Source organism: Triticum urartu, chromosome 7A, assembly GCF_056163025.1.
Source record: "Triticum urartu cultivar PI428250 chromosome 7A, HENAU_Tu73, whole genome shotgun sequence".
In the NCBI taxonomy this organism is placed as follows: Eukaryota; Viridiplantae; Streptophyta; class Magnoliopsida; order Poales; family Poaceae; genus Triticum; species Triticum urartu.
The window spans coordinates 174,769,076-174,840,116 of record NC_141879.1 but is presented as its reverse complement, the minus strand read 5'-3'; the positions used below and the strand labels follow the sequence as shown (position 1 = coordinate 174,840,116).

General features: G+C 46.6%; 4 protein-coding genes and 1 pseudogene across 4 annotated transcripts; all 5 read right to left on the bottom strand.

Moving 5' to 3' along the window:
* Positions 1-21,762: 21,762 nt before the first annotated feature.
* Positions 21,763-25,472, bottom strand: LOC125523666 (coiled-coil protein). The gene is made up of 5 exons (XM_048688724.2): positions 25,003-25,472; positions 23,395-23,519; positions 23,227-23,318; positions 22,193-22,279; positions 21,763-22,034 (listed from the first exon to the last, which is right to left on the bottom strand). The coding sequence occupies exons 1-5, from the start codon at positions 25,335-25,337 to the stop codon at positions 21,918-21,920; spliced, it is 756 nt and encodes a 251-aa protein (XP_048544681.2). The 5' UTR covers positions 25,338-25,472; the 3' UTR covers positions 21,763-21,917.
* Positions 25,473-32,687: 7,215 nt separating this feature from the next.
* On the bottom strand, positions 32,688-34,822 carry LOC147958844 (uncharacterized). The gene is made up of 2 exons (XM_087532330.1): positions 33,308-34,822; positions 32,688-33,206 (listed from the first exon to the last, which is right to left on the bottom strand). The coding sequence occupies exons 1-2, from the start codon at positions 34,820-34,822 to the stop codon at positions 32,688-32,690; spliced, it is 2,034 nt and encodes a 677-aa protein (XP_087388456.1).
* A 17-nt stretch (positions 34,823-34,839) lies between these two features.
* LOC147958843 (uncharacterized) lies at positions 34,840-36,489 on the bottom strand (annotated as a pseudogene).
* A 1,119-nt stretch (positions 36,490-37,608) lies between these two features.
* LOC125520077 (glutathione gamma-glutamylcysteinyltransferase 1) lies at positions 37,609-42,088 on the bottom strand. Its single transcript, XM_048684876.2, has 6 exons — positions 41,475-42,088; positions 41,215-41,378; positions 40,191-40,242; positions 39,881-40,108; positions 39,288-39,794; positions 37,609-38,001 (listed from the first exon to the last, which is right to left on the bottom strand). The coding sequence occupies exons 1-6, from the start codon at positions 41,943-41,945 to the stop codon at positions 37,921-37,923; spliced, it is 1,503 nt and encodes a 500-aa protein (XP_048540833.2). The 5' UTR covers positions 41,946-42,088; the 3' UTR covers positions 37,609-37,920.
* A 3,661-nt stretch (positions 42,089-45,749) lies between these two features.
* Positions 45,750-51,464, bottom strand: LOC125520295 (O-fucosyltransferase 15). The gene is made up of 10 exons (XM_048685180.2): positions 50,991-51,464; positions 50,030-50,119; positions 49,809-49,923; positions 49,622-49,683; positions 48,928-49,016; positions 48,689-48,809; positions 48,455-48,598; positions 47,770-48,098; positions 47,335-47,575; positions 45,750-46,804 (listed from the first exon to the last, which is right to left on the bottom strand). The coding sequence occupies exons 1-10, from the start codon at positions 51,231-51,233 to the stop codon at positions 46,493-46,495; spliced, it is 1,746 nt and encodes a 581-aa protein (XP_048541137.2). The 5' UTR covers positions 51,234-51,464; the 3' UTR covers positions 45,750-46,492.
* Between the last annotated feature and the right edge of the window lie 19,577 nt (positions 51,465-71,041).

Genomic DNA, 71,041 nt, shown 5'->3' with positions numbered 1-71,041 from the left:
CCTCTTCCGTTCTTCTTTAACATGTACTCTCTCCGTTCCTAAATACAAGTCTTTGTATAGATTCCACCATGGACTACATATGGAGCAAAATGAGTGAATCTACACTCTAAAATGTATCTGGATACATCTATATGTGATCCATAGTAGAAATCTCTACCAAGACTTATATTTTGGAACAAAGGGAGTATGATAGTAGTACAGTATGTTCCTTGTACTAAAGATGAGCAGGGACATTTGCAGTGTAGAGGTCTATACGGTCGGTTGTGATGGACACTTTGAGCCTCTTTGTTTCGTAGGATCTTGTAAACATAGGAATAGGATTTGTAGTGGCATGCCCACTTGAATTCTATAAGAATAGCAAGGAAATGCGGGGAGCTGTGTCGCCTTTGAGAGTTACACTGATATTAACAGTACCGCACCTTCACTTGAAGAGAGCTGGTATCCGAAGCCTTTCTAGCCGTACCGGCAATACTAGCACATATATTCCAGCAAGTTCCACTTTGCTGATTTTACTCGGATGCTTAAGGTTTTCCCGTTATATCTACACTATGATCTGTGTAGCTGCTTTGTGTCGCACTAGCAGCAATCCACTCTTAAAGCTAAACACTGCAATGACTTACAAAATTGGCACCAAGGTATTGAGTGCCATTCTGGATGCAATGAAACTCATACACTCCCCACCTGTTGATTCTTGTTCAAAATATGATCCTAATGACTACTCTAACCTCGAGGAGTCAAAGGCAGATGGCCTGTCCTGTTCACTCATCAAGGTGCTTGTTCTAATTTGGCAATGTGTTATTGATTGCGGGTATCTTGCATATGTTGTCTTGCATTTCTTCTACTTTGTTGCACCGCCATCTACTTCGTTTACTCATCATATATGTCGAGATGCCATGCCCATCCATTATCAATACATATTCTCTGTCATCATAACATGTTTTTCTACTCAAATGTTGTTCTTGTGCATCATACATCAAAAAGGAAGAGGGTGATTGCCGAACCTGAAGGAGCACCAGCAAAGTCCTTGAAAAACGTGGTGGTGCCGGAGAAATCAGACAGCACCCCACTTATATTGGTTGTACAACCAGTGACACAAAACGTAGGACTGACTCCAGCAGACTGTACCCATACTTCACTGGCCACACCACTAGCCCCACCACACAGGACCTGCACTCCAGCAAAAGGTATACCGATTTCATTTGCCATAGCACCAGCTGTACCACAGAAAAATCCCACTCCAGCAAAAAGTACAGCAAGTCCACCGGCCGAAGACCTATCCCAACTGCAGAGATGGTCAATTCATATAGATTGGAACCCCATTCCATTTATTCCCAGTTTAAAAGACAATGCTTTCAATGTTGCTAGAGACTACGTGCATATATTCCCATCATGGGAAGATTATTGTGAAGACAAACACCATTTTCACATCTTCCTGTCCAACTTACGTGTAAGTGCTATTATTCATGGTTATTATTTTCCTATTTTCTGCTGATTGAACACATCAATGATTCACATTACATTGTTGCAACTAGGCGAGGGTCAATCTGGATAGTCATGACGAGCAAAGCTTGCTTGTGCTTTTCAAGGAAGCATTGCAGCAGTATCGGTGTTACCTAAGGAAATCACACTTTGATGGCAAGTCTATAAACGAATTTCCGGTGAAGTCTCATGTGCTAAATTTAGAAGACAATGAATGGAAAAACCTTGTTATGCACTGGTCTCGTTCCCAGGATGAGGTACTGTCTATGAAATCACATGACAATTTGAACTTCTACTTTTCCGCATGTGCCTTACGGATCTTTTTTGCGGGAAATCTGCTCGAAGAAGAATTCCGGTTTGACAAGAACGACAGGATATCGCAAATATGTTGCCTGCTGCTTTGCTCTTGTTAGTACCTGTTGTCCTATATCACTGTACTTGCATACATACCTGGTTCATTATGTGACAGCAGTATGCATGATAGCTTACTTATCAATTGTTCGCTCCAAATTATCTGATCTGTATGAATGGTTACATTAGTGTAGAATATATCCAATGCCAATGTTTTTTTAGCTCTGCATTGTTCTTGTAAGTACATGCTGTCCTTTATCAGTGTACTTATAATGACAGGTAGTTGTTCATGTACCATCACTCTGCAGCTTATTTTCCTTTGCCCTCCATTTTCTACACATCAGATCTATATTTACTCTTACCGTAAGGTTGGTACTGAAGAAGTTTAGTTGTGCATTGCTCTTGGCTGTACCTTTTGCCTGTATCGCTGCACTTACATTTATAGCTACTTGGTTATGTAGCATCACTCTTCATCTTATCTTAAATATTCTCCATTTTTTCGTATATTATCACATCTATATTTACTCTTAACAAAATGTACAATAAAGGCAATGCTTTTGAAGAAGATTATGTGGTAAACTTCTTGAATTGCCCCCCCCCATCAGCATGGACAAGGCCTTTATAGAGCCTGTCTTCACCAATAATGTAAGTTTGTCCATCTCAAGCCTTCAAACTTTGTTGTATATATTTGGTTAGGCATGACTGCAACGGCTGTTTATTTTTGGTGTTTGCATCAAATTGCTTTTAAAGTTTATTATGTAGTTCATAAACAAAAGTTTGTCCTTTCTCAATTTAATTTTTCAGTTGTACAACCAAGTTCCTTCTTCATACCATGTAAATTAAACTATACGGAGCAAGTGATCTTCTTTTGCACTGCATGTATGCTTCTGTTCTTCATCCGTAATCGAGTGGTGTGGTGAACCTACCCACTACAGCACAATGTCATATTCTGCAATGTCTTAACTATGAACAATGTCATATCATTCTACTATTATTTAAATCGTCTCTTTATTTGCCAATCTAAAATGGTATAAATTGACAGAACACTAACCATTGATACTTATGAGTTCTTGATCTGTAATCCAGTGGTGTCATGAAGCTGCCAACTCCTTCACAATGTCATTTACTGCCATGTCTTGACCTGAACAATACCATATTGTGTTAATGCAATTTTAAACTGTCTGACTTTATTCATCAGTAAGAAATGTGATGAATTGTCCGCACTGATACTTTTATGTGCAAAACCTATCATCTGTCTGCTTGTTTATCTTTCAGAGTGAGGAAGATATAAGTGTTGAACAAGCGCAGTCTCATCATCTTTCTCAGCTGCTTGCGCTGCAGCTCCCCAGCAGGGTTAACCTTTCTTGAACTCTATTCAAGTGATGTCGGTTTTGTATATTATTTTGTCGGTGTGTTTATTTGCACTGGTGGCGATCTTTGATGCCCCGTGTATGTAATCTGCTGTCTGCTTGTGCTTTATTATCATAGTGGCGAACTTTGATGCCCAGTGGATGTAATATGCCGTAATTTCTTTATTGTATAGTCTAGGTTTTTTCTTATTCACGATGCTGCAGTTATTTTACTGTATATATATCCTGTCTTCGCAGTAAACCGGCCAAACCGTAAAATTATGGTACATAATCGGGCTGTCATGCAATCACGATGTAGGTTGGGCCTGAAACGTGCCGAACAGCTCACGGGCCGGCAGCAGCCCGAAATGAACCCCGACCCATGATTGTGCGAATCAAATCACGGTCTTTTAACAGGCCAAAATTGTCTCGGTCCTTGTTTGGCGCAATCAAATATCGGCTGCGAGCAGGCCGGATGCAAACCGGGCCGTAGTTAGGCCCAACTATATGAAGGGCTTTTAATAGGCCGAAATTAATATAGGGCCGAAATGTTAAACGGGCCCTTAACAGGCCAAAACTAATATCGGGCTGAATTACTAAGTGGGCCTTTAGCAAGTGGGCCCAAAAGCATAGTGTCCAGTTGACGGGTTGAATCTGATATGGGCCATAATTGAGCCCAAAGCCTCTTAAAGGGCCGGACCTGATCTGGGTCGTAATTTGGCCTGGAACGTGGTAGGCTTTTAACGGGCCGGATCTCATATGGGCCACTATTAGGCCCGGAGAGTGGCAGGCCATTAATGGACCAGATCAAATATGGGCCGGCATTTGGCCCAAAACATGGCAGCCAGTTAATGGGCCAGCCTACTAGGGTCCTCAAAATCTTGTGGGCCTACAGCTGGGCCGGCCCATTAATGTCGGGGAAATCTCGTGGGCCTTTAGCTGGGTCGGGCCATTATGATCCGCAAGAATCTTGTGGGCCTTTACCTGGGCCGGCCCATTAGGGCCCGCAAAATCTTGTGCGCCTTTAGCTGGGCCAGCCCATTATGGTCCGCAAAATCGCGTGGGCCTTTAGCTGGGCCGGCCCATTATGGTCCGTAAAATCTTGTGGGCCTTCAGTTGGGCCGGCACATTTAAAATTGATGGGCCGGTCCACGTGTCAACATATCATAGGCGCGTCTCGCCCATTGGATGAGTGACACATGTGCCAACGCGGACCTGACACGTGTCTCCTCCAGCTAGTGATGATTTTACATGTGGAAAATCCCCATTGGTCGGGGCTGTTAACGGGTTATCGGATCCAAAACCCGACCCAATAGCTTAACGGTGTTCCGTTACGGTGGATGCCACGTGTCGGTCACCCTTGACGAAAGCACTTCTGTGACGTGCGATTTATCGTCATGGAAGTGGACACTTCCAAGATGATAATTTTGGTAATGTCATGGAACACTTCTACGATAGCACAGGTATGACTATCTTGATTCTGTCATAAATTTGTCATGGATGTACATGCATGACAAAAAATGCGACCTACTGTGACAAACATGTATCATCACGGAAGTGTATTTGTTTTGTAGTGATGCAAGACGGTTATTCATTTCAATCAGAGAATAATGGCTGTTCTATTTATATGAGTAATATCTTTTATGGTCATGCACCCTTGCTGAGTGATCTATTTTTACTAAATCTTGATAGTAGTGATACACATGTTCATAGTATTGAAGCCAAAAGATACAAGTTTGATAATGATAGTTGATACGTCTCCAACGTATCTATAATTTTTGATTGTTCCATGCTATTATATTATCTGTTTTGGATGTTAATGGGCTTATTTATACACTTTTATATTATTTTTGGGACTAACCTACTAACCCAAGGCCCAGTGCAAATTGCTGTTTTTTGCCTATTTCAGTGTTTCGCAGAAAAGGAATATCAAACGGAATCCAAACGGAATAAAACCTTCGGGGGAGTTGCTTTTGGAACAAACGTGATCCAGGGGACTTGGAGTGGACGTCAAGAAACCAACGAGGAGGCCACGAGGCAGGGGGCGCACCTACCCCCCTAGGCGCGCCCTCCACCCTCGTTGCTCCACCGACCTACTTCTTCCTCCTATATATATTCATATACCCCGAAAACATTCAGGAGCACCACGAAACCCTATTTCCACCGCCGCAACCTTCTGTACCCAAGAGATCCCATCTTGGGGCCTTTTCCGAAGCTCCGTCGGAGGGGGAATCGATCACGGAGGGCTTCTACATCAACACCATAGCCTCTCTGGTGATGTGTGAGTAGTTTACCTTAGACCTTTGGGTCCATGGTTATTAGCTAGATGGCTTCTTCTCTCTCTCTCTTTGGATCTCAATACAATGTTCTCCTTGATCTTCTTGGAGATCTATTTGATGTAACTCTTTTTGTGGTGTGTTTGTCGAGATTCGATGAATTGTGGGTTTATGATCAAGTTTATCTATGAACAATATTTGATTCTTCCCTGAAATCTTTTATGCATGATTGGTTATCTTTGCAAGTCTCTTCGAATTATCACTTTGGTTTGGCCTACTAGATTGATCTTTCTTGCAATGGGAGAAGTGCTTAGCTTTGGGTTCAATCTTGCGTTGTCCTTTCCCAGTGACAGCAGGGGCAGCAAGGCACGTATTGTATTGGTGCCATCGAGGATAAAAGGATGGGTTTTATATCATATTGCTTGAGTTTATCCCTCTACATCATGTCATCTTGCCTAATGTGTTACTCTGTTCTTATGAACTTAATACTCTAGATGCATGCTGGATAGCGATCGATGTGTGGAGTAATAGTAGTAGATGCAGAATCGTTTCGGTCTACTTGTCACAGACGTGATCCCTATATACATGATCATGCCTGGATATTTTCATAATTATGCACTCTTCTATCAATTGCTCGACAGTAATTTGTTCACCCACCGTAATACTTATGCTATCTTGAGAGAAGCCACTAGTGAAACCTATGGCCCCCGGGTCTATTCTCCTTTATATTAATCTCCCGTCAACAAGATATTTCTTGCACCGTTTATTTTGCAATCTTTACTTTCAATCTATATCATAAAAATACCAAAAATATTTATCTTATTATTATTATCTCTATCAGACCACTCTCGTAAGTGACCGTGAAGGGATTGACAACCCCTTTATCGCGTTGGTTGCGAGGTTCTTATTTGTTTGTGTAGGTATGAGGGATGTGCGTGTAGTCTCCTACTGGATTGATACTTTGGTCCTCAAAAACTGAGGGAAATACTTACGCTACTTTGCTGCATCACCCTTTCCTTTTCACGGGAAAACCAACGCAGTGCTCAAGAGGTAGCAAGAAGGATTTCTGGCGCCGTTGCCGGGGAAATCTACGCACAAGTCGAGACATACCAAGTACCCATCACAAACTCTTATCCCTTGCATTACATTATTTGCCATTTGCCTCTCGTTTTCCTCTCCCCCACTTCACCCTTGTCGTATTATTCGCCCTCTTTTTTCTTCCTGCCTTCTGTGTGCTCTTTCTTTTTGCAATTTGTTGCCATCATGTCTGAAACTGGGGAGGTTATCGTTGATAAGGATAATAATATGGAAAAGTTTGATGCTATCGATGATCCTCTTGAAAATCCTACTATTTTACACACTAAAAAGTTTTGGATTCGTAGCGGTAATATTATTGGGAAGGGAGTTATTCGAGATTTCTTTACTTGTGTCGGTGCTTTGCCCATCATGAGCGGGTCTATTCTTCATAAAACTAGTAGTCTCGCGGATGCTATATCTTTGCTCATAGTTGAACTTGATAGATACTTTTTACATATGCATCCTTCCATACAAAGGATTTCCTAGAATTTTCTAATATTGAGCATTCTTCTATTAAGCGAGCAGCGACCATCTTTTTAGCTCATGAGTTCAGATTTATAATAAAAGAGGCCAATGAAATTTTTGCGCATTATAGGGTGGATGTAGGTCGTCCTCCCATAGAAGCAATCCTTTTTTATCAAAAAGACATTATGCGTTTACGATCTTTAGATCATGTTGCTTTTAATGAAAACCTTAGAAAAAGGGTTCCTACCGATGTTCTTGTTGACAGGGTCTCTGAACTTAATGATAATTTTGCTATCCAGAATAATGGGTTAGGTTTTTCTCTTGAACAAAGGCTCATGACTTTTTGCCAAAAGAATGCTTATAATGATGAATTGGTTGTGTAATATGAGGGGCCAAAGGAGGAACCAATACCTCCCGAGCTTGATCTTGGGGACTTTTGTCCCATTATATTTAGCCCTTTGATTACTTTTGCTTGCCACAAAGAAAGCTTTCTGCTGAACGTAGGGAGTATGAGATGAGTTTTCGTGATTTACCTTATCATTATCATGGCAATACCTAGATATATTCTTGTTTTTATGCCTAGCTAGGAGCGTTAAAAGATAGCGCTTGTTGGGAGGCAACCCAATTTTATTTTTGTTTCTTGATTTTTGGTTCTGTTTAGTAATAAATAATTCATCTAGACTCTGTTTAGATGTGGTTTTATTCTTTTAATTAATGTTTGTGCCAAGTAGAACCTTTGGGAAGACTTGGGGAAAGTCTTTGCGATCTTGCTGTAAAAAACAGAAACTTTAGCGCTCACGAGATTTGCTGCCATTTTTTACTGGAGAGTCCGATTAAGTTGATTCTTTTTGAAGATGATTAATGGATAAATTCCTCACGTCCAGAAATTTATTTTAGAATTTTTGGGTTACATAAGTATTCGAAACCTACATATTACTAAAGACTGTTCTGTTTTTGGCAGATTCTGTTTTTCGTGTGCTGTTTGCTTATTTTGATGAATCTATGGCTAGTATCGGAGGTTATGAACCATAGAGAAGTTGGAATACAGTAGTTTTAACACCAAAATAAACAAATAATGAGTTAATTACAGTACCTTAAGTGGTGGTTTGTTTTTTATACTAACGGAGCTCATGAGATTTTCTGTTTAAGTTTTGTGTTGTGAAGTTTTCAAGTTTTGGGTAAAGATTTGATGCATTATGGAACAAGGAGTGGAAAGAGCCTAAGCTTGGGGATTCCAAAGGCACCCCAAGGTAAAATTCAAGGACAACCAAAAGCCTAAGCTTGGGGATGCCGCCGAAGGCATCCCCTCTTTCGTCTTCTTCTATCGGTAACTTTACTTGAGGCTATATTTTTATTCACCACATGATATGTGTTTTGCTTGGAGTGTCTTGTATGATTTGAGTCTTTTCTTTTTAGTTTACCACAATCATACTTGCTGTACACACCTTTTGGGAGAAACACACATGAACTGAAATTTATTAGAATATTCTATGTGCTTCACTTATATCTTTTGAGCTAGATAATTTTGCTCTAGTGCTTCACTTATATCTTTTAGAGCACAATGGTGGTTTTATTTTATAGAAATTATTTATCTCTCATGCTTCACTTATATCATTTTGAGAGTCCTTTAGAACAACATGGTAATTTGCTTTGGTTATGAAACTAGTCCTAATATGATAGGCATCCAAGATGGACATAATAAAAACTATCATAGAAAGTGCATTGAATACTATGAGAAGTTTGATACTTGATAATTGTTTTGAGATATAAAGGTGGTGATATTAGAGTGTTCTAGTTGAGTAATTGTAAATTTTAGAAATACTTGTGTTGAATATTGCAAGTCCCATAGCATGCACGTATGGTAACCGTTGTGTAACAAATTTGAAACATGAGGTGTTCGTTGATTGTCTTCCTTATGAGTGGCGGTCAGGGACGAGCGATGGTCTTTTCCTACCAATTTATCCCCCTAGGAGCATGCGCGTAATGCTTGGTTTTTGACGACTTGTAGATTTTTGCAATAAGTATGTGAGTTCTTTATGACTAATGTTGAGTCCATGGATTATACGCACTCTCACCCTTCCATCATTGCTAGCCTCTTCGGTACCGTGCATTGCCCTTTCTCACCTTGAGAGTTGGTGCAAACTTCGCTGGTGCATCCAAACCCCGTGATATGATGCGCTCTATCACACATAAACCTCCTTATATCTTCCTCAAAACAACCACCATACCTACCTATTATGGCATTTCCATAGCCATTCCGAGATATATTGCCATGCAACTTTCCACCGTTTCATTTATGACATGCTTCATCATTGTCATATTGATTTGCATGATCATGTAGTTGACATCGTATTTGTGCCAAAGCCACCATGCATAATTTATCATACATGTCACTCTTGATTCATTGCCCTTCCCGGTACACCGCCGGAGGCATTCATATAGAGTCATATTCTGTTCTAGTATCGATTTGTAATCATTGAGTTGTAAATAAATAGAAGTGTGATGATCATCATTAATAGAGCATTATCCCAAATAAAAAAAGGCCAAAAAGGCCCAAAAAGGGGGCAATGCTACTATCCTTTTTCCACACTTGTGCTTCAAAGTAGCACAATGATCTTTATGATAGAGAGTCTCTTGTTTTGTCACTTTCATATACTAGTGAGAATTTTTCATTATAGAACTTGGCTTGTATATTCCAACAATGGGCTTCCTCAAATGCCCTAGGTATTCGTGAGCACGCAAGCTGGATGGGCACCCACTTAGTTTCTTTTGTTGAGCTTTCATATATTTATAGCTCTAGTGCATCTGGTGCATGGCAATCCCTACTCCTTGCATTGACATCAATTGATGGGCATCTCCCTAGCCCGTTGATTAGCCTCGTCGATGTGAGGCTTTTTCTCCTTTTTTGTCTTCTCCACATACCCCCCTATCATTATTCTATTCCACCCATAGTGCTATATCCATGGCTCACGCTCATGTATTGCGTGAAAGTTGAAAAAACTTTGAGATAACTAAAGTATGAAACAATTGCTTGGCTTGTCATCGGGGTTGTGCAAGATGAGAGCATTCTTGTGTGACGAAAATGGAGCATGACCGAACTATATGATTTTGTAGGGATGAACTTTCTTTTGCCATGTTATTTTGAGAAGACATGATTGCTTATTTAGTATGCTTGAAGTATTACTATTTTTATGTCAATATTAAACTTTTGTCTTGAATCTCTCAGACCTGAACATTCATGCCACAATAAAGAAAATTACATTGAGAATTATGCTAGGTAGCATTCCACATCAAAAATTCTGTTTTTATCATTTACCTACTCGAGGACGAGCAGGAATTAAGCTTGGGGATGCTTGATACGTCTCCTACGTATATATAATTTTTTTATTGTTTCATGCTATTATATTATATGTTTTGGATGTTAATGGGCTTATTTATACACTTATATTATTTTTGGGACTAACCTACTAACCCAAGGCCTAGTGCAAATTGTTGTTTTTTTGCCTATTTCAGTGTTTCGTAGAAAAGGAATATCAAACGGAGTCCAAACGGAATAAAACCTTCGGGAGAGTTATTTTTGGAATAAACGTGATCCAGGGGATTTGGAGTGGACGTCCAGAAACCAACAAGGAGGCCACAAGGCAGGGGGCACGCCTACCCCCCGGGCGCTCCCTCCACCCTCATGGGCCCCTCGTGGCTCCACCGACCTACTTCTTCCTCCTATATATATATTCATATACCCCGAAAACATCCAGGAGCACCACGAAACCCTATTTCCACCGCTGCAACCTTCTATACCCAAGAGATCCCATCTCGGGGCCTTTTCTGGAGCTCTGCCGTAGGGGGAATCGATCACGGAGGCTTCTACATCAACACCATAGCCTCTCCGATGATGTGTGAGTAGTTTACCTCAGACCTTCGGGTCCATAGTTATTAGCTAGATGAATTCTTCTCTCTCTTTGGATCTCAATACAATGTTCTCCTTGATCTTCTTGGAGATCTATTCGGAGTAACTCTTTTTGCGGTGTGTTTGTCAAGATCCGATGAATTGTGGGTTTATGATCAAGTTTATCTATGAACAATATTTGATTCTTGTCTGAAATCTTTTATGTATGATTGGTTATCTTTGCAAGTCTCTGCGAATTATCAGCTTGGTTTGGCCTACTAGATTGATCTTTCTGGCAATGGGAGAAGTGCTTAGCTTTGGGTTCAATCTTGCGGTGTCCTTTCCCAGTGACAGCAGGGGCAGCAAGGCACGTATTGTATTGTTGCCATCGAGGATAAAAAGATGGGGTTTATATCATATTGCTTGAGTTTATCCCTCTAGATCATGTCATCTTGCCTAATGTGTTACTCTGTTCTTATGAACTTAATACTCTAGATGCATGCTGGATAGCGGTCGATGTGTGGAGTAATAGTAGTAGATGCAGAATCGTTTCGGTCTACTTGTCATGGACGTGATGCCTATATGCATGATCATGCCTAGATATTCTCATAATTATGAACTTTTCTATCAATTGCTCGACAGTAATTTGTTCACCCACCGTAATACTTATGCTATGTTGAGAGAAGCCACTAGTGAAACCTATGGCCCCCGGGTCTATTCTCCTTTATATTAATCTCCCGTCAACAAGCTATTTCTTGCACCGTTTATTTTGCAATCTTTACTTTCAATCTATATCATAAAAATACCAAAAAATATTTATCTTATTATTATTATCTCTATCAGATCTCACTCTCGTAAGTGACTGTGAAGGGATTGACAACCCCTTTATCGCGTTGGTTTCGAGGTTCTTATTTGTTTGTGTAGGTACGAGGGACTTTCGTGTAGTTTCCTACTAGATTAATACCTTGGTTCTAAAAACTAAGGGAAATACTTACGCTACTTTGCTGCATCACCCTTTCCTCTTCAAGGGAAAACCAACACAGTGCTCAAGAGGTAGCAATAGTACAACTTATTTGTGGCACTGCCGTTTGGGTCATATTGGTGTAAAGCGCATGAAGAAACTCCATTCTGATGGACTTCTAGAATCACTTGATTATGAATCACTTGGTACTTGCGAACCATGCCTCATGGGCAAGATGACTAAAACTCCATTCTCCGGAACAATGGAGCGAGCAACAGAGTTATTGGAAATCATACATACTGATGTATGTGGTCCAATGAACATTGAAGCTCGCGGCGGATATTGTTATTTTCTCACCTTCACAGATGATTTGAGCAGATATGGGTATATCTACTTAATGAAACATAAGTCTGAAACATTTGAAAAGTTCAAAGAATTTCACAGTGAAGTGGAAAATCATCGTAACAAGAAAATAAAGTTTCTGCGATCTGATCGTGGAGGAGAATATTTGAGTTACGAGTTTGGTCTTCATCTGAAACAATGAGGAATAGTTTCGCAACTCACGCCACCCGGAACACCAAAGCGTAATGGTGTGTTTGAACGTCGTAATTGTACTTTACTGGATATGGTGCGATCTATGATGTCTCTTACTGATTTACCGCTATCGTTTTGGGGTTATGCTTTAGAGACGACTACATTCACGTTAAATAGGGCACCATCTAAATCTGTTGAGATGACACCTTATGAATTGTGGTTTGGCAAGAAACCCAAGTTGTCGTTTCTTAAAGTTTGGGGCTGCGATGTTTATGTGAAAAAGCTTCAACCTGATAAGCTCGAACCCAAATCGGAGAAATGTGTCTTCATAGGATACCCAAAGGAGACTGTTGGCTACACCTTCTATCACAGATCCGAAGGCAAGATATTCGTTGCTAAGAATGGATCCTTTCTAGAGAAGGAGTTTCTCTCGAAAGAAGTGAGTGGGAGGAAAGTAGAACTTGATGAGGTAATTGTACCTGCTCCCTTATTGGAAAGTAGTTCATCACTAAAATCAGTTCTAGTTATTCCTACACCAGTAAGTGAGGAAGCTAATGATGATGATCATGAAACTTCTGATCAAGTTACTACCGAACCTCGTAGGTCAAGCAGAGTAAGATCCACACCAGAGTGGTATGGTAATCCTGTTCTGGAAGTCATGTTACTTGACCATGACGAACCTACGAACTATGAGGAAGCGATGATGAGCCCAGATTCCACAAAATGGCTTGAAGCCATGAAATCTGAGATGGGATCCATGTATGAGAACAAAGTATGGACTTTGGTTGACTTGCCCGATGATCGATAGGCCATAGAGAATAAATGGATCTTCAAGAAGACTGACGTTGATGGTAATGTTACTGTCTACAAAGCTCGACTTGTTGCAAAAGGTTTTGAACAAGTTCAAGGAGTTGACTACGATGAGACCTTCTCACCCATAGCGATGTTTAAGTCCGTCCGAATCATGTTAGCAATTGCTGCATTTTATGAATATGAAATTTGGCAAATGGATGTCAAAACTGCATTCCTTAATGGATATCTTAAAGAAGAGTTGCATATGATGCAACCAGAAGGTTTTGTCGATCCAAAAGGTGCTAACAAAGTGTGCAAACTCCAGCGATCCATTTATGGACTGGTGCAAGCCTCTTGGAGTTGGAATATACGCTTTGATAGTGTGACCAAAGCATATGGTTTTATACAGACTTTTGGAGAAGCCTGTATTTACAAGAAAGTGAGTGGGAGCTCTGTAGCATTTCTGATATTATATGTGGATGACATATTGTTGATCGGAAATGATACTGAATTTCTGGATAGCATAAAAGGATACTTGAATAAGAATTTTTCAATGAAAGACCTCGGTGAAGCTGCTTATATATTGGGCATCAAGATCTATAGAGATAGATCAAGACGCTTAATTGGACTTTCACAAAGCACATACCTTGATAAAGTTTTGGAGAAGTTCAAAATGGATCAGGCAAAGAAACGGGTTCTTGCCTGTGTTACAAGGTGTGAAGTTGAGTCAGACTCAATGCCTGACCACTGCAGAAGATAGAGAGAAAATGAAAGGTGTTCCCTATGCTTCAGCCATAGGCTCTATCATGTATGCAATGCTGTGTACCAGACCTGATGTGTGCCTTGCAATCAGTTTAGCAGGGAGGTACCAAAGTAATCCAGGAGTGGATCACTAGACAGTGGTCAAGAACATCCTGAAATACCTGAAAAGGACTAAGGATATGTTTCTCGTATATGGAGGTGACAAAGAGCTCGTCGTAAACGGTTACGTCGATGCAAGCTTTGACACTGATCCGGATGACTCTAAGTCACAAACCGGATACATGTTTTTATTAAATGGTGGAACTGTCAGTTGGTGCAGTTCCAAGCAGAGCGTCGTGGCGGGATCTACGTGTGAAGCGGAGTACATAACTGCTTAAGAAGCAGCAAATGAAGGAGTCTGGATGAAGGAGTTCATATCCGATCTAGGTGTCATACCTAGTGCATCGGGTCTAATGAAAATCTTTTGTGACAATACTGGTGCAATTGCCTTGGCAAAGGAATCTGGAGAACCAAGCACATCAAGAGACGCTTCAATTCCATCTGCGATCAAGACAAGGAGGGAGACATAGAGATTTGCAAGATACATACGGATCTGGATGTTGCAGACCCATTGACTAAGCCTCTCTCACGAGCAAAACATGATTAGCACCAAGACTCCATGGGTGTTAGAATCATTACAATGTAATCTAGATTATTGACTCTAGTGCAAGTGGGAGACTGAAGGACATATGCCCTAGAGGCAATAATAAAGTTGTTGTTTATATTTCCTTATATCATGATAAATGTTTATTATTCATGCTAGAATTGTATTAACCGGAAACTTAGTACATGTGTGAATATATAGACAAATAGAGTGTCACTAGTTTGCCTCTATTTGACTAGCTCGTTGAATCAATGATGGTTATGTTTCCTAACCATAGACATGAGTTGTCATTTGATTAATGGGATCACATCATTAGAGAATGATGTGATTGACAAGACCCATCTGTTAGCTTAGCACGATGATCGTTTAGTTTGCTGCTATTGCTTTCTCCATAACTTATACATGTTCCTATGACTATGAGATCATGCAACTCCTGAATACCGGAGGAACACTTTGTGTGCTACCAAACATCACAACGTAACTGGGTGATTATAAAGGTGCTCTACAGGTTTCTCCGATGGTATTTGTTGAGTTGGCATAGATCGAGATTAGGATTTGTCACTCCGATTGTCGGAGAGGTATCTTTGGGCCCTCTCGGTAATGCACATCACTATAAGCCTTGCAAGCAATGTGACTAATGAGTTAGTTGCGGGATGATACATTACGGAACAAGTAAAGAGACTTGTTGGTTACAAGATTGAACTAGGTATTGAGATACGGACTATCGTATCTCGGGGAAGTAACATACCGATGACAAAGGGAACAACGTATATCGTTATGCGGTTTGACCGATGAAGATTTTTGAGGGAGTCCTGGATTAGGGGGTCTCCGGACAGCCGGACTATTAGACTATGAAGATACAAGATTGAAGACTTCGTCTCGTGTCCGGATGGGACTCTACTTGGCGTGGAAGGCAAGCTAGGCAATACGGATATGGATATCTCCTCTTTTGTAACCGACCTTGTGTAACCCTAACCCTCTCCGGTGTCTATATAAACCGAAGGGTTTTAGTCCGTAGGACAACAACGGAACAACCACAACATACAATCATACCATAGGCTAGCTTCTAGGGTTTAGCCTCTCTGATCTCGTGGTAGATCTACTCTTGTACTACCCATATCATCAATATCAATCAAGCAGGACATAGGGTTTTACCTCCATCAAGAGGGCCCGAACCTGGGTAAAACATTGTGTCCCCTGCCTCCTGTTACCATCCGGCCTAGACGCACAGTTCGGGACCCCTACCCGAGATCCGCTGGTTTTGACACCGACATTGGTGCTTTCATTGAGAGTTTCGCTGTGCCGTCGCCACCAGGAAGGATGTCTCATCCCGTCTTTAAAGACGGCACTGTTGCTGAGGGAGCTTTGGCTATCGGCCAAACTCTCCGGCTAGGTGGTTTTCTTATGACCGCCTGTTCGGTCGCTGCACTGACGATGACTTCTCGGGTCATCGAAAGCAATCTTCACGTCAACTCGGAACTCGTCGAGCAGCTAGATCCAATGGAGCTCTCTTCCCTGAACGAGCTCTTGGATCACATCGCCGCCCTGGGAGTCGCTACAGACTACGATCAGATTGGGCCTAAACCCGATCTGAGAGAGATCAACTCTCCCCAGGTCACGCATCACGTTGCAGTGGTGGAGGAACAATGCGGCAACCCTTCATCTATCTTAAGGACTAGCTATGTCCGGATTCCCGATCCCTCCAAGCCGGATACCCGCGGAGGGGAGGACGTCACTCAAGACCTGAACCTAGAGTCAGGCAGCGGGCTAAATTTATTGGAAAACATCCAAGAATTCAAACTTCCGAGTTCGGAAACTCCTTGGCCCCTGAGTCTCAGATTGGGTGAGGATTCGGGTTCAATTCCACCCATCCACCCAAACATAAGCGATCTATCCCAAGTTAGGCAAGAGCCCGAAGAAACAGTACACCATTACTGGGCCAGATTCCTCCTGGTCATGAACAGGATAAAGGACTGTCGTGAGGAAGACGCAATTTCATTCTTCTGTAATAATTGCACGGACAAGGGAATCCTCAACGCCATAAGTCGCCGCGAAATTACACGCTTTGCCGACTTGGTGTCCATAGTACGAAAGTAATGTGCGATGGAAAGCGCCTGGAAAACCGAAATAAAATTTTGGGATAATCCGGCCCTGAATACAAACCCAGTCCGAAATAAAAGGGTGCATTATCACAATACACCTGGGTTAACTACCAAAAAGCAAAAGCCCTCTACGGGGCAAGGAACCGTACTGGAGGGATGGCTCAACGGACCCTGCAAAATTCATAGTACAGCGGATGCAATACCAATGCACAGCCTTAGAGCATGTTGGATACTCCGACAGGTGGCTAAAAGTGGTGAGGATCTACTCCTCCCAAATACCACAGAGCACCATCCCGTGGACAACAATACGGTGTTAACAGTCTTTGAGACCTTCGCGTCAAATAATAGACGCAAGCGAACACTCCGCAGCATGGCCGAAATCTGCCACGTAGCAGAAATAAATCCTTGGAGTGACACGGCTATTACCTTCAATGCCAGTGACGAACCCAAATTCCGAACAGCCCGAGCACCAGCCGCACTGGTCCTCAGTCCAATTGTGGGCGGCTTTCGAATCACCAAGGTACTCATGGATGGCGGCAGCGGATTAAACCTCATCTATGAGGAAACTCTTCAAAAGATGGAAATAGACTGGAGCCGCATTGAGCAAAGTATCACAACCTTTAGAGGAATCATCCCCAGTCAGGAAACACGCTGTGCTGGGAAAATCACACTAGATGTGGTATTCGGCACGCCGGATAATTACAGGTCCGAAGAAATTACATTCCAAGTGGCCCCGTTCAGCAGCGGATACCACGCTCTATTAGGGCGGGAGGCGTTTACAATCTTCCAAGCCATACCCCATTACGGGTACATGAAGCTCAAAATGCCCCGGCCCAACGGAATCATCACTCTGGCTAGTGATCCGGACATAGCACTCCGCGCCGAAAATAAGACATCTGCACTGGCCCTCGAGGCACTATCCGAAGCCCTAGCGGCCGAGGAACTAACTGCGTTGCGCTCCACGATGAACAGGGACGGCGTGATACTCGATAAAAGATCCAAGTCCACCTCCTTTAAACCGGCGGACGAAATAGTCAAATTCCAAGTCCATCCAACGGACCCTACAAAAACAGCCTCCATCGGGGCACAATTAAACCCTGATGTCGACGCCGCACTGCCAGAGTTCCTACGCGAGAACTGAGACATTTTTGCCTGGCACCCTTCAGACATGCCAGGAATCCCATGCAGGCTAGCCGAGCACAGCCTAAATATCCTAAAAGGATTCGAGCCAGTCAAGCAGGCTCTTCGGCGTTTGAAGGAAAGCCGTTGGAGGCCGGATTCATCAGAGACATAAAACATCCGGACTGGCTAGCAAACCTAGTGATGGTACCAAAGAAGGACAAATCATGGCGCTTGTGCGTCGATTTTAAGGACCTTAACAAGGCCTGCCCAAAGGATCCCTTCCCCTCCCACACATCTATCAAATCATCGACGCTACCGCAAGACACGATTCATTGTGTTTCCTCGACGCATACTCCGGCTACCATCAAATTAAAATGGCAGAGCCAGACCAAGCCGCAACGGCATTCATCACACCATACGGCCCATTCTGCTTCAACACAATGCCCTTCGGGCTCAAAAACGTCGGCGCAACATATCAGCGCATGATTCAGACATGTCTGGCAAACCAGATCGGCATGGAGGCATACGTAGATGACGTGGTCGTCAAAACCAAGCATGTCGAATCTCTAGTAGACGACTTGAGGCTCACATTCGATAACCTCCGGACATATGACATCAAGCTCAATCCGGAAAAATGCGTTTTTGGCGTACCAGCCGGAAAGCTCCTGGGATCCATTGTCTCCAGTAGAGGTATTGAAGCTAATCTGGCCAAAATCCGAGCGTTGTCACAGTTGGCTCCCCCAACAGACCTCAAACAAATACAAAAATTGACCGGATGCGTGGCGGCTCTAAGCCGCTTTATCTCCCGCTTGGGAGAAAAGGCATTACCCCTTTATCGCCTCCTCTGGCGCACCGAACACTTCGAGTGGACGGATGCCGCCACGGCCGGACTCAACGAAATAAAAGCCATATTGGCAACAAACCCAGTCCTAGCCGCGCCAAACATTGGTGAACCAATGCTATTATACATTGCGGTAACTCATCAAGTAGTAAGCGCAGTGCTCGTCGTCGAGCGAGAAGTGGACAGACACAAATTCCCCCTTCAAAAGCCGGTTTACTATGTGTCCACTGTCCTTACTCCATGCAAATCACGGTACCCGCATTATTAAAAGATAGCGTACGTGGTATTTATGGCATCCCGAAAGCTGCGACACTACTTTCAAGAGTGTTCGATAACGGTAGCCTCGGAAGTACCACTTAACGATATTATAAACAACCACGACGCGACGGGCCGGATTGCCAAATGGGCCATTGAGCTCCTCCCGTTCGACATAACTTACAAGCCACAGCGAGCTATTAAGTTGCAAGTTTTGGCTGACTTCGTCACCGAGTGGACGGAAGCCGAACTCCCTAAGGAGTATGGCACATATTCAAACTGGATCATGCACTTCGACGGCTCCAAAATGTTGGCTGGTCTAGGGCTTGGAGTCGTTTTAACGTCCCCAACAGGAGATACAGTTCAATACGTACTACAGATAATGTATACGGACTCCAACAACGCAGCCGAATATGAGGCCCTTCTACATGGTCTCCGGATGGCAGTATCCATGGGCATTCAACGCCTAGAGGTGCGCGGGGATTCGAACCTCGCGATATCCCAAATAAATGGAGACTTTGATGCCAAGGATCCGAAAATGGCAGCTTATCGCAATGTCGTCCTAAAAATGCCAGCTCGGTTCGAGGGGCTCGAATTTCACCATGTGGCTCGGGAAAACAATCAGGCGCCGGATATCCTCGCCCGCATCGACGCAAAACGCGACGCGGTCCCTCCCAACATATTTCTGAAAAGGCTCTTCAAGCCATCCGTAGCATGGGAAGGGGACACCGGTAACAACAGTCCGGACCCGGCCAAAATACCTGATACCGAACTCTCTGACACAATCGGAGGCTCCGCCATCGAAATAACACATTCAGCCCACGAAATAATGGCCATTATTGCCCCGTGGACAGAACCATTCCTGGCCTACCTAACTAGACAGGAACTTCTGGAAGACCAAAATGAGGCACGCTGCATAGTGCGGCGATCCAAGGCCTACAGGGTCCATGAGGGAGAATTGTATAAGAAAAGCACTACCGGAGTCCTTCAAAGGTGCATCTCCGAAGAGGAAGGGCGGAACCTTTTGGTAGAAATTTACGCCGGACTCAGCGGTCATCACGCCGCAGCCCGGGCTCTTGTAAGCAAGGCCTTCCGTACAGGATTCTATTGGCCAACGGGCCGGGCAGATGCACAGGACTTGGTCCAACATTGCGCCGGTTGCCAGCTCTTTGCAAATCAAGGCCACATGCCACCCACCGCCCTCCAAACAATCCCCATTACATGGCCCTTCACGGTCTGGGGGCTTGACATGGTTGGACCCCTTAAAGGGGGAACCCACAAGAAAAAATACCTATTGGTCATGGTGGATAAATTCACCAAATGGATAGAGGCTAAACCGGTTAAAACAGCCGAATCCGGACCGGTGATAGATTTCATATCCGGGGTTGTACACCGTTACGGCGTCCCCCATAGCATCATCACTGATAACAGCACGAACTTCACAGCCGATGAGGTAAAACTCTGGTGCAGCAAAATGGGCATCAAGCTCGATTATGCTTCAGTCTATCACCCACAAACCAACGGTCAAGTCGAACGAGCAAACGGTCTTATAATGAGCGGCATTAAACCCAGATTAGTGCGTTCCTTAACGGAGTCTGACACGCACTGGGTAGAGGAGCTCGACTCCGTACTCTGGGGGTTGCGGACCACGCCGAATCGTAGTACCGGATATACACCGTTTTTTATGGTGTACGGCGCAGAGGCAGTCTTGCCCTGTGACATAATTCATGACTCACCTCGAGTGCGCATGTATGAAGAAAGAGAAGCCGAGCTCGATCGGCAGGACAGTCTGGACACCTTGGAGGAAGAGTGCGACGTAGCCAAAGCCCGTTTCGCATTTTACCAGCAACAGGCTCGCGGATACCAAAGCAGAGAAGTACGGGCCAAAACTTATAACGTTGGCGAACTAGTTCTACGACTGTCGGATAAGAAAAAGAATAAGCTCGAGCCCAAATGGGAAGGTCCCTTCATTATCGACCAAGTTCTGACCAGTGGAGCATACCGACTGCGGGATGCATCGACTAGTCGACTCGAGCCGAACCCATGGAACGCGGCCAGGCATCGAAGATTCTACGCCTAGCACCAGACTCTACGTCTACAGTCCTGTTGGGAATACTTTGCGGTCAATTCTACTTGGCCGTACACTAAGCTCACAGGGATCTCCTTCCCATCGGGCCCCATAGGTCCGACTTCGGCCATGTGGTTCGGGTCAGCCTTCGTGTACCGTGTCTTCACCATTGCCCAGGCTTCCCTGGCGCCCTGACGGCAGGCCGATATCTTCCATAATCAGGTGATGGAAGCGGCACCGTTTTTCACCATAGAGCGGCAAAATCGCTAACCGCACCCAACTGCACCCAAGAATTCAGCACACAAGTTCAAAAAAATTGAAATTAAACACCGAATCCACAAAGCGTTTGTACACAGCCATTTACCAAAATAATACCATGTGCCAAGCCCAAAATTCACCATGGGTCACTTTCATCCAAGTGGATGAATGTTGGGAAAAAAACCTTGTCTGGAATAGAGGCTTGGGTACAGCTTCTCTTCACTTGCGTGGCATGGTAAACTGGCCGTTGGCACTGAAATAAGGGATATATAGTCTAGAAATGACAAACACGGAGTCATGCATACGGCTATAGGCTGGCTTCCCATGTCAAAAGGGACTCCGCTTTATTCAATGTTTCAATATATATATAGGGGTAACATATGTACATTGATTTGATTCCTTATAGTCTTGGTGTTGCACATGTAAATAAGGTAAGCACGTAAAACAAGTGAGGAGCTTCACAATGGTGGACAACAACAACAACAACAACAACAACAACAACAACAACAAGGGACTCCGCTTTATTCAATGTTTCAATATATATATAGGGGTAACATATGTACATTGATTTGATTCCTTGTAGTCTTGGTGTCTTGCACATGTAAACAAGGTAAGCACGTAAAACAAGTGAGGAGCTTCACAATGGTGGACTTACAGGTTACAACAACAACAACAACCAGTTGCCAGCAGTATTGATCAATCCGTCGGACGCGTCTTAGCACCGAGTGCTCTTGAAAGCTCTCTAACAAGGACAGACTTCTCCCCTGACTCTCTATCGGCTTCGTAATGCCATTTTCGGGACGTGTCTTCAGCCTGCAATTTCAGTACGTGGAAATGGCATATCAATTGTGTTACTGTACAATAAACAGAAGAAACCAGAGCAAGACCAACTCTGAAGTACAATCTGACTCAAAGACAAGAGGATCAATACAACAGCCAGAAACAAAGGATGGGTTCCCAAGTTTTGTTACCCATTTCCTTAGTGGAGCTATTTGTTCTTTGATCATATCGGCATGTGGTTGCACTGCGTCTTTTCCTTTAGCTTTGACGCCGTCTACCTGAAAGAGGATATCAGTGCTGTTTCAGAGAGGATATTTGCCAGTTAGATGTCTTGACTTTCACATCTTTTCTTGCTCACTGTTATTATCAAGGATGCTCATAGCAAATACTCAGAGTTTAGTATGTTGACGTCGGCTTATCCAAAAATATTCAAAGTTGGTTTTATCTACACTGACATATGAATAGGCACAAGTTGGTACTTTACCATTTTAAGTATGCCAATGACTACGTGATTAACAAAAAGATGCTGAAGGAGCATAACAATTTTGAAAACCACATATTTTGGAAATTAATCAATGAAAAACTGAAGACAGGAAAACTTCTTCCCTACATGGACTCCTAACTTCCTTGGTATCCAGCATGAGATCAGTTATTTGAAAGATCTCCTTGCTGTACCTTTCCACATGGAAATTATTGTTTTGGCAGCTTGGGCGATCTGGATCACTAGAAATGGTTTCATCTTCAGAAGAATACCCCCTAGCCTCTATGCTTGCAGGAAAGTCTTTAAAGAAGAGCTCCATTGGCTAACCTACAGAGCAACCAGGAAAAACTATGCAGGTTTTGAAGCCTGAGTTGATGCCTTCCGATAATTTCTCTGTTTGTATATAACCGCTGTATATTTCATTCTAGGCTCTGGTTTGTATAGTTTCTTTTGTTTTTCTTTTCCATTTCCTTTGTACAAACCTTTGTACCCATTATTTGAAAATCAATAAAAACACACAGCAGAGTCCTGCTGTTTCCCTCAAAAAAAAGACAGGAAAACAATGAAAGTACAAAACTCGAATACAAATCATAAACCTCAAACAAGACAGGTGAAGATCATGCAGTAGCCACAGAACCTAGAATTTGTAGTGCAATCTGATATGGCATTTCTTTTCTTCTTCTTGAAGGTGGGAAGTATATTTACTCTTGTATAGTTCAGTCTAGAGCAAGTTCCGTGACTTACTGAATGCAACTGTAGCTTATTTGCCGTGTACAACAGCACAGCTGTTGCTCCTCCAAACACCAAAACAGTCCCAGCAAGAAATGCCTTTCCAACTGCATCAATGAAAAGGTGAGAACAACAGATCTTGAACAACACTACAACACAAAAATTTCTAGCAAAATTACATACCCTGTGAGTATCCATCAATTACAGCCTTCAACTTCTCAGGGTCCATGGGAGGAGGATGCATATCACGTCGCCGCTCATTGGCGGTTGCCGCCGAGTAGTAAGGCTGCTCAGTTGGAAGTTCCCATCTGTAAATTCATGACATAGACAGAAAAATATGAAAATGAATCATCAAGTTAAGTTTTACAGCATTAACTTAGTTATCTCATAGAATGGCCAGGCAGAACAGCTCTCAGTATGTAGGACTACTATATGGTATGCTGAGAAGAGATAGTTTTTCTTTAAAATTTAGGAAGCAGTACTCCTGCTAAAAATCTCATGGTACCATTTGCAGCTCTCAGTACGTAGAACTAATTGTTGATCAAACGTTGCAAAGTTTTAATCTTAAACAGTGTGTTCATCTTATAAAAATAAATAAATGAAGGAGGTAGCACATAACCTCTTGCTCTAGTATCAAGTTGAGTTCTCTAACCAACTAGTACAAAGGTTGAGCCATTAGATATTTACGGTTCTGTTTCTGGTATGTGCAAATACGAAATTGCATTCCTGGAGGACTCATAATGATTAATGAGTGCTTATGCACATGCTAAAAAAATTAATGACCACTTTAAACGACCCCTCGTTACGACATTATAGAAAGCAGGCTGCAAATAAAAGAACATTGTCTCAAATTCATGATTTATAAAATGGATCTAGTAGTGTAGGTTTGTGACTGGCTTCTTGCTTGACTGCAACTATCTAGTGAAAGATAATTACAAATGAAATTTATAATTGATTTTTCAGTATTATTGACTTACTCCAGTTACATCTCTATATCGCTCTAGCTCAGCTCAACATGCTTTAAGTCGCTAGAGATTTAGCAAGTATAGATACAAATTCAGTTAGAAACTTAGAATCAACACCCTTTTGGTTGGGTTGTGGCTTCACTTGAAGCAACTTTGGGTTGGCTGTGCCAGCAAAACTGCTCTATGAAGCATCGGAGGGTGTGGTGGTATTTTGTTTCCATAACGGGGCTCCGTGGAAGGCAGTTTTCTTGCTAGAAGCATCTCTTGGCTGCTTCGCGCCCCATGTGCAACTGAAATAAGTGCCTTGGTCAAAGCTAGGAAACTGAAGGCAGGAAGAGGCTGTTTGGTTGGGATTCAGCTTTTTCAGTGGAAATCCACTCTAGAAGCCAAACCAGACAGGATTTGGTCAAAATATTGCAAACCTGTTTGGAGTATAGCCTGTAAATTCTGAAGTGATCCTGTAAAATCACATATACTAGCTCAGTGCATTGAGTGAATAGAATCAATTTTTTGAACAGTTTCCATATGAAAGCACACCCTGCACCTCACATAAGCTCATATATGCCCGTTTTCCTTCCAATGTGTGTATCAGTGATACATATGATTTTCCAGGTATATGTCCAAACCAGCCAACAATTGCTCTCAGAGATCAAAAGATGCATCACCCATAGACACCAATGCGTAATCCCTTGCTGATCATCCAAGCATGAATGATCGGGTGTACTTTTCCCCAATTCAGAACGTACACATATACGAACAAGCACCCGATTTCAAAGCTACTGTGAGCGAAAAAATTGGAGCAGAACTGAAGGCAGCAGAGCCAAACCTTTTGGGGCCGAAGGTGGCCTGCGGCAGCGCGACGTACGAGCGGAGCGGGTTCATCACGTCGGGGGACACGCCGGCAGCCTCGGCGCCGCCCTGTGGGAGGGCCCAGCGGGTGGAGCCGTAGAGAGTGGGGTCGGCCGGAGGCGGCGTCGGCCTGATGGGCACGGAGTGGCGGAGGATCTCCGGGAGCACGTCGGGCGAAGGAGGCGGGGACGCCGGCCTGGGCCCGCGAGCGGACGCGGGGAGCTTCGCCGCGAGGCGGCCGGCAGCGACCTTGGACTCCTGGAGGAAGTAGGCGCCTTCCTGGGCGGCGAGGCGCCCAGCGAGGAAGCTCATCGGCAGGGGCGGAGGCGGCCGCAGGCTAGCGGCGTTGTTCGAGCGCTGGGTAATTTGATCGAGCAGGTGGTGTGCGGTGCAGTGGTTTGCAGAAAGGTCGGAGGCGGCGAGTTCTTATGTAGACGGCCGTTCATAAGCAGTGACGTGGATGGCCGCGTAGCTACTTGAGCTATATGTGATTTTACAATGTAGTGAACGTTCATAAACAGAGATTATGAAACCCTCGACTGTTGCATCATCTCTGTTTTATCATGTTTGGTTAGAAGGAAATACTCCATCCATTTGATAAGAGCATCTCCAGCGGTTGGCCCTCAGACGGCTCGAAAAATCGCCGTCTGAGGGCGATCCGGCGGTAAAATCGGCCTGGGGGTGATGGGGTTCCTAGCCGACGCCCCAGGTTCGTCTCCAGGCGCCTGTTTTAAAAAAAATAAACATTTCTTTGACTAAAATTTGGCGAACGGGACAAATATTCGGCGAAATGGTGCATTTACTTCGGCGAACTGAAATAGTTTCTTACATAGATAAAATACTTAAAAAAACGCGACTACAGGCCGAATAAGGCGCTGAGAGAGGCGAAGTCGCTGCCGTCGCCGCCACCGCCGCCGTTGTCCTCGTCGTCCTTCTCCTCCTTCACGCGGCCACCCCTGCTGGACCCCTCCCCGGCGTCGCCCTGGCGGACCGGTGGTGGCGACGCGTCATCGTCGCTGTCGTCGAGGACGACGACGCCTCCCTCGTCCCGGCCACGGCACCAAGCGGCGAACTGCTCGTAGGTGAGGCGCTGGCGCTCCAACTCCGTCTGTACCCAGTCGTTACGCGCCCACTTTAAGACCGCCGCGTCGTCGAGCTCCTCCTTGACGCCACCGGCGAGCCCTGGCTCCGTCTTCACGATGGTGAGCCCTGGCTCCGTCTTCACGGCGGTGAGCCATGGCTCCGTCTTCGGTTTGACGTAGCGCGGAGGAGCCGAGGAGGAGGCGCGCCCGCCGCCCTCGTGATGACGATGCCGGCGATGTGAGTGCGCCGGCCGAGCGACATCTCCGCTGCGGGCTCGGCTTTGACGCCGAACACCGCCGACGAGCCGGAGGAGTGGGAAGAGGAGCGGGAGGAAGAGTGAGCGGAGTAAGACGAGGAGGAGCCAAACCTCCTGGGCATCCATTGATTCTCCACGGAAAACCGAGGCGTTGTGAGGACGACGAGGCGAGTGTCGCTGACTCGGCGGGCCCGCGGCTCTTTCGCGCCAAAACTGCTCGCCCCGGCGCCCCCAGCGCGCCGGGTTCGGCCAGGGTCCGCCGGCGCCAGTTTCGGCAAACCGGCGAAGAACGGGCTCCTGGGATGTGACAGGACCAATTTTTGGGCGCCGGCGCAGAAAAATCGCCTGAAAGGGGCTGTTGGGGGCGCGGCTGGAGATGCTCTAATGTAGTGAATGTAGATTTTTTTTAAGTCAAACCTCACAAATTTGATTAAGTGTGTGGAGAAAAATATTAACATCTAGAATGCCAGATATATATCATTAGATTTATCATAAGATGTAGTTTCATATTTTAAATATTTAGCATTATAGATATAAATAGTTTCTTTTATAGATTTGATCAAAGTTTGTAAAGTTTGATTGGAACGGAGGGAGTATGAAGTAATTCAGGGTATAGTAGTTTGGACTTTCAACGACTGGAAAACATTTTATTTACATATTGTGAACTAAAATTTCAATATTGAAGTTTGAGATACAATTTTTCGTGTTTATATTTATTAATTTTTCTAAATCTCATCAAAAAAGCTGTGAGTATTTTTTTTGTCTGAATGTGAAATTTTGAAACACAAAAGATCAAGAATTGAAAATTTTAAGAAAGATCTAAGTATTGGAAATATGATATATTGAACCCGCAAAAATAGATAGTAAAAGAAATTATGCATCTTCAAATATAACACTAGAGATATAATTTCAATTGCTAAAATATAGACCAAGTAAAAAGACACAATAACAAATATTCATTTGATGCAGTCATTTAAGGGGGAATTTGATGACTTGCCACTCCTTTCTTTGCAAAACAACATAATCGCCTAAAATTGGATCCTTCTTGGTTTAAACAAACGCCCAAAATGGAACTTCCGAAATAGTAAGTGATTGTCACAAATAGATCATTTCATTGGTAAAAATAATTGAAACAATACTAGAAGAATATAATGGCATAGCTCTATGAAACCAAAGAAAATTCATAGGATATGAGCAAACATTGCATCCTATTTGTAGCAATCAAACCAGCTCAAATTCATGTTCTCTCGCTCAATATCTCTATTTTGCATATGTGATTATAGGAGATGTCCATTATATTTAGAGAAATAAATAAAGATTTTACTATACAGTACAAACCACATGCCTCCCTTGCAGTGGTTATAATTAGGGGTGCAAGCGGATGCGTCCGGGACCATCCATCATCATGCCGACAGATGCGGATGTGTCCGCCTGCATTCTTACATATGACCCATGTTCAAGAATTTGTCCAATTAACTAGTTAATTTGCCGACTAATTCCTCCTTGTAGGGTAATCGGCTGATTAATTGATTAAATGACTAATTAACTTGTTGATTAGCTTATTAATTCCCTACTCGTCAGTCAACCGAGCAGCTACCAGTTAACGATTTCCTCAACAATGCATATGATGGTTTATAAAGACAAAAAAAATTACAATAAAGTTCAACTATGGACATGAGTCATGATATAAAATGAAATATATATTGGCGTAATCTCTACCAATTCATGTATGTGCTCCCAAAATTATAGTGGATTTAAGTTAAACTAGAACAATATTGGAGATATATCATTTTTCTTGCTAACAAAAGACAATTTTTATTTTCCATTTCTCTTCTAACTCATTCGTGATCCTATTTGGCATTCCTAAAATAACACCATGTGTTTTAGGCTCTACTTAAAACAATAAAAAAAGTTAAAATGAAACACCTTTCATTGAGGCGTTGTGCAGCCACCACCAACACACACCGTTTGTTGACTTAAACCGTGTACAATGCAAGATATTTAGAAAGGTGTTTGTAATAAATCAGAATTTTTGCTTGAGCATCGGTGCTTGTTTCTATAGCTTAGGGGTCTAAGTACATGTTGTACAAATAAGCAGCGGTGTTTTAAGAAAAAATGGTTCACTTTTACAATCTCCTATTTAAAACAGTCTGCATCGTACATGCCATTAGGACCCATAATCGGTTATTTCATTGACTAGTACGCATGTAAATGAATCGCTAGTGAAACATTTTTTTAGGATCCGGTTTCCGTTCGTCTATGTTCTTTAAACAGCCTGCATCGTACATGCCCTTAGGACCATGATCAGTTATTTTATTTATTATTAGTATGCAGCTAATGAATCGGTAATGAAACAATTTCTTAGGATCCGGACTTCGTTCGTCTATGTTCGTATGTCTATAGGTTGAATTTTTTTATTTTTTTTGAAATGGTCACCGTGGGAAAGGCTCCCCACCTGAATATATTCCAAAAGAAGAGAGTTTACAGGGATCACAAGATACGTGAGGAGAGGAAATCACGCCATAGGCCGGCGTGTTCCTTTAGGGCTGCCGTCTTTAGACGGTGAGTCCACAGAATCAGGTCCTCAAGAATAGCTTTTACAGTGGTTTTGACATCAATTTCTAAGTTTTGAAACACCTTTTTGTTTCTGGCATCCCATATTTTCCAAAGAAAGAGAAGGAGCATGAAGGAGCGAACTGAAGAGGGCAACACCGCCGGAATAGCCGTGACGAAAAGGTCGGCCGTGGGGTTGAAGCGTGGCTTGAGGCCCAAGGCACGCCAAATCTGTCGAGCCGCCGGGCAGGTGAAGAAGAGATGATCCCGGTCTTCCACGTGGTTATTGCAACGCGGGCACACAGCAGTCTGTAAAATGTGCTTCTTGAGCAGGTTCGCCCTAGTATTCAATCTGTCCAGGTAGAAGAGCCAGCCAAAAATCATAACTTTTTTGGGCACCTTGGAGTCCCAGATGAGAGAGAGGGATCAGTGAGCTGCGAGGCAAGCGCCGCGTAAGCCCCGTGCGTGGTCAAGCAGCTTCCATTAAGCAAGCGTCTTGTGTCCGGTTCCGTCGAGGTGGTAACGTCCTGCAACAAAGAGTTGAGAGAGACAAGTTATGCGGCAGCGGTAGGGGTTAGCTGATTACTAAGAGCAAGTTCGATCTCATCCTGTAATATGGTGGCTACTAAGGCATTTTGATTAGTGTGGTGAGAAAAGAGGGCCGGGAAAGCCACAGCCAGTGGCTCCGGCTGCAGCCAGCGATCTAACCAGAAAAAGGTGGAGTGCCCATTACCAATGGAGCACTGGGAGATCTCCCTCAGACACTGTAGTTTCTTGAAAATGGTTTTTGCTAGGAAGGAGCTTTTTGCACCATGCCCAATATGGAGGGGAGAGTGATGCAGTATCCAATCCTTCCAGGGAAGGTTGGACGAGTGTAAAAATTTATAAGCAAATTTCAGCAGTAGACAAAAGTTTTGTGCACGCAAGTTTTTGACACCCAAATCACCTGCCTCCCGAGGAGTACAGACCTTGTCCCAAGCCACCAGACACTTTGCCCCCGAGCAGGTGTCATCTTGGGACCAGAAGAAAGCACGTCTACGTTTGTCGATGGCCTCAAGTACTTTGATAGGTAGAGCGAAGCAGAGCATAAAATATGTAGGAAGGCTGTCCAAGACAGCGGAGAGTAGAACTAGTTTGCCGCCTCGCGAGATAAGGAGCGCACACCAACCAGATAAATACATGTCACATCTATCAATGACTGGTTGGAAAGCAGACGGGGGGAGTTTGTAAGGTGAGAGAGGGAGACCTAGGTAAGTTTGGGGGAAGGAGGAGAGATTTGTGGCAAGGTCAGAGGCCATTTGATTGGCTTGATCAGGATCCACATTTAAGGGAATGAAGGTAGTCTTGACGAAGTTGATTTGGAGACCAGTGGCATTGGCGAAGCTATCGAGGATTGACTTGAGATGCTTAGCCGCATCTGTAGTAGCCTTAACCATGATAAGAGTATCATCCGCGTATTGGAGTACAGGATAGGGAAGGGTGGGGCTCAGAGGGTGGAGGAGCGTACCCTCAAGGCAAGCTTGGCTAATCATTTGCTGTAAGATGTCTGCGATGATGATGAAGAGATAAGGCGAGAGGGGGTCACCTTGACGGAGGCCATTTTTGCACTTTATCCACCGGCCGGGGATGCCGTTCAGCATGACAGCTGTGGAGCCAGTCACAAGGAGTGTTTCAATCCAATCACACCATCGTTGAGGGAAACCTCGGATTTGAAGAGTGTGCAGGAGCGAAGACCGGCAGACTGAGTCAAAAGCTTTTCGGAAGTCTAATTTGACCACCAAGGTGGGGGCTTTCCATTTAGCACAACAGTGAAGAATGTCTGCAACGTAGAGAAAGTTCTCCGAAATGTTACGTCCGGAGAGGAAACCCGTCTGATCCGCGTGAACTAGGAGAGGGATGAGAGGTTTAAGTCTATTGGTTAGCAACTTGGCGACGCCTTTTATAGGACAGTTTTGGAGGGAGATAGGTCGGAAATCCGAGGGGGAGCGGGCTTCATTGGTTTTAGGGAGAAGGATAAAGAGTGCACGATTAAGACAGGAGATGTCGCTGCGGAGAGCATGGAACTCCAAGAAAAAAATTAATTTTGCTCTTGATGATGGGCCAAAATTTACGATAAAAGCCTGGCCCAAAACCATCCGGCCCAGGGCTAGCGTTTTGGTTCATGTGGAGAAAGGCGTTGGTAATTTTGTCATCAGTAAAGGGGTCGTCAAGCCATCTTAGCTGAGTGAGGGGCGCGGGGTACAGGTCCGTGAGATTGAAGGCCCACGACGGTTGGAAAGGAGAGCCAAGAAGGGTTGTGTAGTAGTCAGAGAGAATTTCTGATTTGTCAGCGTGGGAAAATAATTCTGTCCCATTCGAGACGAGCATGCTAATCTTGTTCCTACGGAGACGAGCCGAGGCTGAGGCGTGAAAGAAACGCGAATTTTCATCACCTTCAATCGTAGTGCGAATCTTCCCGCGCTGGATCCAGAAAAGGGCTTTTTCACGGAGGGTGCGCTGAAGGACTTTGATGACGATGCGGCGGAGAGCGAGCTCAGGGAAGGAAAGGAATCTTGATTCTTCAATAATATCCAGGATGGTGATGACAGATCGACAGTTGTTCTCCCTGGTATTAATAGGCATCGAGAGACGGGTCCAGGTTTTTAAATCTGACCGCGAACGTTTAAACGCAGCCATCAGGGAGAGAGCGTGAGTTGATCGCAATTGGGCCGAGTCCCACGCAGATTGGATGACATGCCGGCAGGCTGGCCTTAGGGCCCATCTGTTTTCAGACCTGAAAAGCGCGGGCCTGGGGATAGCGGAGTCGACCGAAATGATAATGGGGACATGATCAGAGACGAAGCGAGTAAGGGACGCCAAGGTGGTGTTAGGGAAGAGAAGGTCCCAATCAGTGTTGATAAAAACCCTGTCAATCTTCTCAAGGGTCGGCTTGTCTCGCTTACTAGACCAGGTGAAGCTACGATCCAGGAGGGGAAGCTCAATGAGAGCGCACGAGTGGAAAAAGTCATTGAACAGGTCAGCCTCACACTGGCGAAACCCTGGTGTGTTCTTTTCAGAGGGATGGCGAAGAAGGTTAAAATCACCTAGGATTAGCCACGGAGAGCCGGGGGGCGGGGAGCAATTAGCGAGCTCCTGAAGAAAGGAGTGCTTTAGGCCGTGATCCGTCGGGGCGTATACGTTTGTGACGGTCAAATTTTGGGGAGAGGCAAGACAAGATACTGTAGAGGTTTGGGTGTATAGACCGGAGTTGGAAGTGAGAGATGTGAAGTGGGCAGAGGAGAAGGCAGAGAGCATTCCTCCTGCTGAGCCAGTTGAGGGTAGAAAGCAGGAGTATCTAGGTGCCGGGGGAGAAAGCTATTACGTTTAAGGCAGGCGATGTCATTGAGCTTGGTTTCCCGAAGAAAGCAGGCGTGAGGATTAATGGTGAGAAGCTCCGAGAGAACATCGGAGCATTTCTGCGATTGGCCGAGACCCCGGACATTCCAGGAACAGAAGCAAAATTTAACGTTACGCATGTGCACTAGGAACCACCAAGGACAGGGACCCTAGACACAAGATAGAGGCAACGACGACCGAAATAGCGACGACCTTAAAGAGTTTAAGGTTACAGAAAGGGCAGTGAAGCCAGCAACCGGACAGACCCGGGGCATTAACAGCGAAACTTCTAAGGGAAATAAAGCAACCATTGCCAAAAGGGCAGATATAGCCGGAGCAGGATGAGACGAGGCAACCGTGGCGAGGGGCTGTCGTCCAGGGGCAGCAAGCTACGATCACTGCGCAAGGAAGGACACCTCAGTAGCTTCCTCCGTCTCGGCACCGCAGGCGGAGGCAATGACGGCAAGCACAGCAGTGTCGAGAACAGGCTCCTCCGGCGTGTTGGTGAGACCAGACTCCTCAAGAGCAGCGACAAGGTCAGCAGAGGCGAGCTGCAGGTCAAACTTGCGGGCTTTGGCGCGCATGGCTTTGGTGGTCATGTCCATAAAGGCCTCACCCTCCTTTTCTGCAAGGCGGCGGCTTCTACGGACCTTGGCAGCGTCAGTGGCCCTCTTCTCAGCACCACGCGCACGCTGGAGAGTGGCTTCATGGCCCGGGCAGGTGAGGGAGGCTGCGACAACCAGGGGCGACGTGAGGAGAGGGTTAGAGACCAAAGCATGAGCGGGAGAGGAAATGGAGGGGACGGGGGATTGGGCCTTACCGGGGGAGGAGTAGGAGTCGAGGTTATCATCGAGCAACGCGAGGGAGGAGAAGGAGTTGGTCACCCCCACCGATGGAGAGGCCGCCGAGATCTCCTCCGAAACGACAGGCAAGTCGGAGTCGGGTGATTAAGAGGCTGGTCCTCCGAGGCAGAGCTGTCGACGGTCCGAGCCGCAGGAAACAGCGGTCCACCGACGAGAGGGTGCAGGAAATCAGCTCCACGGTTCGAAGGAGACGTGGCGGGTGGAGCAGCAGTGGGGGGAGGTGGCATGACGTCCACGGAGTGCGACCCGGGGCAGGGAGCGATGCGACCACAGGTCCACCTCCACGCTCCATGGACATGAGGGCCACCTTGGTTGCCGTCCCTAGGGCCATCATCTAGAGGGACGGAGATGTCCTCAAAGATGGCCCAGGTCTTGATACGGCGCAGCTTGACGTCGACGATCTGGCCAGGGGGGAGGTGGAGGCTGCATCCATCAGGAGTGTCATTGTCGCTCTCGACACAAATGAACGCACGCACCGCCGTGAAGTCACCGGCACTGAGAGAGTTTTGGTCGACGCAACAGAGCACGCCAAAGTGGCCGAAGACAAAGTTCGTCCCCTGAGGGTGCCACAGTTCAAGAGGGAAGTTCTTGGCCTCGATCTCGACCAGTCGTTCATAGCGAGTGGTGGCGCGGTTGTCAGTTTCTTCGGGGCGGAGGAGAGTGATGGTGACGCCGAGGAACTTGGCGGGGAAGAAGGCCATGGCCGCCTCACGGTCTTCGGTGCAATCAAAGATGATGAGCACCGCACAGCCCGTCGTGGCAGCAAAGTGGAAGGAGGGATTATCAGCGTGGTGTTCGATGGCTTGGTGGATGAAGTCGAAGGGCTCGGCCATGACAGCGTCAAGGTGCACGAAGCAGAAACGGCTGACGTCATGGATGAGCCCAGACGGGACGAAGATGTCTGGGTAAGTCGAGTGGGCACGGCCATGCGAGGACGCCGAGGATGACAAAGGAGAGCGGGGGCGCAGCGGCCCATGGACGACGGAGGCTGCGTCAGAGGCCTCCTCCCGCTGAGACAGGGGCGCCGAGTCACCGTCCGAGGAGTTAGAGCGGGTCTCGCAGAGAGGGTGGTGGGCGTCGAGGACGGTGAGGTGGATGGAGCCGGTCTGGAGAGTTCCGGCAGGGCCCTCAGGGGCAGGAGCGAGCGAGTGGGGGTGGGGGGCAGCCATTGCGGGTGGGTGGAAAAGGAGGCGGAGGCGCTGGAGGGCGAGGGGGAGGTTGGAGGTACAGGCAAAGCTACGATGGCCGGAGCCGCCGCAGCGAGAGCAGCGGACCGGATCTCTACAGGCTCGGACTAGGTGGTCAGCGGCTAAGCACCGAAAGCAGAGAGGGCGAGAGGTGATGGACTGGCAAGGGGCGAACGGGGTGCGTTGAAGTAGGGCGGGGGAGGGGCATCGAGAGGAGCGCCGGGGCGCGGCACAAGGATCGAGGAGCGGCATCCGCGGCGGGGAGAGCAGAACGTCACGATAGGAGGGCACAGGGGCAGGCGCCGCGGCGATGGGACTGAGCTCATAGGCCAAGGACGGCGAGAAAGCGGGGAGCGGCGAACTCTCGAGTGCCTTGGGGGTAGGGGTTTTGTAGGGCGTACTAGTCGGAAAGCAAGGGTTCTGGTGGACCAAGGCCGGGGACGTGGAAACAGGGAGGGCAAGCTCATGCACCGGGTGCATGCAGGCCTGGGAGGGAGTTAGGTTTGCATTAAATGCTGATGGAGAGGTGGTACGGTAGGGGGTGGTGCACGCAAGCATGCAGCGTTGGAGGGAGTGGCGAGCGGCGGTGGAGGGTCTAGGACGTGAGGGTTCGAGCTGGGGAGGGGACATGTCATGGCAGCGGTGCGCGCCATCTCGCGTGTGCCCGGCGTAGCCACTGTCACAGCGACAGCGCTGTCCTGGGCTTGGTTAAACAAACGGAGTAGCTGCAGGGCAAGAGGAGGGGGAGGCAACAGGGGCGCGCAGCCCAGGATCGAACGGGAACGGACGTCACATGTCGCGGGCATGGCAGGGGCGCCCGTTTCCTTGGCAGCCAAGGTTGGTCGAAGGGGTGGACCCGAAGACGTGGCCAAGGCCGACTGTGCATCGGAAAAGGAGGGGGTGAGAACTAGCGTAATGCCAGGGGGAGAGACAGGCGACCGTTGAGTGATTTCATTCAAAATGTCCACAAAGGAAATAAGCGCGAGGAAGATATTAGCCTGGAAGCGAAGGACGACAAAGCTAGCACTACCCGAGAAGAAGTGATCCAGGGCCGATTTAACAATGCATGCACTTGGTTTTGCTACTGCTGAAAAAAAAACTTATCCAGAGAATAGCATGAATATTAGGATCTGGAGTGGTGTATGGTGGAGGGACCACAGGTAACTTAAAACTACGCAGGATATGTGAACGAAACTTAAACCCGAATCGTAATTGACGAACCTTAACCGATGGCCGAGACGAGTCAGTCGTCACTCGATGCAGCCGGATCGCCATGCCCGACAGGGACACCGAGGGAGCGCCGCATGCTGGGGCGCAGGGAGCCAAGGGCATCGAGGAGCGAATGTCCATCCCAGGTCTTCGGAAGTCTCCGAACGAGATGAGAAGATCGCCCACCCCCCGGTTGGCAACCGAGAAGGAGAAATCATCGACCGCAATGGGGGCGGAGTGGAACTGCCGAGGATCCCCGCCAAACATGCAGTGGAGGATGCGATTACAAAGAACATGCGAGAGAGGGAGGGGGAATTGGATGAAGCTGATTAGAAGCCGGCAGGCTGGTGCCGCGGGGGCCGAGGGGACGGTAACAAAGGACTTGAGGCGAAGCCAGGCGACATTTTCAAACTTGATGCCAGCCGCAAAGTTCAGGAGGAGCAGATCAGAGAGGGATCTGCAGGAAGGAGCAGCTGGCAAAGATGTTGAGGGTGACAGAGGCGAGGTGGCCGGAAGGAAACGGAACGAGAAAAGACGGTGGTGGACAGGACGGAGACAAAGGAGATTTGCCGCGAAACCGGCCTGCGGGACTGAGAAGAGGAAGGTCTGGTCGTGGAGGAGGCGAGCGTTGAAGCAGCGCGCAACCCCTCCAATGAAGGCTTGAAGAAGGGCTCCAGCGAGCAGTTCATCGAACCAAAGCTTAGAGGAGGAGACAGCTAGACAGAGAAGGTGGTCTGAAGGTTCCAAGCAGGAGGCAGGTAGACGAGGGAGGTGGGGGAGACAGACCTCCTCCCCCAGGCCAGGAAGAGGCACAGGGACGCATGAGCCAGGTCGACGTACCGCAGCGGGAGGGGAGCGGAGGCCACGGGCAGGGGGGCGTGCAGCGCCGCGGGCAAGGGAGCGGACGCCGGAAGGGGAGGAGAGGGCGGAGGAGACATCTGGTTGCTCCGCTCGCGCGTTTCACAGGTTGAATTTTTTTTCAATATACGCTTTTCTTCATCATCGCCGCTTGTTGTACTAGTGTGCTGGTCCTCTGGGGTCTTAGCACGATAATTTTCTGACTGTTTACAAGAAGGTTTGCCGGCTTCGGTGATGGGTGATAACGGCGGTGTGTCTTCAACTCACTCCTATGCTTGTAGTCATCGCTAGGTGTTCTAAGAACCTGAATATGAGTTTTACTTCAAATGTCTTTCTACTACCTTAACAGTAGATGAATGGATCGGAGGTTTTTTCCAGGAAAAAAAAAACAACTTCTTGGGAAGCAAGTAAAACAAGTCGTTTGATCTTGACACCCCCTTCCACAAGGCAGCAGTTCCCCGATTTCTCTGCCTTGGTCAACAAGTCCTTTTTGCCACATCAGTCAGCAATAGCTGCACTCCAACATTTCTTATCACAAGGATTAGAGCCGCCAAGTTCTGTTTATAGCGGTTGCTTCTTAAACACTTTTATATGCGAAACAAGCTTCTGAAAAGGGAAAGGCCGTCTCTTTCGATAGTAGACACGAAACATATCAAATGCTGAGCTACTGTCGCTACAGGTCAGCGCAGAGGAACAAGCGGCTTGCACTCCAAGTAGTCGGGATTGAGTAGCTACAAATTTCAGTACTCCCTCCGTTTTTGTATACAAGACCACGTCATATATTTATGCTTAATTTTGATTATTAATTTACCAACAAAATGTGAGCTATGTGCCACAAAAAACATGTCATTGGATGCACATTTCAAAGAACTTTCTGCTGATATATTTTTTGATGACATATAAGTATATAACCCATATTATGAACACCAAAATTACAAGTCAAAGTTTGACAAAAAAAACAAGAAGTGACCTTGTATACAAAAACAGAGGGAGTAGCATTTTTACCAACACTCACTGTCAGGTGGCCGGCTATTATTCATGCAGGCTTAGTCTGACAATTGGATACCAAGTAGCATATCTGTTGTGAATACCAATTTAAATTTCATTGCGATCTGGCATCTGTATAATTTTGCTCCTGTGAATCTATCAGTTCCACACAGAAGCAGGTTATTCCGTGTCTCCACGTTGGCTGACAGGTGTTTTACTAGTTCAGTGAAATCTTGGTGTTCATGGTTAATGGAACCGAATGGGTACATAGTCGAAGAAAATTATATAAACACAAAAGAATTTACATATATAGTGAACCAAAAGAGACCGGTAACCAGGATGTTACCAGCTATCTTGGCTCCAATACTCTCTCAAAATCCTATTACTTGATCCTTAGTATGTCCTCCTACCTCACGAAGTAAGTCTGTTTATTGAATCATATATTTTTGCCTCGATAGTATGCTCGTGGGATCTCCAAGGGCCTTATCTCCTAATCAAGTGAGCAGATTGTCGCAGCAGCGTCACTAAGGGGATGGAGGCTCTTGACATGCCTCCTGTCCTTTACAACCAGCCAAATAATGGAGCTGCCGCCTTAGATGCAGTATCTGTTAACAAGAAACAGAATCCAGTTACAGTACATATAATACTTCATACTCCCTCCGTTCCTAAATGAAGTCTTTTTAGACATTTCAAATGGACTACAACATACGGATGTATGTAGACATATTTTAGAGTGTAGATTCACTCATTTTGCTCCGTATGTAGTCACTTGTTGGAATCTCTAAAAAAGACTTATATTTGGGAACGGAGGGAGTACATAATAGGCTTTGGGAGTTCATTTAGGAATAAATTAACTATTGTTTCCTCTCATGGGAATACGAATGGGACTGTCCCATGGAATTTAGGCTTATTCAGGAAGAAAAACATGTGGGTACAATGATGATTAAAAGTAGCAGTCTGCTGTCAGAGAGAGAGAGAGAGAGAGAGAGAGAGAGAGAGATCAGTCAGGAAAATTGACAGCATGAGCTGGGCTGGTAAAGTAGATACCCATCTGGAAAGAGGTGTTCTAACACCAAATTAAATGAAAACCTTGTCGTAAATGCTCATGAATCACCAAAGGAGCACAGACATTGAGGACGAAAATACATAAAGACCAGTAAGACAGTAACCGGCTGATAACCACGTGGTTCCGAGTACTGACTTGCTGCAATAGTAGATCCGTTTTTTGTATCCTTACCCTTAATCTCATTTTCACCTATTCGCTTACGTTTCTTACTCACATATGTGCCCGTAACAGTTTGATACACAACTCAGCTCCTGAATTCATATGAAAACTTGCTATAACTTAGAATATCCATCTTATATGATGGCATGTAGACCAATGTCTGCATCTGTAGGAGTTAGCCGGCTCAAAGCGCAATGTGGCAAGATAAATTTAAATAAAAAGACATAAAAAAGATGCACCCAGAACCAAATTCATTTCAGGAAAACCAAAAGAAGTTAGAATAGGCTATGCAAGCTGTGGGCAATTCATGGACTCATGTAGCAGATTACCACTGCCTAAGACACCCCAAATACAACAGAAAGTCAAAACTTGCAATATATCAGAGTCCCAGACTACCACACTCAATACAGGAAGTACATAAGATTAACTTCGTTAGTGTAAAGAGGATAAAAAAGATTCAGTTGCGCTTTCTATTTGTCTGTCGTTAATGGTGCTGGTTTCGGATACCTATCTCAGGTTTCCTACTGAGTATTAATAGGATACTGAATTACTGATTCATTTAGCACAAAGCTTGATATAATTTGCATTAGAGAAAATAAATTTAAAACATGTTGCTAAGGAGCAAGGTAAATAGAAACGTGAGATACTTGGGCTGAATCAACGCACCTCCTGTTTAAGAAGATCAGGAAGATTGTCTGTTGAAACAAGACTCTGAAATTCAGCTTTCACGTTCTCATCTTTTATGCCAAGCCATGTGTTAGGCTGTAAAACCAGCAGTAGGACAGTTAGAACATCTGTGCTTGATGGATACTTGACAATCTTGCTCCTCAAGTTTGAATTGCATAAGCTTGTTTTTGATGAGGATGTTGGTAAAAGCAAATCAACACCCTGTTCATTCCCTTTAGATACCACGGTTCCTGAGATAACAGTCTTTAGTCCATCACCATTTGCTTCTATACATTTGATACATGTTTCTCGGCAGCAGAACCCATCTCTAGATACAAGGTTACCAGATAGGAATGCAGCTCCTTGGCAGCACACAGTGGCTGCAATCTCGGCAAGCGAATCTTCATCACTTGAAGATGAGCAACTACCACATAGCCCCTTGGGATATTGCAGTTCGTGGACTACTCTGAAAAGATCAGTATCACGGATTTGCTGTAATACTTTTTCCTGAAAATTAACAGAGTATATGGTGTGTTATGCAAGGGAGAAACAGTAACGGTAAATCAGCATCAGCAAAGCAAAAGGAAACTGACCTTCAAAAAAAGCCTTTCTTTCTCCTCTTTGCTCAAGCTTGATTCACCTTCCTCTTTTCTCCTAACTTCAATGACACATTTGATCAAATCTCCAGCATTAGCTGGGAGAGATTCCACTAGGCGGGACAGAAGTGTTGTAACATTGTCTAGATTCTCATCCTTCAGTAGATTGGGTACATCTTCCACACAATACTTTGCCATGCTTTTCCAACTTCCATGGCCGCAACTCTTCAAAAAATTGGAAGCAATGAGAAAAGGAGAATCGAAGATGTCAATTTGCATTTGATACAGCATAGCAATGGCATGTTACCACTGTGTAGAGCAATGAAGGAGCTGAACTGCGCCTTGATACAAGCATGAACCTATCAAATAAAGACAACACCATCATAAGGTGGCATGCAACACTGCAGTTTCATAACCTATTTTTGAATTTCCATAGGAAGAACTAGAACAACAGTTCAATTTTGCAGTCTATGTTTTCTCTAAATGAACAGGCAGGTCTACAGTCGGTTACCTGGAAAGATCTGAATGTACAGGAGATAAAACATGTGTAATGTGATGTCAAGGTCTACGACTCTACACAGACACATGATATAATGCAGCTAGCCAGCTAGTTGTAAGAACTACTCCCTCCGTTCCTAAATATATGTCTTTTTAGAGATTCCAATATGGACTACATACGAAGCAAAATGAGCGAATCTACACTCTAAACTATGTCTATATACATCCGTATGTAGTCCATGTTGAAATCTCTAAAAAAGACTTATATTTAGGAACGGAGGGAGTACTAAACTACAACTGGAGTAGCATTACATCAGAACCAAAATAATCAGGCACCTCAAGTAGCATTGAGTTAGAGCAAACACCCAGTCTTTCCCAATGAAGCATGTCGAGCTAATCAAGAAGGCAAAAAGGAAATGAACTAAACAATTGCAACTGAAGAAATCAAGATGCTCCCTGCAATAACATGGCTCAAGAACCTAATAAAAATGAAACTGCGGCCCATAGGGCAGGTTGCAAATTTTACTATCTATGATACCAAAGTACATAAAAATACCAACCATACAGAGCAGGTTTTCTTAAACCAAATATTAATTTTAGAACTATTAGTAAACCGCATGTCAATACAAGATCAAAGCAGCAGCGTGTATCCAGATAATCAATGAACAGTAGTGTAGCCTAAATGCAGCTGCTTAATCCCAAATCTCCTGTTTGACTACAAGGTAACAGGACAGCGAACTGAACTACATTCCAACAGCATCTTATACAGGAGTACAATGTTGACCAAGGAAACTGTGATAATAAGAGACAGAGAGATGGGTAATAGAAGGTACCCCCTGAGAAGCCCTGTTGCTTCATCAGTCGTGTTCATGGCATCCCAGAGAAGCGTCAATGGAACCCAATGAGGAGGGTATTTGAAGCGCGCGACATCCAAGATGAGCGCCATGTCCTTTTCGGCGTGATACCCGCCGATCGGTGAGAAATGGCCAGTCCCAGTCTGCAGCACCCCCGCACGCCGCATCAGACATTGTGTGTGATCCAGTAGCAGGGGGGAATTTTGGGGAATTGAGGAACAGAGAGAGGGTGTACCAACCTGCTTGAAGGGGCTCCTGAGGTAGGAGGAGATGAGGTGGCAGTCCTGGGAGGAGGCGCAGCGCGTGAGGTGGGCGCGGAAGTCGTGGATGGTGGTCTGGTCGGCGCGGAAGGACTGGACCCGGGCGCCGGCGCAGTGCGCGAGGCAGACGACCTTGCCGAAGGTGATGCCCTCGGCCTTGACCTTGTGGAGGGGCTCGCAGCAGTCGAGCATGGACTCGTCGAACCAGCGCCAGGGCCCCTTCCACGGCCGGCCGGGGTCGATGGCCAGCGCGTTGAGCACGACGGAGAGGGAGGCGAGGCCGCAGAAGGCCGGCTCCGACTGCGTCTGGAAGTAGGAGATGAGGTTGAAGAAGCCCTCCATGGTGCCGCCCTGCAGCGCCTCCGCGAACAGCCGCTTCCCCTCCGCCGACGCGAACTCCACCGCCGGCGGCGACGGCAGCACCCGCCGGTACAGCGACGCCACCTCCATCGCGCCGGCCGATCTGCTGCGAGTGTACGGACGGCTTCGGGGGATCTCGCCACCTGTCGGTCGGCCCGGCTCTCCTCGTTTTTATTCCTCTCCTCCGCCCCTGAAATTCAATGGGATTTCAACCTGGGAGTCGTCGTCGGCGCCTCGCTGTCGACCGCCAGTTGTGCTGCTCCACTTCCCTAATTTCGATGCTTAAATTTCGCCCAAAGTTGACATTCTTTCCGTGGTATTTTCTTCTGGTAGCTGTCAATTTTCGTCGGAATTCGTACATATCCTGCGGCCGATTCTGGATTGCGGTTGCCGGCAAATGGATTTATAATATCCCTCCAATATTCGTACAAAATTCTGCACGCGACGTTGACTGAATGTGTGTCTAACGTGGCACCGAATTTCAAACACAAATGTGACCCACATGTCATGAAAAAAATGGACCGCGATAAATTTCGAACGTTCGGATTTTAAGCATTTCATCCGGAACGTTTTTTCACGACAATTTTAGTTGATGCGAGGTGGCAACTTTAGTTTTTAAGACATGACAACTTTGTCCCAATTCGTTTTTGTCAGAAAATTGCCATGTTTAAAATCCGAACATTTAAGCCCGGCCCAAGCCCGGCTTAAATTCGTTTTTGTCCCAAGCCCGGCCCGGCCAATGATCAGGTTTAGGCGTGAACTAAAGTTTTCATGAAAAACATTCGAGCTGCCATGCTTAAAATCCGAACATTTGCGATTTATCATTTCCGAAGAAAAATGACAAATTTAACCATGAATAGTAGCCAAAACCAAATTGTTGGGGATGAATAACCTTTTTTCCTAACTGTGTGAAACGAAATGGATCATGGCCTTTAATGGGGTTAATTGGACATTTGTTACACCCTAAATTCATTTTTATTACGTCGTCTAAAAAATCATTATTACTACTCGCAGTATGTGCCACATTCATCCCTAGTCTTTCGCAATAATTATGTCTTGATTATTTCTGAGGGAAAAAATAAAAAAAGGCCATAATTAATTACATTACATTTTCTTACAACAAAAGAGAGATAGGAGTACCAACATCACACCATAACGACCGATGAACATTAACAATAAGACAACTACCACCTTTGGCTATGGGTTTAAAAATATCCTGATCATGCCAAAAACCTTACAACCAATGACTTTGGTTGGCTCTTTTGTCAACACCTTAAGGGCTTGTTGGGTTTGATGGGGATTGAAGATGATTGAGGGGGACTAATATAAATCTGTTGCAGGTCAAAATCACTTTTGATCTCCTCCAATCTTCTTGGGAAGGTGATAATACGAACAAGCTCGAACATGAAAACGAAATGGAAGGGGAAGGAGTGGCAGGAAGTTGGAGGGAAGAAAGAAGAAAGTGTTAGAAAGGAGAGAGGGATTGGTGGAATAGTCGTTGTTGTGTTGCTTGAGCCTCATGGGCATATATATAGGAGTACATGGTCAACTTGGACAACTTGGAGTACAAGACAAGCTGGGACATATCCTAGTCTATCTCATATTTCCAAACTAAACACAATACTCAACATCCTCCCGCGGTCACAACGGTAGCAACGCAGGCGGTGAGACTGGAGAATAATCCGAAGGGAAGCCGACGGACACCCCCCCCCCCTCCCCCACAGTCGTAAGGGGCGATGCATTGCGGAGTCGTGGCTGGAGTGGCAACCGACGAGGTTGCTCAAGCAAGGCGGTAGCCCTTTGTGCCGGTTGTCGATGTAGCCGAGAGCGTAGGTGGTGTAGCTGTAGTCGAGGTAGCCATGCGAAGAATGCCATGGTCGGTGTCGAGTCGGGGTCGCCGGTGTCAAGGTAGTCGTCGTGGAGCCGCGGAAGAAGAGCAGTGGTGGCGGCGGCCTAAGGAGGAGGCGGCGGCGGCTAGAGAAGGAGCGTGGCGGCGGTGCTCGAAGTAGACGATAATGAACCCGACAGCGTGACGAAGACCGGTGCGGGCGGTGACGTTCCCGCGCCAAGGGAGGTGGCGCGGCGCATATCACGTGGAAGTCAACACACGTGAACCGGTGGACCGCGGGTCGTAGCGTTACGGCCCGAAGGGGCGACGCACCGGCGGCGGGCAGGTCGGGGCGACAGCGGAGAAGGCCTCAGGACGGTTGCAGGGATCGCGTGCCACGTTCGCTACGGCCCGACGGGGCGACGCAGCGGCAGCGCGAGGGTCGGTGCAGTCTCGGGGACGGCCTGGAGCGGACGGCCTCGATGCGGCGGTTGACCGCGGGCCGCGGCACTACGGCCCGAAGGGGCGACGCAACGGCAGCGCGCGAGGTGATGCAATCACGGGAATGGCCTCAGGGCGACGGCGGGAATCACATGCCACGACACTACGGCCCGAAAAAACGACGCAGTTGTGACGCAGATCAGTGCAGCCACGAGGAAAACCACAGGACGACGGCACTGCGGTCCAAAGAAACAACGCAGGTACAACCCGTTGCTCGATCAACGAAGAGACGCGTTGTACTTAACGACGTCCGTGAAAATAAATCACGAGCACTCAGATGATCAATCCGCTAGGGGCCGGACTTGGCAGGAGCGGGTGCAGATGCGCAGCCCTTAGGTGCAATCTCGGGTGCCAACACAAGCACCTACATGCAACCGGCCTCGGCCAGGCTAGGCACACGTTGCCACGCGGGATGCACGGGCGATCAAGGCTTAAGCCGATGTAGCACATGCAAGGACGCGGGGCCACGCGGAGAATCGGCCAACGCCCAACGCTCGAGGAGGTAGCCAGAGTACATGTAGCGTGGGACGCGGGACAACGCGAGCAGCTGCCACGGCTGTGCGTTAAGTCCGTGCGACGACGGATCCAACCGAAGACGATGAAGTATACGCGTGTTGAAGATGACGAATGACGGTGGGCGACGTAAATCGATCATAGATTGAAAAACTAAAAAAATAAACGCCGATCAAAATGACTGGCAAGAGAGAGGAAAACCCGGATCAAAGGATCTGGAAAAAGACTCTGGGACCCTTACGGCTATGCTCCTTTGGAGCTTATGACGTGGGTAGCGGAAGCAGGGCGGGCCGCAATTATTTATTGTATTTATTGGGTTTTAAACCCTGAACCTCTTGGTTGTAAGTTTATGCATCTAACCAGATCTGAGGGCCGGACATTATACTTCAATAAGAAGGATGCATGCGGCCATCTTATTAAATCTATTTGATTACATGTAATAGCTCTCTTGCACGGTTCGAAAAGAAAAAGTATTACACTTTTGCTAATTCCTAGGCAGCAGAAGTTATTGCAATCTAAGTTGACTTTCTAACCCAAAGTCGCACCATATTTCACTTGTGCTTGCACGTTTCAGAAAAGGGCATGATTCATGCCATGTATATAGAACATGTTGTTCTATTTAAGTTGTGATAATTTATGTCTGTTGATTTTAAATTTTAAACTTCTGTCAGGGTTTTGTGCCAACATTTTTAATCCTTCTTTCTTATATTTTGATCTGATCATTTTTAGGCCATCCTAGTCAACCCATCTGGGTTGCTGATAGATTTATAGTAGCACATATTATGAGCTGGTCCATTAAGAAAGTACTTTGACCAGTCAAGTAAACAGCCAACCTTCCTTTAAAAAGGTAAACATCCACTTTCCATAAAATCTACCTTCATTAGATGCAAATCACAAAGCTAACAACAAAGTGACTGAAACTTCAGTAATCTCAAGCAACTGTTCAATTGATAGGCCCCAGCCATCAAGGATTCAGACAGCCATATGACATACCAAGAGGGAGCTGCAGAGGTACTACTTGTACAAGTTGGAAGCAGAAGAACAGGAGCTAGTAAGAAATTTCAATAGTATTTCTGCCAAAATCATGAGGAAATTCGAAAAGAGAATGGAGATCGTCCTCATAGCAGCAGCACGACACTGCAAGTCTGCACTTTGATGATACACAATGTATAGATACACAAAATGGCAGCATTGCTAACTTTGCCCTTTGGTATGAACTTACAATATGTACAGCTCGTATAGTACAACATTACCCACTGAAAAGGAATGAGAACAAAATGTACAGCGAGTTGGAGAACTTGACTCAACAAATGATGGACAAACCACAATTGATATGGCATGCTCCAATCGCACAAAGCCAGAAGCCTGTGTTGACAAATGATAGATCTTCTGAACTCTGAACAGAAATAATATAGTTGCTTTTCCATCTGTCAGATATACAGATAATACACTCACGGTAACAATGCTGTTCCCAGCCTGACCTATCAAAAATACGGCAGCAGCAACACCGTAGCTCAGATGCAAAAATTAGTTGCTGATCTACCACAATCCAAATCCAACGCAATGTCAAACTGATCAGAGCAGTCAGTAAATTGAATTTGATCCCAATCAGCTGTGCTGGAACCATATTTAGAATGCAAGGTTGTTGTTCAGCTTAAAGTGAGAACTTTGTCACCCAATCTCCAAGTTGATTCCAGTGGTGCTTCATGTCGAGGTATCAGCCAAAGAGCCAAAACAAGCTCTGGGCCACTGGCTGCATAATACAGTTACAAGCTCAAGAAACTTCCAAAATGTCTCAATTATCTGTTCTGCACATACACTCTGGACAACGCGGATGTCTGAATATGCTCCTCGCAATTGGCCTCTCATGGACTTGCTTAGTTTGCTGTATGAGTTTGTTTACTCTTGTTTCAAATTCCTTCCACTCTATTGTGGCATTCTTCACAAGTATGCTGGCTAGGCGACGCTTGTTTGGTCTTAATGTGGGAAGGTCCCCACCACCATAGTACATGCGGTATCCTTGAACAAGAGAAGAGAACTGGCTGCCTGGGTCAGTCATAGCAAATGCATCAGCTGATGCACATGCAATAAAGTCCAGAGCTGCCAACTGCAAATGGCAAGAGAAAAAAGAAATTATTTCATCAAGTATAATTAGAATGCATAAGGTGCTTTTTTTCGAATTAAGGAGCAGAGCTCCCAATTAGAACACAGTTGTTCGTGCTGACCCTCGAAAACGAAAGGTTCCACTTCTTTATCATGCATGTGCAGACTTTCATTCAAAATTCTGATATTAGTAATATTCTTTATCATGTGTGCCACTCTAGTGGTTCGAATTTGAATTTCACACATAAGTCACCTTTAGTACGGAACTGGCAAAAGAAATACTTAAGCTGCCCACATGAGCCACCTTTGGAGTGGAGCACATACAATTAGAGCATTCCTGGTGTTGCACATGCAAACTTGTATACATTTCAATCAAATTGCAGGCTATATCTAAGGTCCATACCCATCCGAGGCTTAAGGCCTTCAAGAAGTGTCTTTGCTTATGAATGGTTTACATCCATGTCTAACAACACTTTGTTTGCATAATTTTCCACCTATATACGGAATCAAATAAAACATCTTATCAAAAATTACCTGCGATGAGAAGTTTCTGAATGGTTCAAGCTCCGATGGGGACAGAAGTGTTTCTTTAGTTACTAAAGCAGGATAAAGGCGACTTATGGCAGCCATCCTATGCCTCCCTCCATAAATTTCAGCACCTGCAATATATATAGTAGTCCTGCGCTTGAAACCAATAGCAGCGAGCATAAGCACAGCTTCTTCAGGTGCAAGGGGGCATTTGCCTTCAGATCGCAAGAAAGCAGCAGAGGGCAACCTGAAACAATAGTTGGACTTTCAGAAACATATATTTTTTCTGAAAGGCAAAATATATTTGACTGGACAGCATTTGATTCGGATGGAACATTTTTCAACATTAGACATACAAAGAAGATCATTTCATTGTCATGAATGCCCAAACAGGGCATCAAAAAGTAACTGGAAATGGAAAGCATAGGATGGCATACATACTTTGTTGTCCTCTTGATTTCTGTCAGAGCAGGAAAATGAATTTGACGATACATCTCTAATTCCTCTTCCTCATCTTTCCCACCACCAAAGTAACACATTGAGTATGCAACCATATCAATCTCAAATCTGAGATGAACTGCTAGATATTTGGACGACTCGTTCCTGTTCCCACTGGGGATGGATTTCCCAGCAAAATGACCTAAAAGATTATCTTGCAAAGGCGACAGATGGGGCATGTGGCCTTGCAATCTCTCTACAAGTAATGCACCAGTTTCTTGTATTTTGTGTACAAAACGAAGAGCATGAAAGTTACATCTGCATCGCAATCTCTGTAGAACAGTTAGCACATATATAGTTAGAACATGCTTTCAAATTATCATTTCTCACTAACACAGTGAAATTCTAATGCTTTATCCATGTTTCATGTATGTAATTTTAATACGTGGCTAAATCAGGAACAGAGAAATAAGAAACCTGGCAAACGAACATAGTTATAGCTTCTTCATTGTATCTCTTATGGGTTGGAACTCGTGTCATAGCTCTGGTATGCGTTTTGTAAAAAATACACTGCCCACCACCAGTATTTATGCAACCTAGACTAACAATGTTTGAAGAGAACTCATGGTATTTAACACGCATATGGCTTTGCAGGTAAATGGAAACAAACAATAGAAAATGACAATACCTGAAGTTGAAAAGGTATCGGGTCAAAAGATAAGCGGTTGCCAAATCCTACAAAGTGGACAACTCTGTTCTTCAGTAAAATTGGTAGTATCTTTTTTACATATATACTTGGCTTTGACTCTTTCATGACATCTGTATCATTAACCTACAGAAGAATAAGAGTTGGGCAATACAGTATGAGCATCAAAACCATTTTTCCACCTCTAGAGCTTTCTGGAAATCAGAGATTACTTACAAGGCTACCAATTGCCTCCAAATCTAACGATTGCAACTCCAAAGGAAGCTCCTTCACAATCCGAATATCAGGTTTCAAATATTTGATAAAATAATCCTCCTGATATATATCTCGAAACTGGCTAAGATATTGAATTTAATTGTACTTTAGAACATAATAGAATTATTCAACCACTGACAGAAGCTATCAACACATAAGACTAAGATTAACTTATTTTGTAAGGAAATGTTGAAATATACCTTTTGTCCAGCCAAACATTACTGTACAAGAACTTTGGAATGACAAGAGTTGCGTTGAGCAACCGGGATATGGTAACGGCATTGCAGATCTGTTAGAAGATAAACCAGAATGCAGTTAAAATTAATGAAATAAGTTTGAATAGCAGTTAAGAAATCTAGAGCTTGAACTGTAGTTTCCTTCCAAGATTTTTTCTTCTAATTAGACCAGCAAAACTGAAAGATGTTTCAAATTACATAAGACAATAAAATGTTTACAATCCTCTTGCTCTAACTTGCTGTGAAGTGAGAGTCTTGTGGGATTCATGCTAATGATGTTTGTCATCCTTGGCCAAGCTTTGACATCATATTTATGGCAACCCTTTTTATAAAGAGGATACGGATTCAACACAGAACATAGTACATAGTCTGGATAAGTCATAACTTGCTTTAAAAATGAAATGCATTAAATTTATGACCCCTTAAAATGAAGTAAAGTGTGATATTGATTACAATTATTCAGGTAATGAACAACCCAGAGTCTCGTATGATGTTAGAACTCAAGTAAACCACCATCCTCCAATCCATCAAGGAACGAAGAAAACAGAGTCTTCTTCCCATAGTCTATTTGCATGTAACAACTGCAGACCTCTTCCACACTAAAACCTTGAGGACTAAATAGAGTGCATCTGATGTTACACAAGTTAGGACTACTCACTGCCACCCTTTGCTGGTTTATTCCACCATTTGCACTGATGATGATGTAACCATTGGTTCCCTCTGTAGTTAACAAACATGAGGCTAATTAAAACAACAGAGTGATAAATCATAAAACAAAGGGGGGGGGGGGGGGGGGATCATTGATACTGTGTGGGTATGTGCAAAACAGCAACAGTAATGTTTACCTGATGAACTGATATTGCCTGATGCTTCCCAATCCCTTTGGTCAGAGCAAGGTTTCCACAAAGTAGCATTTATTGGCTCTTTCCATAGGTCTTTGGCTTCTGGCCTATTATCTGCCTAGGTGATTAACAGTACACATTAAAAAAGAAAAGTTTTCATGAACATCCGAACCAACTTTGAACTTGAGATGAACACATAGTTGCATTTATGAATGCTTTGCTACCTCTGCCAAAGCATGGGCCGCCAAAGCGAGCAGGCGTGTGAGCATGACCGGGTGAGGCCTCTTCCCCTTGTCAGTAGCATTCACCTCTTCCTTGAAACATTTGAAAACACAAAATCATCCCTCGGTAATGTTATATTATATCCAACAGCATACATGTTTATCTTTATACAAAAAAAAGAAGATAGCTTTCATTCCCTCAAGCAAGATGCACCTTACATGGCATCCCATAATGACATTGTCCGTAAAAACAATAATGTATGCCAGTAATGGAAATAAGGAGGGTGTATTGACTAGTCCTGGGATTATAGTACCCCCGGTGCTCCCAAGCAGAGAGAAATCCTCTAACAGTCATGAAAATTTCTGAAAATAACGAAATATCAACATTAACACAGCATGCACCTGCAATAACATAAAAATTCAAACCCAAATTTGGCCTACACATTGATAAACGGAAAGGACGAATTCTGCTGTGAATAATGTCTGATCCAAATCAGGTGAGTAATAGCCCACAGAGTCAGACAATACTGACAGCAGGATTGTTTTTTTTTCCTTCTCGATGTGTAGTTCGAATTTAGATTTGAAATTTCTGACATGGTAGGCGCATATCATGAAAATGCTGTCCTTTTTCTCCATAAATTTCCATGACCTCAAGAGAGTGGGTTTCTGAGCTCAATGGTACTAAAGCAAGTTGACGGATAGTAGATGTACAACTACGAAGTATTTGTCGAAGAACACAACATTAATTTTGAAGCTTATGAAATAGTAGCTCAACATCGCGACACACTGCATTTTGCTATTTTGCACTCTTTCAAGTCCGCCGGCTAAAAACCCTCTTAACCAAAAAGCCAGGTTGCGGAATGTAGCACCGAGCCATGTTCTCCGTCCCCTAGAAGCAAGCATAACCCGAGGACCTAAGCCGGATCAAAGCCAGGAAGCACTCAAAGAGAAGCACCGGCATTACCAGGGTGGAGAGCGAGGAGTTGGTCGCGCGGGGCGGGTTGCGGCGGAGGCGGAAGCGCGGGCGCGTGGCGGGGTCCTGGAGGTGGGAGAACATCCACCAGTTCATGAGGAAGAAGAAGGCGACCAGGGCGCCCCAGCAGAGCAGCCCGCGCGGGCGGCGCCACGCCCTGCGCCGCCGCCGAGCCCGCAGCACGGAGGCGGCCGGGGAGCTCGCAGAGGCCGGCGGCGACGCCGCCTCCGGCATCGCGGGCGGCGGACGGATTTGGATCTCGGGCGCGCGCGCGGGGAGGCAGGGGATTTGGTGGGAGTGGGAATCGAGCGAGCTGCGTGGGTGGGAGTGGGATGATCGGCGTGGGTTTAGCGGAGTGCGGCTGCGATTGAATGCGAGCTTAGTTTAATTGATTGATTGATGGAAAGTGTGTTGCACGCTGGAGTTGTGTGCAGATCGGAGGAGGGAGGGATGGGTTAAAAAGTTCGTTAGCTGTAGGCGTGGCACCGAAGGAAGGAAGCTGTGCGGACGGACACGTGAGGTGAGCGTGCTTCTTCCTCCTTTTCTTTTTCTTTATTTTGAAAAGGATCAAATCTACTATAAAGATTCATCGAAAGTACAAAGCACTTCAAACATAATAAAAATTACATCGAGGTGACCACGGAGCGACCATTGCCGCCGCCTAAACGAGCCATCGACGCGTCGTTGTCGCCGCTCCCATACCAGAGCCGGCCAGACCTTGTCGATGACAGTCGAGAAGTCTTCATGTACGTGCCCCTAAGGACCAGCGCCCTAGAGCCGCAGTCATCGTCTTTGAATCCTTGAATAGATCTAAAGAACCTGACAGCAAATATCGTTGTTGCGTACACTCAACGAGAAAACCCTAACCTTGTCGCCCCAAGGAGCTGACAGGAATGTACGCCGGAGCTCCATCTAATCCATCCTAACGAACGAACTTGAGGAGGATCGGAGCTCAGAAGACTGACTCGAAGAAGGAGCACCGCCATCCGTCCAAACGCCGCCCCTATGAGGACTAAAACCCTACCTATCTACTAGCAGGAGCCGGGACACCAGGAATCTCCTCCCCGCCACCGGCCGCCGGAGTGGCAGGCGGAGGGGAGGCAATCCACGGATCGCCGGCGGAGATCGATGGGAGGAAGGCTTTTCCAAAATGCCTTGGGAGAGAGGAAAGAAAAGTGTTGTCGTATGTGCTACATATATGAATTCAGAGTTAGGGATGGTTCTTCTGGGCTAGGCTTCTAAAATAAAATTTTAGGTTAGGCTTAGAATATGTTGGGGAGCGGGCAGCTTATTTTCACAGCCAGTCCTAAGCCTCAAAATAATTGGCAGGCTTCTGAAAATAAAATTTTATGTTTGACTTCTAGAATAAATTTGGGAGGGGCAGCTTATTTTTACAGTCGGTCGAAAGCTCCAAAAGAATTGGTAAACTTCTAAAAATAAAATTTATGTTGGGTTTTTAGAATAATCACGGGAGGGGCATATTATTTTCACAGCACCCAAAAGAACTGGCCCTTAATTTTCCTCAAAAAATCAGAGTTAATACTAGCGCATTTGGTACATAAACTTGTACTCATGGGACAAAATCATACAAGAACTAAAAACATAGAAAAGTAGCCCTTTAACACTAATGCGGATTTAATTTCCTACAAATTGCTCCCATGGTGACACTTGGCATGCCACATCGGCTTGCGGCATGCACCCCTCTCTCGGTAAATTCTGAGAAAATCTCCCAACGGTGTACCGGTTTTACTTTAGAAGGTTCCTAGGTAGCACTACCCAAATCCTTGGCACGCAGCTTCAGATTCCCCAATTCCCCTTTTCAAAATCTCTAGCCGCGCGTGACGATGTCAACGCTGCCAACCTCGTATGCCCTCACAGTTGGCAGCAGGCCGTTGTACCGTGTCGTAGACATGAAGGGCTCCATGACGGGCTAGAAGCAGGAAGAAAGCAATGGTGTAGGGATAGTGTCCTCTTCAAGCCAGGTTCGCCTGCTTGTCGATTGTGACCTCGGCAGTGTTGACAGGGGCAAAGGACGATGAGCCATGGGCGAAGATCATTAGCAAGGCGCATTATATGGGTGTTGATTTCTAGAAGTTGTGGTTTTTCTATTTAATGTTAGAACTTGTTTGGTCTATCTATTTGGTATTTGGGCAATGAAGAACTATGAAATTGTAGGGGATAAAAACCCTCACTAAATTTGAATGGGGGATACTGTCGTGGTTCTAACTCTGACAGTGACGTAGAGGGGTATGTATGGAGAGGCTAGATCTTAGCTATGGAGGAGTTGTAAGCACACGAGGATTACGAGTTCAGGCCCTTCTCGGAGGAAGTAACAGCCCTACGTCTCGGTGCCCGGAGGCGGTCGACTGAATTATGTGTGTATGAATAACAGGGGTGCCAACCCTTGATACTGAGGAGGGGGTGGCTTATATAGAGTTCGTCAGGCCCCTCCAGCCCTCAGTAATGCAAGGTTTAAAGTACATTAAGACTGGGGGTTACTGGTAACGCCCCTAATAAAGTGCTATGATGACCATAAAAGCTACTTAATGACCGACCGTTTGCGTGCAGGGTGACTTTAGACCTCCTGACAGTCGAGTGGTTGGAATTTGGTCGAGTGATTGCTTCGTGGTCGAGTGTCTTGAATCTGTCGAGTGGGATACCTCCAAGTCGATTGAAAGGTGACTTCTTCTAGGGATGTCCTTGGGTAGGGTACTTAGGACAGGTCCATGCCCCTATCCTAGGTACATAGCTTCATCATTAGCCCCCGAATGGATCGAGGTTCGAGTGGGGAAGGAGTTGGGGATCTTTCCGACTGGTTCTTCATGTTATATGAACGTCTTGTTTTGGATCAATTGTCACGGATGACGTCGTCAACTTCTTTCAGTCACCTTGATCCATTCTTGGCCTCTTGTCGAGTGAATTTCTTTACTTGTGAAGTTCCGAGTGACGGTGTGAAAGGGATCTTCTATTTGACGAGTTGTTCTGCGGCCCGCGGATTTTGCGGGATTTGAATTTCGGGAAGCGCGCGGGACGGGGGCGGCCGCAGTAATCGGATGGGATAGGACGAAAGCTCCTCGATCCCCGCGCCACCTTTTTCGGCACGTACCGCGCGCGCGCCTGTTGCGGGATTTGATGGGATTGCCTGGGCCTACCAGTCAGCCACTCGGAAGCGACCTCTTATAAGCTGCCGGCTCGGGACCCCCGAATAGTGCACCTTCACTTTTCCCCCTTCCTTCACAAGATCCTCCGCCACCTCCGCTCCCACCTTGGTGCCGTAGGTCTGTTCGAGCTTCGCCGGCGACGATGGTGAAGGAGAAGACGTCGGCTCTAGAGCGCGCGAAGAAGGCGGCGGTGCAGGGGAAGGGGAAGAAGTCCGCTCGGGGCGGATCTTCCTCGAGGACTGCTCTGCCCAAGGATTGGATCCAGAGCGACTGGATGCCGTCGGTGATTCGGCAGGATGATCTCGATGATCTGGTCGAGGGGGGATTCATTCCCCACGAATCTGCGCGCCTCCCGGGGAAAGAAGTCGAACCCCAGCCTCTTGATGGTGAGTGCGTCCTCCTTGCCACCCATATCGATCGTGGATTCTCTCTGCCTCCTCATCCTTTTTTCGGAGCTTCTTGAACTTCTTCGGAGCGCAACTCCATCACTTTACTCCCAATTCTATTGTGTATCTTGCTGCTTTCGTTTCCTTGTGTGAAAACTTCTTGGGTTGCCGCCCCCATTGGGGACTCTTCAAGCACATCTTCACTTGCCGCTCTCAGTCGGTCAAGAAGGCCAAGTCGAGTGACGAACGAACGCAGGTGATCCAGCTGTGCGGGGGCCTGGCGATCCAGATGAGAGGAAAAAGTTCCTTTCCGTCTATCACTTTTCCCGAGTCAGTCCGTGGGTGGCAGTCGACTTGGTTTTACTATAAAGACCAGGTGACCCCAGGACAGTCGACTGGGCTTCCCCCCTTTTCTCTGAATCGAGCACAAAAACCTGCCTCTCTGAAAGTGACACCGGAGGAAAAGGCGCAAGTCAAGGTGTTGGTCGGTCGAGTGGTTCAGCTTGTCCGCGAGGGTGTGACTGGCATGGACTTGTTGGAAGTCTTTCTTCGGAGGCGCATCCAACCGCTTCAGGCTCGTGACCACCCGATGTGGCTGTACTCGGGTCTCGAAGACACCACTCGGATTCACCCAGAGGAGGTCACTGACGAGATGTTGGAAGGGTGGCTGTCGAGTATCACAGGGAACAAGGACAACCCCCGAGGAGCCAGGAGGATTCCTCCACTCGACCAAACATAAGAAGTGGACAAGGTCTGACCTTGCGTTTCCGACTGTGATCTTGCTTTCTTTATTTGTTCTTTTTGGATCAGTTGATTGACTTTTGTCTCATTTGTTGTCCTCTAGGCCACTACTGAGATGTACTCGACACCCAATGGAGCACAGGAGTAGGCCGAGGAAGGAGAGGCGAGCGGAGGCGAAAGTGGAGATGAGGGAGAAGAGTGAGAATCTGACGGCGAAGGAGAGGGGGATGACGACGACGACTCCAGTGAAGAGGAGGAGGAAGAAGTCGAACCTCCCCGCTCGGAACGGCGATCCAAGCTTACACACGACCCTGCGCGGGAACGTGGTAAGGCGACTGTCCCTATTGGGCAGTCATCGAAGCGCCCTCGGACCTCATCTCCAGCGCCGACAGAAAAAGCTCCCAAGCACCCACGTGCGACGCCGTCCAAGCCGCCCAAGGCTCTGCCCAAGATGAAGATGACTGTCCCCACCATTTCTGGGTAATAGTAGAATTTGTTTTCCTTTGTCGAACGTGATGGACTCTTGGTCGACTCATTGAATAAGCTGACTGACTTTCGAAATTTGCAGTGCTGCCACCTCAGAGATCTCCGCCAAGGACGATGATCAAGAGATGGAAGACGCTGTTACCTCCAACCCCGGTGTGATTACTGATGCTCTGCTTTTAGTCGACTGACGATTTCTTATAATTCCGGTCGATTGGATTTTTCTTGTAGCTCCTCCTCATGTCATTGACCTCCCTGATGATGACGACGAAGTGCCGCTGAGGGCGCGAAGGAACAGGAGGGCGCTGGCTGGCAAGACCCCACAAACTACTCCGGCGCCTGAGGCCGTAGTCCGGGAGGGTGGTGATACCACTCGGGTTTCTGTGACCTTCGCTGAACCTCTGACGAGTGTCCGGCCTTCGACGTCGACTGCAAATCCGCCTTCGCTTTTTGCCACACACCACGTCCCTGAGGACCAAGTGGGTGCCGCTAAAGAGGCTATACGCCAGGCGGGGATCATGATGGAGCAAGTGAAGGTGGTTCGGGAAGCCAGCCAAGCAGCTTATGACGCGAGCTCAGCTCTTCAGAGCAACGTCCAGGTCAGTCGATTCACCGCTTGTTCTGTTAGGATATGCTATCTGAAGAATCTCTTTTCCGAAGATCTTTATATCTGTACGCCCACTGGGTGTGCCTATTAATCTTTTTGATGAGTGGGGGCACGCTAAGTGCACCCACTGGGTGTAGTCCCCGAGACTACGGTGGACTGCTGGCAGTCGACTATAGTCTTTATATTGTATTGCTTTAGCTGAACTTCTTCACTCGGTCTGGTCAGGCCATGTCGAATGGAACTGTACACGGTCGGCTGCGGGCAGTCAATTTTTTTTGGTCGAACCAGTGGGGGCACGCTGAGTGCACCCACTGGGTGTAGTCCCCGAGACTACTGTCGAATGTTTCTGATTTGGCTGTAGTCTTAGAAACGCCATCATTGTCTCTTGGTTACTCGGAAGCAACTTATCTTGGATGTCTGTCAACTGATTTTTTTGCAGAAATCCTGCGAACTTGTGGCTCGCTACACTGAGTTGGAGAACAAACAGATCCAGCTGAACCTTGACTTGAAGCTTGCTCAGGAGAACTTGCAGAAGGCGAGGGATGAAGCAAAAGGTATGGCTGGTGAGCTTTTGTCGACTGTCCTTTCTTTCTGGCCGTCCTTGATGTTGATCTCACTTGCTGTTTCGCAGACAAAATGGAGGAGGCTCTGAAGAAGAAGGATCAAGACCTTGCCGAAGCGCAGAAGGAGGCCCTGAACAAAACGAAGCTTGCTGAAGAAAAACTGGCTTCAGTCGGTACTCTTGAAAAGGAAAACTCCAGGCTGAAAACTGCTCTCGACGCGGCTAATCGAGAGGTCAGCCCTCTGAAGAATGGCAATATAGCTCTGAATGACAAGGCAAGTGAACTGGCGGGGAAGAGGAACGATCTGGAGGCTTATCTCGGTGGACTCGCCAAGAAGCTGTTCGTCATGCTCGAGGGTAATTACTCCGGCCCGACTGACTTGCAGTTACCAAATCTGCATAGAGCCACTGACTTATCCTTGAATTGTGTTTACGGAATTCTGCCAGAACTTCGAAGAGGAGACCAGTCGAGTGGAGACAGACTTGGACCCCATCAATTCTCCAGTGAAGGACGAGGCTTCTATGAACGTGCTCCGACTGGAATCTCGTGTTGCCGGCGTTGTTGACTATCTTGCTCGGTTGAAGGTTGCGATGTCACGGATCGACACGTCGCTCTGGCCTAGGACGACGCTTCAGAATGACCTCGAGTCCCTGATGACTCGACTGAATGAAGTCCCAGGTCGAGTGGCGGAATGGGAGAAATCTTCTGCTAGATGTGGCGCTGACGTCGCTCTGTCTCTGGTCCGCGTCCACTGCAAGGAGGCGCAAGAAGAAAAGTTGGCCGCCATCCAAGTTGCCAATACCAGGAAGCACAACTTTCAAGACTTCATGGAGACTTTCATTGCTGCTGCCACTCGCATTGCAGACGGGATCGACTTAGACGAGTTCATCGCCCCTTCCAGTCCTCCGCATGAGGAATAAAAACTTTTATGCTTCACTTTAAATTTGCCTCGGAATGCCGAGTGGATTTTATAACTGTTAAACTCTGTCGAGCTGGAGGCTCGAGTACTTTGATCTGCGGTCTAGAACCTTTGGATCTTATCTGAACTTGATTTATCGTTGAATATCTTCATGAATTATTTGTCGAGTGGAACTTGTTCTTCACTCGAAATAACTTTGTATTTATGGTGCAACTCCGAAGGAGAAGGTAGCAGTCGATTTGCACCTCGTCGTCCTTGTGGATTGGGATGTGTTCCGTACTTAGGAGAGCACTGGGCTGCAGCTAAGCCTCCGAGTGGAAGGTCTGCTCTCCACTCGGTAGGATTTTAAAAACTTAGGCGAGTACTGGACTGCAGCTAAGCCCCCGAGTGGGAGGTCTTCTCTCCACTCGGTAGGATTTTTTCAAACTTAGGCGAGTACTGGACTGCAGCTAAGCCCCCGAGTGGGAGGTCTGCTCTCCACTCGGTAGGATTTTTTCAAACTTAGGCGAGCACTGGACTGCAGCTAAGCCCCCGAGTGGGAGGTCTGCTCTCCACTCGGTAGGATTTTTTCAAACTTAGGCGAGTACTGGACTGCAGCTAAGCCCCCCGAGTGGGAGGTCTGCTCACCACTCGGTAGGATTTTTAAATACTTAGGCGAGCACTGGGCTGCAGCTAAGTCTCCGAGTGGGAGGTTTGCTCTCCACTCGGTAGGATTTTTAAACACTTAGGCAAGCACTGGGCTGCAGCTAAGCCTCCGAGTGGGAGTCTGGCTCACCACTCGGTAGGATTTTTAAACACTTAGGCGAGCACTGGATTGCAGCTAAGCCTCCGAGTGGGAGTCTGGCTCACCACTCGGTAGGATTTTTAAACACCTAGGCGAGCACTGGGCTGCAGCTAAGCCTCCGAGTGGGAGTCTGGCTCACCACTCGGTAGGATTTTTAAACACTTAGGCAAGCACTGGGCTGCAGCTAAGCCTCCGAGTGGGAGGTTTGCTCTCCACTCGGTAGGATTTTTAAACACTTAGGCGAGCACTGGGCTGCAGCTAAGCCTCCGAGTGGGAGTCTGGCTCACCACTCGGTAGGATTTTTAAACACTTAGGCGAGCACTGGGCTGCAGCTAAGCCTCCGAGTGGGAGTCTGGCTCGCCACTCGGTAGGATTTTTAAACACTTAGGCGAGCACTGGGCTGCAGCTAAGCCTCCGAGTGGGAGGTTTGCTCTCCACTCGGTAGGATTTTTAAACACTTAGGCGAGCACTGGGCTGCAGCTAAGCCTCCGAGTGGGAGGTTTGCTCTCCACTCGGTAGGATTTTTAAACACTTAGGCGAGCACTGGGCTGCAGCTAAGCCTCCGAGTGGGAGTCTGGCTCACCACTCGGTAGGATTTTTAAACACTTAGGCGAGCACTGGGCTGCAGCTAAGCCTCCGAGTGGGAGCCTGGCTCGCCACTCGGTAGGATTTTTAAACACTTAGGCGAGCACTGAGCTGCAGCTAAGCCTCCGAGTGGGAGTCTGGCTCACCACTCGGTAGGATTTTTTTCTACAAACTTAGGCGAAACGGATTCGCAGCTAAGCCACCCACTTGGGGATTTCACACGCAAACAAAAGCAACAACAATTATAGGAAAATTTGTAACACTCTTGTCTTTGATAAATAGACTACAAAAGTTTTTCTTATTACATCTCATCCGAGTGAGAATTCAAGTGTGAAAGGGGTGGAGCAGTTCTGCATTCCAAGCTCGTGGCTCATCGATCTGGCGATCGACATTGTAAAGGTGATACGCTCCATTGTGGAGGACTCTAGTGACGATGAAGGGACCTTCCCAAGTAGGAGCGAGCTTGTGTGGTTTCTGTTGATCCACTCGGAGGACCAAATCTCCTTCTTGGAAGGCTCGACTCTTCACATTTCTGGCATGGAATCGACGCAAGTCTTGCTGATAAATGGTTGATCGGATCATAGCCATTTCTCTTTCTTCTTCTAGGAGGTCGACTGCGTCTTGCCGGGCTTGTTCTGCTTCATCATCGGTATAAAGCTCGACTCGGGGTGCATTGTGAAGTAGATCACTCGGCAGGACTGCTTCCGCTCCGTAAACCAGAAAGAACGGAGTTCTTCTAGTCGACCGATTCGGGGTGGTCCTCAATCCCCACAGAACTGACGGAAGCTCGTCGACCCAAGCGCCTGCTGCGTGCTTGAGATCACGCATCAACCGAGGCTTTAGTCCTTTGAGAATCAGACCATTTGCCCTTTCTGCTTGTCCATTCGACTGGGGGTGGGCGAGCGATGCGTAGTCGACTCGTGTGCCTTGAGAGGCGCAAAAAGCTCTGAACTTGTCTGAATCAAAGTTTGACCCATTGTCGGTGATGATGCTATGCGGGACTCCATATCTGAATGTTAACTCTCTGACGAAACTGATAGCAGTGCAAGCATCAAGATTCTTGATAGGCTTAGCTTCAATCCATTTGGTAAACTTGTCGACTGCCACAAGCACATGTGTGAAACCGCTCCTGCCTATTCTCAATGGGCCAACCATGTCCAGTCCCCAAACAGCGAAGGGCCAGACGAGTGGAATGGTCTTCAGGGCTGATGCAGGTTTGTGCGACATGTTGGAGTAGAACTGGCACCCTTCACACTTGTCGACTATCTCTTTTGCCATTTCATTCGCTCTTGGCCAGTAAAATCCCGCTCGGTATGCTTTAGCCACAATGGTCCGAGAGGACGCATGATGACCACAGGTCCCCGAGTGGATATCATCAAGGATTATCTGACCTTCTTCTGGTGTTATACACTTCTGACCGACTCCAGTTGCGCTTTCTCTATACAACTGTCCCTTTATGACTGTAAAGGCCTTGGATCGACGGACGATCTATCGAGCCTTTTCTTCGTCCTCCGGGAGTTCCTTTCTCAGGATATACGCGATGTACGGTATCGTCTAGTCAGGGGTGATTGCCAAAACTTCCATGATTAGGTCGACCACTGCCGGAATTTCAACTTCAGTCGGATCTGTAGCACTCTTTGGCTGCGGGGCTTCATCTGTAAAAGGATTTTCTTGGACTGATGGCGAGTGGATGTGTTCCAAAAACACATTGCTGGGGATGGCTTCTCTCTTGGAGCCTATCTTTGCCAAATCATCAGCCGCTTGATTTTTCAGTCGGGGGATGTGATGAAGCTCTAACCCCTCGAATTTCTTCTCTAACTTTCTCACTGCATTGCAATAACCAGTCATAGCTGGACTTCTGACGTCCCATTCTTTCATCACCTGATTAACCACCAAATCTGAGTCGCCATAGACCATGAGGCGACGGACGCCGAGTGAAATGGCCATGCGCAACCCATACAAAAGTGCTTCATATTCTGCTTCGTTATTGGAGGAATCAAAGTGAATCTGGAGAACGTATCTGAGCTTATCTCCTCGGGGGGAAACCAATACTACCCCAGCACCGGAACCATTCAGCATCTTAGATCCATCGAAGAACATGGTCCAGTGCTCCGAGTGAACTTGAGTCGGAAGTTGCTGTTCGATCCACTCGGCGACGAAATCTGCAATTGCTTGGGACTTGATAGCTTTCTTTGCCTCAAACTTGATATCTAGGGGAAGAAGTTCAATCGCCCATTTGGCCACTCGACCAGTTGCATCTCTGTTGTGCAAAATCTCTGATAGTGGAGCGTCGCTGACGACTGTAATGGAATGATCAGAGAAGTAATGTGCAACCTTCTTCGTGGTCATATAAATCCCATATACAAGCTTTTGGTAATGAGGATATCTTTGCTTTGAAGGAGTCAAAACTTCAGAAACATAATATACTGGGCGCTGAACTTTGAAGGCCTTTCCTTCTTCTTCCCGCTCGACCGTAAGTACTGTACTGACAACTTGTCCTGTGGCTGCAATGTAAATCAGCAAAGGCTCCTTGCTGATTGGGGCAGCAAGCACCAGCTGGGTGGAGAGCAGAGCTTTGAGCTCTGTAAACGCTGCATCAGCTTCTGGAGTCCACTCGAACTTGTCGGACTTCTTCATCAGTCGGTAAAGAGGCAATGCCTTTTCACCGAGGCGAGAGATGAATCGACTTAAAGCGGCCAAGCATCCTGTAAGCTTCTGGACGTCATGCACACGCACAGGACGTTTCATCCGGAGTATAGTACCAATTTTTTCAGGATTGGCATCGATTCCCCGTTCGGAAACGAGAAAACCGAGTAACTTCCCACCTAGAACTCCAAACGTGCACTTTGACGGATTGAGCTTGATATCTTACCTCCTGAGGTTGGCAAAGGTTTCAGCAAGGTCAATGATATGCTTGAAATCAATGCACATGCGAAGTGACTTGTCCTTCTTGGGGACCATGACAACATTGGCGAGCCACTCGGAGTGGTAAATTTCTCGGATGAACTCCGCTGCTAAGAGCCGAGCCACCTCCTCGCCAATGGCCTTCCTCTTCTGGATGGTGGACCGTCGAAGATGTTCTTTCATAGGTTTAAATTTTGGGTCGACTCGTAGACGGTGCTCAGCCAGCCCCCTGGGAACTCCAGGCATGTCAGCAGGCTTCCATGCGAAGATGTCCCAGTTCTCATGGAGGAACTGGATGAGCGCTTCTTCCTATTTGGAGTCGACCGTCATTGAGATGTGAGTCGGAGCAGCGTTTGGATCGGTCGGGTGAATGTGAACTGCCTTCGTTTCACCGGACGACTAAAAAGCTGATTCTGAAGCAGGCTTCTTAGCTCGTAGCAACTCACTCGGATCTGCAGTCTTCTGATACTCTTGCAGCTCGACCACCGCCATCTGAGCGTCAGCAATCTTTGAGCCTTTCTGAAAATACTCTTCTGCTTTCTTCCGATTGCCTGTAACAGTGCTCACACCTTTGGGACCAGGCATCTTCAGTTTGAGATACACATAACATGGTCGAGCCATGAAGCGTGCATAAGCTGGCCTGCCCAAAATAGCGTGATAAGCACTTTGGAAATCCACAACTTCAAATGTCAACTTTTCCTTGCGGTAATTCTTGGAATCACCGAAAACCACATCAAGAGCAATTTGGCCGAGTGACTCGGCTTTCTTCCTAGGAATGACTCCATGGAAACTCATGTTACTGGTGCTGAGCCTGGACATCGGAATGCCCATCCCTTTCAATGTTTCTGCATACAGTATGTTCAAACCGCTGCCTCCATCCATCAGGACTTTGGTCAGTCGAGTGCCTTCGACAACTGGGTCGACCACCAGAGCTTGCCTCCCAGGGGTGGCAATGTGCGTAGGGTGATCGGACTGGTCGAATGTGATGGCAGTCTGGGACCACTTCAGATAATTGGGTGTTGCCGGAGCAACCATATTTACCTCACGGTTAATAACCTTCAGTCGACTTTTGCTCTCAACATCAGCAAAAATCATCAGGGTGGAATTGACCTGGGGGTACCCATCATCACTATCTTCCTTGTCCTCAACTTTGTCCGACTCCTTTTCCTTATCTTTGGACTGCTTGCCCTGAAACTGCTGGATCAGAAGCCGACACTGTCGAGTGGTATGCTTTGGGTAAATGAGTTTACCCTCTTCATATTTCTTGGTGTGGATGTGACACGGTAGATCCAAAACATCATTTCCATCTTGGTCTTTAACTTTCTTGGGGTTCCAAGGTCCTTTGGGTTTTCCCTTAAATTTTCCCTGGGTTATGGCCAGGGCCTCCCCAGGAGCGGCTGGCTCGGCTTTCCGCTTCTTTTTCCGACTGGAATTTCCTCCGGTTTCCTGGGCGACTGCTTTATGCTTGCCACTCCGGAGTCGATCCTCATCTTCACCATTAGCGTATTTGGTGGCAATCTCCATGATCCGATTCAGAGACATCTCTCCGGTTCGACCGAACTTCAGATTCAATTCTCTGTACTTGACGCCTTCTTTAAAGGCACAAACTGCTTGATGATTTGGTACATTTTCAACTGTGTGATGCAATGTGATCCACCTCTGGATGTAATCCCTCAGAGTTTCATTCGGTTTCTGCACGCAAGACCGCAATTCCATAAGGCCTGCAGGTCGCTTGCATGTTCCTTCAAATGTGGTGACAAACACTCGAGAGAGATCCTCCCAAGTGTAAATGCTGCTGGGTGCTAACTGATTCAGCCACGCTCTGGCCGAGCCTTCTAACATGAGAGGCAGGTGCTTCATGGCTACCTCATCGTTCCCACCGCCAATCTGGACAGCCACTCGGTAATCTTCGAGCCAAGTATCGGGCTTGGACTCACCGGTGAACTTACTAACTCCAGTCGCCAACCTGAAGTTGGGAGGAATTACAACGGCTCTGATGGCTCGACTGAAACACTCCGGCCCTGAAACATGTACTCTGCTACTGGTAGGCGCATCTTTGTCGTGGCCTTCTCGGTGAGCTCTATTCCTGTCGACCAAACCTTGAACGAAAATGGATCTCGCATCAAAGCCTGGTTCCCTGGGGTCGACTGGAATTCTCCTCCCAACACTATGAGGGCGTCTGTCAACCTGCTGTCGAGGCACATATGATCCACTCCTCGAGGGAGGGGTTGGCACTCTACGTCGATCATCACGATCGAATTGGTGATCATACTGCTCATTCCTTCTGCACTGATCACGCCGGTCTCCACGTCCCTCATGCCTCGGAGGCGATCTTGGGCTGTGAGCCGACTGGACTATATCCGCTGCAACGGATCGACTGTGGATCCTGTTCCGCGACTGAGAAACAGCGGAATTCTGGTCTCCCGCTGCCCGGAGCAATGCTCTGATTTGCAACAAGCCTCTGCCAGCCTCTGACTGGGAGGGCTGAATCGACTCTGCTATACGGGCCGCAGCCGCCAAATTCTGAATCGGAGTACGATATATCCGCGGGGGCGGAAAGGGTTGACATCGACTGGATTCTGGAGCCCGTTGACGCGCTCGCTCGTCGAGTATTCGCTGGAGATTCTCCAGTCGAGTGCACTCGGCCAAGTTAGCCAAGCACGCGTCCTCCAAGGCTCGAGCCTCGGGAGTTTCTCCAACGATAGGAGTGTGGAGTGCATCCATGTTCCGGCGGCGAAGCTCCTCCCGCTGCAACGACGTGAGAGGCTCGGGGAGATACTCCTCGTGAGGACGCGACGGGTCGCCCCCATCCGCGCCTCCGTCAGCGCGGGGGCAACCGGGAGGACTGTGTGGCCCATCGATCACCAGAACCTCTGCAGCTGGGTCACTGCTGTCGCATTCAGATGCGGTCTCTGCGGAGCCAGTCGACAGGTCGAAGAGGCCGTAGAGGGATTCGTCGGGCTCGATTGCCGCGACTTGTGGGGTGGCCGACTGGCGGGCCACCGCATGCCTCACCCACCTCTGAAGCCTCGACCGACCGGAGCGCTTGCGCCGGCGAGAAACAGGGCCGGGAGATGCCACGGGAGCCGACCGATACTGGGTCGACGGCTGCCGCAGGAGGACACCACGGACGCATGCGCGAAAGTGCGTCGCCCCGCGGACGGGGAGCACGTCGACATCGAGTGGAGCCTCCTGAAGCCAAGCGGAGTCGTCAGCGATGAACGTGAGCGCGCCGAGATGGATCTCGCGGCCCTCCACCAAAGCTCTGCCCGAAACCATGATCAAGGAGATCGGAAAAAATCGCAACTTCTCAAACTAGGCGCTAAGACTCCTAGCCCCACGGTGGGCGCCAACTGTCGTGGTTCTAACTCTGACAGTGATGTAAGGGGGTATGTATGGAGAGGCTAGATCTTAGCTATGGATGATTTGTAAGCACACGAGGATTACGAGTTCAGGCCCTTCTCGAAGGAAGTAACAGCCCTACCTCTCGGTGCCCGGAGGCGGTCGACTGAATTATGTGTGTATGAATAACAGGGGTGCCAACCCTTGATACTGAGGAGGGGGGTGGCTTATATAGAGTTCGCCAGGCCCCTCCAGCCCTCAGTAATGCAAGGTTTAAAGTACATTAAGACTGAGGGTTACTGGTAACGCCCCTAATAAAGTGCTATGATGACCATAAAAGCTACTTAATGACCGACCGTTTGCATGCAGGGTGACTTTAGATCTCCTGGCAGTCGAGTGGTTGGAATTTGGTCGAGTGATTGCTTCGTGGTCGAGTGTCTTGAATCTGTCGGGGATACCTCCAAGTCGATTGAAAGGTGACTTCTTCTAGGGATGTCCTTGGGTAGGGTACTTAGGACAGGTCCATGCCCCTATCCTAGGTACATAGCTTCATCAGATACCCCATTCTAAATACGATGGTGGTTTCAATGGCAATGACATGAGTGACACATGTGGCTATAATAAGAAAACAATTCATAGAGTTTGTTGTGAAGGCTGTGATTTTGGTCACAAAATCTTGATATGTCCCCATGAGGTGAGTGAAAACAAGACATGTATACCATTTGGAGAGTGCCTTGAAATGAACTGACCTTTTAGTTACAAAAGATCTTCTAATCACTCTTGCCCCCTCTCTACACCTCCATGTCGTCGCCATAAAGCCCATGAAGCCCGCTCCCAAGTCCTGCGATGCTTCAGCTCGGCCGCTTGTTCCATCGCCTTGTCGTCGCCGCCTCCGCGGGCGAAGGACACTAACATGACGACCTAGCCTTTCCCAGTGTGTGTGTGTGTGTGGGGGGGCAGCGGATGAGACGATGCATGCCGACGCTATGCAAAACATCATATGAAGGTGCCCACACGTGCCCGCGGCTCACACGTCATGGACTCTGAGGGAAACCGGCGGGGCGGGAAAGCCACATAGATCGGATGGTGCAGAGCGTGCCAGGGAGCCAGTGGCGGGAGGCCTCAGGATGGGCAAGTGAAACAACTCGGCAAGAGGCGAGCGATGCTGATAGGTCGACCCGGCCTCGCCCGGCGGGCGCTGGGCAGCACGCGAGATGGCGTACATTGACGCCGAAAAACCCACAGGAGGCCTGTTGGGGAACGCAGTAATTTCAAAAAAAATCCTACACACACGCAAGATCATGGTGATGCATAGCAACGAGAGGGGAGAGTATCGTCTACGTACCCTCGTAGACCGTAAGCGGAAGCGTTATGACAACGCGGTTGATGTAGTCGTACGTCTTCACGATCAACCGATCTAGCACCGAAGATACGGCACCTCCGCGATCTGCACACGTTCGGCTCGGTGACGTCCCGTGAACTCACGATCCAGTAAAGCTTCGAGGGAGAGTTACGTCAGCACGACGGCGTGATGACGGTGATGATGTTGCTACCGGAACAGGGCTTCGCCTAAGCACCGCTATGATATTACCGAGGTGGATTATGGTGGAGGGGGGCACCGCACACGGCTAAAAGATCAATGATCAACTTGTGTGTCTATGGGGTGCCCCCCTTCCCCGTATATAAAGGAGTGGAGGAGGGGGAGGGCCGGCCCTCCTATGGCGCGCCCCATGGGGAGTCCTACTCCCACCGGGAGTAGGATTTGAAGGAAATATGCCCTGGAGGCAATAATAAAGTTATTATTTATTTTCCTTATTTCATGATAAATGTTTATTATTCATGCTATAATTGTATTAACCGGAAACACAATACATGTGTGAATATATAGACAAACATAGTGTCACTAGTATGCCTCTACTTGACTAGCTCGTTAATCAAAGATGATTAAGTTTCCTAACCATAGACATGAGTTGTCATTTGATTAACGAGATCACATCATTACGAGAATGATGTGATTGACTTGACCCATTCCGTTAGCTTAGCACTTGATCGTTTAGTATGTTGCTATTGCTTTCTTCATGACTTATACATGTTCCTATGACTATGAGATTATGCAACTCCCGTTTACCGGAGGAACACTTTGTGTGCTACCAAACGTCACAACGTAACTGGGTGATTATAAAGGTGCTCTACAGGTGTCTCCGAAGGTACTTGTTGAGTTGGCATATTTTGATATTAGGATTTGTAACTCCGATCGTCGGAGAGGTATCTCTGGGCCCACTCGGTAATACATATCACTATAAGCCTTGCAAGCATTGTAACTAATGAGTTAGTTGCGGGATGATGTATTATGGAACGAGTAAAGAGACTTGCCGGTAATGAGATTTAACTAGGTATTGAGATACTGACGATCGAATCTCGGGCAAGTAACATACCGATGACAAAGGGAACAACGTATGTTGTTATGCGGTTTGACCGATAAAGATCTTCGTAGAATATGTAGGAGCCAATATGAGCATCCAGGTTCCGCTATTGGTTATTGACCGGAGACGTGTCTCGGTCATGTCTACATAGTTCTCGAACCCGTAGGGTCCGCACGCTTAATGTTTGGTGACAATTTGTATTATGAGTTTATGTGTTTTGATGTACCGAAGGTAGTTCGGAGTCCCGGATGAGATCAGGGACATGACGAGGAGTCTCGAAATGGTCGAGACGTAAAGATCGATATATTGGAAAACTATATTCGGACATCGGAAAGGTTCCGAGTGATTCTGGTATTTTTCGGAGTACCGGAGGAGTTACGGGAATACGGGAGTACATATGGGCCTTAGTGGGCTTTAAGGGAAAAAGAGGAGAAGCCACGAGGGCTATCCGCGCGCCCCCCATGGGCCTAGTCCTAATTGGACTAGGGGAGGGGTTGCTCCCCCTTTTTCCTTCTCCTCCCCTTCTCCTTCCTTCCCCTCCTAGTAGGACTAGGAAAGGAGGAATCCTACTCCTACTAGGAGGAGGATTCCTCCCCCCTTTGGCGCGCCTAGAGAGGTCGGACGGCCTCCCCTTGCTCCTTTATATACGGGGGTAGGGGGCACCCTAGAACACACAAGTTGATTGTTCCAAGCCGTGTGCGGTGCCCCCTCCATCATAATCCACCTCGATCATATCGTAGCGGTGCTTAGGCAAAGCCCTGCATCGATAGCAACATCATCACCGTCATCACGCCGTCGTGCTGATGAAACTCTCTCGTGGAGCTCTACTGGATCGGAGTTCGTGGTACGTCATCGAGCTGAACGTGTGCTGAACTCGGAGGTGCCGTGCGTTCGGTACTTGGATCGGTCGGATCGTGAAGACGTACGACTACATCAACCGCGTTGTGCTAACGCTTCCACATTCGGTCTACGAGGGTACGTGGACACGCTCTCCCCTCTCGTTGCTATGCATCACCATGATCCTGCGTGTGCGTAGGATTTTTTTTGGAAATATTACGTTCCCCAACGGTGGCATCCGAGCCAGGTTTATGCGTAGATGTTATATGCACGAGTAGAACACAAGTGAGTTGTGGGCGATACAAGTCATACTGCTTACCAGCATGTCATACTTTGGTTCGGCGGTATTGTTGGATGAAGCGGCCCGGACCGACATTATGCGTACGCTTACGCGAGACTGGTTCTACCGACGTGCTTTGCACACAGGTGGCTGGCGGGTGTCAGTTCCTCCAACTTTAGTTGAACCGAGTGTGGCTACGCCCGGTCCTTGAGAAGGTTAAAACAACACTAACTTGACAAACTATCATTGTGGTTTTGATGTGTAGGTAAGAACGGTTCTTGCTCAGCCCGTAGAAGCCACGTAAAACTTGCAACAACAAAGTAGAGGACGTCTAACTTGTTTTTGCAGGGCTTGTTGTGATGTGATATGGTCAAAACGTGATGGGATATAAGTTGTTCTATGAGATGATCATGTTTTGTTAAAGTTATTGGCAACTGGCAGAAGCCTTATGGTTGTCTCTTTATTGCATAAGATGCAAGTGCCATGTAATTGCTTTACTTTATCGCTATGCGATAGCAATAGTTGCAAAAGCAATAGTTAGCGAGACGACCATGTGACGACACATTGATAGAGATCAAGATGATGGAGATCATGGTGTCATGCCGGTGACGATAGAGATCATGACGGTACTTTGGAGATGGAGATCAAAGGCGCAAGATGATCATGGCCATATCATGTCACATATTTTGATTGCATATGATCTTTATCCTTTATGCATCTTATTTTGCTTTGATTGACGGTAGCATTATAAGATGATCTCTCACTAAATTTCAAGATAAAAGTGTTCTCCCTGAGTATGCACTGTTGCAAAAGTTCGTCGTGCCAAGACACCACGTGATGATCGGGTGTGATAAGCTCTACGTCCATCTACAACGGGTGCAAGCCAGTTTTGCACACGTAGAATACTCGGGTTAAACTTGACGAGCCTAGCATATGCAGATATGGCATCGGAACACTGGAGACCGAAAGGTCGAGCGTGAATCATATAGTAGATATGATCAACATAGTGATGTTCACCATTGAAAACTACTCCATCTCACGTGATGATCGGACATGGTTTAGTTGATTTGGATCACATGATCATTTAGATGACTAGAGGGATGTCTATCTAAGTGGGAGTTCTTAAGTAATATGATTAATTGAACTTTAATTTATCATGAACTTAGTCCTGATAGTATTTGCATAACTATGTTGTAGATCAATAGCTCGCGATGTTGCTCCCTATTTATTTTGATATGTTCCTAGAGAAAAACTATGTTGAAAAATGTTAGTAGCGATCATGCGGACTAGCTCCATAATCTGAGGTTTATCCTCATTGCTGCACAGAAGAATTATGTCCTTGATGCACCGCTAGATGACAGACCGATTGCAGGAGCAAAAGCAGACGTTATGAACGTTTGGCAAGCTCGATATGATGACTACTTGATAGTTTAGTGCACCATGCTTTATAGCTTAGAAACGGGGCTTCAAAGATGTTTTTGAAATGACACGGAGCATATGAGATGTTCCAAGAGTTGAAATTAGTATTTCAGACTCATGCCCATGTCGAAAGGCTTAAGACCTTTGACAAGTACTTTGCCTACAAGATGGAGGAGAATAGCTCAACTAGTGAGCATGTGTTCAGAATGTCTGAGTACTACAATCGCTTGAATCAAGTGGGAGTTAATCTTCCAGATAAGATAGTGATTGACAAAGTTCTCTAGTTACTATCACCTAGTTACTAGAACTTCGTGATGAACTATAATATGCAAGGGATAACAGAAACGATTCCCAAGCTCTTCGTGATGCTGAAATCGATGAAGGAAGAAATCAAGAAAGAGCATCAAGTGTTGATGGTTAACAAGACCACTAGTTTCAAGAAAATGGAAAAGGGATAGAAGGGGAACTTCAAGAAGAACGGCAAGCAAGTTGCTGCTCAAGTGAAGAAACCCAAGTCTGGACCTAAGCATGAGACTGAGTGCTTCTACTGCAAAGGGACTGGTCACTGGAAGCGGAACTGCCCCAAGTATTTTGCGGATATGAAGGAT

Excerpts from the sequence above, each read along its gene's own strand:
- LOC125523666 (XM_048688724.2), bottom strand. The coding sequence starts at position 25,337 with ATGAGCTTCCTCGCTGGGCGCCTCGCCGCCCAGGAAGGCGCCTACTTC. Across the intron at positions 22,280-23,226 it reads ATAAGCTACAGTTGCATTCA|GTAGACGGCGTCAAAGCTAA; the intron begins GTAAGTCACGGA and ends ATCCTCTTTCAG. Across the intron at positions 22,035-22,192 it reads TAGCTCCACTAAGGAAATGG|GCTGAAGACACGTCCCGAAA; the intron begins GTAACAAAACTT and ends CTGAAATTGCAG.
- LOC147958844 (XM_087532330.1), bottom strand. The coding sequence starts at position 34,822 with ATGCACCCGGTGCATGAGCTTGCCCTCCCTGTTTCCACGTCCCCGGCC. Across the intron at positions 33,207-33,307 it reads CTGATTTCCTGCACCCTCTC|GAGATCTCGGCGGCCTCTCC; the intron begins GTCGGTGGACCG and ends GTCGTTTCGGAG.
- LOC125520077 (XM_048684876.2), bottom strand. The coding sequence starts at position 41,945 with ATGGAGGTGGCGTCGCTGTACCGGCGGGTGCTGCCGTCGCCGCCGGCG. Across the intron at positions 41,379-41,474 it reads TCAGGAGCCCCTTCAAGCAG|ACTGGGACTGGCCATTTCTC; the intron begins GTTGGTACACCC and ends GGGGTGCTGCAG. Across the intron at positions 40,109-40,190 it reads CTTCATTGCTCTACACAGTG|AGTTGCGGCCATGGAAGTTG; the intron begins GTAACATGCCAT and ends AATTTTTTGAAG.
- LOC125520295 (XM_048685180.2), bottom strand. The coding sequence starts at position 51,233 with ATGCCGGAGGCGGCGTCGCCGCCGGCCTCTGCGAGCTCCCCGGCCGCC. Across the intron at positions 49,684-49,808 it reads AGGCAATATCAGTTCATCAG|AGGGAACCAATGGTTACATC; the intron begins GTAAACATTACT and ends TGTTAACTACAG. Across the intron at positions 46,805-47,334 it reads TCAGAAACTTCTCATCGCAG|TTGGCAGCTCTGGACTTTAT; the intron begins GTAATTTTTGAT and ends TGCCATTTGCAG.